Below are 72,089 nucleotides of genomic sequence, written 5' to 3'. Positions count from 1 at the left end.
TCTGCTTCTCAGACAAAGAGCTTCAAGATAAACAGAAACAAGCCACGCTGCACCTGTTCTCATCCAATCATACAAACAAACAGTTGTACTGTGATTGTATGAAAATGTCAAGGACCTCTATTTACAGTAAAGAAAGGCATCAGAAGCTTTACAAAGACATTTACCATTTAACTTTAGATAAATTACAATAAGCTTCTGCCAACAATAAGCTATTGCCTACAGCCCTACAAGATACAATCTACTCTATTACTGTACATACTATATAGTGCATGCAATACACAATATTACATCTACTGAGGGAAAATGTCATTCCTCAGTTTACCTTGTCTAACAGAATATTGTGATTTTTGTTTCATAATTCAGCTAGTACCTATCCTTGATCTGGGCAGTCCAAGTATGCAGAGGTAATGACCTCGGTAGTGTAACTAAAGCTGTAATCTCTTGCAACTCACTATATATAGAACTATTTTCCCCTTGAGCCCGTCCACATAAAAGCATTTTATGAGGCTCTGCAAAAGTTTTGAACTGTAACTACATTTACATGCAGTCAGTAACCCTTTAAAATATGAATATTCACAGTATTATGCTTTTTTTTTAAGAACATGAAGATACGCACAAAATCCCAAATATGCCCTTATTTTTTTTCTATCAAACCCAAAGAAAACGCTTAGGTTACCTCTTTTCTAATCCAAATATTGTGTCACATAACTGCGATTGAACGAGACATTGGTTCTTGTTCAATGCATGCTTTTGCTCTATCTGCAAATAATCTTGGTTTTTGTAGTTCCGGAAGTAATCTTGTCATCCTGGTCACAATGAGCCAATACCTTGATTTATCCGCGGTATGCAGCACAACATCCATGCGTCGCCAATTCACTGGAATATTTAAATGTGTGAATGACTCAGTCCGTTAATGCATGTAAACGGGTTATTGAGAATTTTTCAAAAACTGGAATTTTTACCTTAACGCGAATAGATAGTACATAGTAAACAGGAACAAGCAGAGCATTTTGTGAGCTCACAAACATCTTTGACACAGCACTCGGCTTGGTGAGGATCCAGAGCCCCTTCGAAGCCATGACCACTAAATTGCAGCGTGAAACCCGTGTTTCCAAAACGTAGCTACTAAAAATTGTTCATTTTGAGCCTTTACTGATATTTTATTATGTAACATGTGGGGTCCTTGGACAAATACACGTCACGGATAAGTAATTACACCCGGGAACTGTTAAAAAATGCAATATGTTGGATTTTGTGCAGACAGAGACTAACCAACTTAATCTTGACAGGTAACTTGTGGAAAATTTAAAAGTTGTTTGAATTTGTAAGAGTGGATTATTTCCCTGGGCGGCTCGGTGACGCACTGGGTAGCACGTCCGCCTCACAGTTAGGAGGGTGCGGGTTTGATTCCACCTCCGGCCTTCCCTGTGTGGAGTTTGCATGTTCTCCCCGTGTCCGCGTGGGTTTTCTCCGGGCATTCCGGTTTCCTCCCATATCCCCAAAACATGTTGGTAGGCCAATTGAAGAGTCTAAAATTCTCCCTAGGTATGAGTGCGAGTGCGGATGGTTGTTCGTGTGCCCTGTGATTGGCTGGCAACCGGTTCAGGGTGTCCCCTGCCTACTGCCCGATGACAGCTGGGATAGGCTCCAGCACACACGCAACCCCCGTGGGGACAAAGCGGTTCGGAAAATGGATGGATAGATGGATTATTTCCCTCTTCTGCATACCCAGCCCCCAATACAACCTCTATTTTAAAATAAAATAAAAACATGTAAATACCGTAATTTTCGGACTATAAGTCGCTCCGGAGTATAAGTCGCACCAGTCATAAAATGCACAACAAAGTGGAAAAAAAACATATAGAAGTCGCACCGGAGTATAAGTCGCACTTTTGGGGCGAATTTATTTGTCAAAATCCAACACTAAGAATAGACATGAACCAGCAACAACAGGCTAAACAATAGGTATGCTAACGTGACATAAACACAAACGAAGAGCTGAGAACGGGCCTGACGTAACATTCAGAGTTATTCTAATAACTATTACATAAATAACACGTTTATCAAACCATCTGGGTCACTCTAATTCATTAAATCAATTGATTGTTCTTTATGTAAACAATGCCACGTACACGCGCCGTCGGACTCGTCGTGATTTGCATTTCTAATTATTCCACAGACCCATATAACATTATATAAAGTATATTTCAAATAACTATCACATTACAACAATATTATGAAACCATCTGTGTCACTCCAAATCATTAAATCCATCGATCAAATTCCTCGTCCTTTGTCAACAAAGCCGCGCGTGCGCCCTGACGTCAGCCTCGTCGTTATTCCACAGATCTAGTATAGAACTACATTGTAGCGTTAACAAAGTACAAGCAAAGACGTGGGTTTGGTAAACGTCTCTTTATTTAACAAAACAAGAGTTCAACGAGGCAACAACTACTGAACTTCCAGCCACAGAGGTGGAAGAGAGCTCCATCAAATAGGACCGGGCATGCGTAAAAGCCATGTCCGAGCCCCATCCACCGTCCCCGGACAGCCAGCCGGCCGAACGCCGGCCCCTGACTTCCATCCACGGAGGTGAAAGAAAGCTCCGTAGAGTATGACCAGGTGTGCATAAAAGCCATGTCCGAGCCCCATCCACCGTCCCCGGACAGCCACCTGGCCGAGCGCCGGCCCCTGACTTCTATCCACGGAGGTGAAAAGAGAGCTCCGACGAGTCGGACCGGGCGTGCGTAAAAGCCATAATAGTTTTTCAAACCTTGTGTGTCACTTCAAATTATTAAATCCTTCAAACTCTTCGTCCCCCGTGTCACTTACAAACTAAGCCGATAATGATGGCGGTAGTATGTGGGGTCCTTCGTCATCATCGTCATCCCGTGATTGAATCTTTGTCCTTTATGTAAACAACCGCCGCGCTGCTGACGTTACTTGAAATTCAAATTACAGCAATTCCTTGCTCCATCGCGGTTCGTTTATCGCAGTTTCCCTTTTTTTTTTTTTTTTTTTTTTTTAAATTTTGAAAATGTTTGAAAAAATTCACATATAAGTCGCTCCTCAGTATAAGTCGCCCCCCCCACCCAAACTAAGAAAAAAACCCGCGAATTATAGTCCAAAAATTACGGTACATAAAGTACATGGTCAATGACCCAAAGGAGTTTTTTAAAATCAACAGTAAAATGTGTCTTCTATCAAGGCTTCTTCTGTAGGTCGGCCCCATTGTATCATTAAAACCAACTGATCTTTTTAAAGGTAATACATGAGCATATGAGCAGTAGACCAACAAAGACACTGAAAAAAAAAAGAAATAGCAAAATACTAAGGCTCAAAGAATCATTTCATGAAAAGCTTTGCCGATATGATAGTCATTTTCTATGTTAAAATATCAATATGCATTGAATTCAAGTATAAATAAATACATATATAAATCTTATGCGGAAAATAAATGAACAAAGTTGTGGTGAAACACTGAAATAAAATTGTCTTTTTGTTGTGGTAGTTGTTATTGGTAAATTTATATTACAATTTATAATATAAGAGACCTCAGAAATGTTGTTAGGCCAAACAAAGCTACTAAAAAGTTACTTTTGACAGTGCTGTGCAATCCTTTCCCACAAGCGTTCCTCATTTGATCTTGAAGACCTTCTACACTGCCATCATCCAGTCTGTCCTCTGCACCTCCATCACTGTCTGGTTTGGATCGGTCTCCAAACAAGACAACCACAGACTGCAACGGACAATCAGGACTGCAGAAAAGATCATTGGAATCAACCTCCCATCTATCCAAGACTTGTACCTATCCAGGACCAGGAAACGTGCAAGCAACGTCTCTACACACCCTTCTCACCCAGGTTACAGTCCGTTTTAACTACTCCCCTCCGGACGGCGTTATAGAGCTCTGTACGCCAAAACCAGCAGACACAGAGACAGCTTCTTCCCCCAGGCTATTGCTCTGATGAACTCACACCACTCTTAGAGTCTCAGAGTCATTGCTGTGCAATAACATCCTGCTCTCCACACCTTTTTGGATTGTCTACACTTTTTGTACTATGTGTCTTCTCTGCATCCATTGCAGCCTGGCCATCCTGGAAGAGGGACCCTCCCATCTGTGGTCTCTTCTCAAGGTTTCTCACTTCCCCTAGTCGGAGATTTGAGTTTTTCCTTGCCCTCATGGGAGTTTAAGATCAGGGGATGGCTGAGAATATTGTCATTTGTCATTTTCACATGTCCTGAGTGTTGTTAGTGACCTAAATGTTGAACAGAGACTGTGATGTAACGAAGTCAAATTCCTTGTTTGGCACGCTCAAACATGGCGAATAAACTCTTCTTGAATCTTGAATCATTAAATCATCATTTAATAGTTAATCTTGACATAAATATAGTGGCGCTTATTTAGATTCTGTTACCAAACCATTACTGCAGATGTATTTGTATTCTGTATAATCCAAAAGAGAAGCCTATAGAGAGAAAGATGAAAATATTTTATCACATAATACACTTCTAGAAAACATTTTTTTACACGTCATTTCAGTGTTTGCTTTTCAATAACTGGAATACAAAAAAACTGTTCAATCTGTGTGTGTGTGTGTGTGTGTGTGTGTGTGTGTGTGTGTGTGTGTGTGTGTGTGTGTGCTCGTGCGTACATTAAATATTGCTTCATCAAAATTAATCAATACGGATCAAATAAAAAATAGACGAATAAAAAAGTACAAGAATGTACATGCACAAATGGAGATAGAGTTGAGATATATTATTGCAATAAATGAATTAGTGATTTTTATTATAAACTGTAAAATTTAGTATATCATACTCATGACCCCCCCCCCACACACACACACACAAACAAAATGCTAATTCCTGCTCCAGTTTTAAATAAGAAGTAATAATACATAATTGGCAGTGTATTCCATAAATCAGTTTTTCTCTCCGTCATTCTGCAGCTTTGCCACAATCATCAGGAAGGTCCTGGTTTTAGGTGGATGTCAGCACTAACTGTACCACAAGAGGGCAGTCTACAACAAATAGTAAATCTCTCAAATTGATCAGATAGGAGTTTGAACTCAAGTGGGTGCTCCCAAATTCCAGAAGCTCATCTAAAGGGAGAAGGTAGCGACTTGAGAGACTGTCAAGCAGCCCTTTCTGAGTAATAGATGATTGACTGATAAAGACTCCTCTTTGCCGTCATGTTTTAACCTGTGTCCATCCTCTTTTTTATTTGTTTATTTTTTTACCAACGCTCAGAAAGCACCAAGATCCAAATTAGAAGTCATAGCTTTTTCATACTTCCAAGTGGTGTTTTTCCATTGCTGGCCAAACTCTGGTGGGAAACAAGGTGTCAGCACCATTAATATTTATTCCTCACTAAGGCCGTTATACAGAAAATGTGTTTCTTTAATTTTGTTTCCATTGTTGATTGTCAATAATACGAAGACAATGTATTGAACACATTACAATTCATTCTTTGGTCTGACATTCTGACAATGCACATAGAACACACAATCACACATACACACGGACACGCAAAATCTGTTTATTTTATGGTCTAAATAAAAACATGTGAAGCGGTAGTTTCGAGAATAAAAATAAAAACAATGTAAAAACAATGATTGCAGCATCACTGCGCTTCACTTTGGCATATTCGAACAATAATAATAATAATACATTTTATTTATAAGGCGCCTTTCAAGGCACTCAAAGTTGCCATACTTGACTATGGCCATATTACATAAAATAGCATAAAAAACGACCGGGGAGCAAGTCGCGCCAGCGTTCACTCACATCCGGTAGACACAATTACAACAGATTAGCCAAGAAGAATTACCGTAATTTTCTGACTATAAATCGCGGTTTTTGTCATAGTTTGGGTGGGGGGCCAACTTTTACTCAGGAGCAACTTAAATTTGATTTTTTTCACAAATTTTCAAAATTCAAAAATCCACGATGTAGTAAAACCGCGATAAACGAACCGCGATTACTGTCATTTGAACTGCAAGTGACGTCACCCGTGCCGCGCGGCGGTTGTTTACATAAAGCGCAAAGGATTCGATCACAGGATGACAAAGATGACGAAGGGCCCCACGTACTACCGGCATCATTCGCGGCTTTGTTTGTAAGTGACACGGATGACGAAGAGTTTGAAGGATTTAATGATTTAGAGTGACACAGAAGGTTTGAGAAACTATTGTGGCTTTTACGCACGCCCGGTCCGACTCGTCGGAGCTCTCTTTCACCTCTGTGGATGGAAGTCAGGGGCCGTCACTCGGCCGGGTGGCTGTCCGGGGTCGGTGGATGGGGCTTGGACATGGCTTTTACGCACGCCCGATCATACTCTACGGAACTTTCTTTCACCTCCGTGGATGGAAGTCGGGGGCCGGAGCTCGGCCGGGTGGCTGTCCAGGGACGGTGGATGGGGCTCGGACATGGCTTTTACGGTCCTATATATGGAGCTCTCTTCCACCTTATTTGTTATTTGAAATATATATAGTTATATATAGTTATATACTAGATCTGTGGAATAACGACGAGGCTGACATCAGGGCCCACGCGCGGCGTTGTTGACAAAGGAGGCGGGATTTGATCGATGGATTTAATGATTTGCAGTGACAGATGGTTTGATAATATTGTTGTAATATGATAGTTATTTGAAATATACTTTATATATCGTTATATGGGTCTGTGGAATAATTAGAAATGCAACTTACAACGGGTCCGACGTGAGCATATGCGGCGCATACGCGGCATTGTTTACATAAAGCACGTTCAACGGATTTAATGAATTGGAGTGACACAGATGGTTTGATAAACGTGTTATTTATGTAATACTTACTTTAATAACTCTGAGAGTTACGTCAGGCCCGTTCTCAGTTCCTTGTTTGTGTATATGTCACATTAGCATACCGTATCGTTTAGCCTGTTGTTGCTGGTTCATGTCTGATTTTGGTGTTGGATTTTGACAAATACATTTGCCCCAAAAGTGCGACTTATACTCCGGTGCGACTTATATATGTTTTTTTTTCACTTTATTGTGCATTTTATGGCTGGTGCGACTTATACTCCGGAGCGACTTATAGTCCGAAAATTACGGTAGTCTTGTTGTGCAGTATGATGACTTTTGTTATTCAATGATGGATAAAGTTGTCTTCAGCACACTTGTTGTATGAGCATTAATGTAAATAACAATCTTAAATAAAGCTTTATTTTGGATGGCTGCACTCCCTGCTCATATGAATGTAAATCTGTAAATGTTGTGTGGCTCCCACCACACAGGACATAATATGTAGGTGTAACCAATCAGAGGACATTACATTCTACGTGGATTGGGCGGTAAACCAATCAGAGTACTGTTCATAATACGTAGAGCAGGGGTGCTCACACTTTTTCAGCATGTGAGCTATTTATAAAACAACCAAGTCAAAATGATCTACCTACACACCACAAAAATGCAAAACATAAAACTATTTTCAAATTTATTAAGGATTCTTTGTATGTACAATGTATGTTGATGTACCTTGCATAATTGAATAGGCCAATATTGCACAACACACATCATAAATATTGATTTTTTTTGTGATTATAGGATGATAGGCTGACAAAAAAAAAAATTAACGTCACGCTGCGATCGACCAGTAGATCGCGATCGACGTAATGAGCACTTCTGACGTAGAGTATATCCCTCCGCCACATTGACACAAAAATACTATCGTTTGTACAAAGAAAACAACATTAGGACCCTCTAAAATGGCATCAACAGAGATTATTACCCCAGATTATGGAATTTATTGTACATAGTATAAAGTGGAGTTGAGCACACTGCTGTTCATTGATTGTTTGACAAACTGTTTGAAACTGTCAATCCAGTGATACGACTGAACCTATCAATTGAATGTAATTTTAAACAAAGAGTAATTTTCAGGCATTTATATGAAAACACTGTTTATTATTGTGTAGAACACGTTTGTATTTCAAAGTCAAAAGTCAAAGTCAAAGTCTGCTTCATTGTCAATTTCTTCACGTTAAGACACAAAGAGATCAAAATTACGTTTCCCACCGTCCCACGGTGACTAGACACATCACAAAACACATACAAGAAAGTAGCACAAAGAGTGAAAACAAAAGATAAGAGCGATGAATAAGTAATAAGCAAATAACCTAAATAAACAAACAATAAATAGACAAATAAGGGAGCAAAATGGAGCAAATGTGCATACAGCAGACAGCCAGAATATGGCGCAAAAGTACAGGACGTTATGCAGCCGAGGGTGGAGGGGGAGAGAGAGTTCAGGATCCTGACAGCTTGGAGTATGAAGCTGTTGGTGAGTCTGGTGGTGCGGGAGCGCAGGCTCCTGTACCTCTTCCCAGAGGGCAGAAGATCAAACAAAGAGTGAGCAGGGTGACTCACATCACACACAATCGCGGTCGCCTTGCGGGGGAGATGGGAGGTGTAAATGTCCTTCAGGGAGGGGAGTGAAGCACCAATAATCTTCCTAGCCGTGTTCACTATGTGCTGCAGGGCCTTCATGTTGTAGTCAGTGCAGCTACCACCCCACACAGCGATACAACTGGAGAGGACGCTCTCAATGGTGCCATGGTAGAATGTGGTCATGATGGCAGGAGGAGCACTCGCTAGCCTGAGTTTCCGCAGAAAGTACAGGCGGCGCTGAGCTTTCTTCACCAGCAGTGTTGGTGGTCCAGGAGAGGTCCTCACTGATGTGCACCCCCAGGAATCTGGTGCTGCTCACTCTCTTCACCACAGCACCGTCGATGGTCAACGGCAGGTGTTGGATGTGACCCTTCCGGAAGTCAACAACAATCTCCTTGGTCTTGCTGACGTTCAGCAGGAGGTTGTTGTCCCTGCACCATGTGGCCAGAAGGTCGACCTCCGACCTGTATTGAGTCTCGTCGCCCCCGGTGATGAGACCCACCAGAGACGTGTCGTCGGCATATTTCAGCACGCGGTTGCTGCTGTAGTTTGCAGTGCAGTCATGCGTCAGCAGGGTGAAGAGCAGCGGACTGAGCATGCAGCCTTGAGGGGCCTCCGTGCTCACCGTGATGCTGCCGGAGATATTGTCGCCAACACGCACTACCTGAGGCCTCTGACAAGGAAGTCCAGTAGCCGGTTGCAAAGGCAGGTACTGAGGCCCAGATGGAGGGGGGTGGAGGGCGATGTGAAATGGGAGCCCGCTATAATTTGACAAGTTGGATTCCCGCTTGAGCATCAGCAGCAGATTCTTTGAAAGGCCCTATGGACACCTGGTGCCAACCAAACCCATTATTACAGCCATGACACTCGGAAGTCACCAAAAGGTTTGAGGTTGTTATCTGGCTTGGTGCATAAACTGTAGGATATTTAAAGAACCTGCAAAGTAATTTTATGACTTGAATACATTAAAGGCAGTTATTTTGACTGTTTTCAAATTATGCAACATCACAACGTGGTTAAAAATAAATTTATAAACCAATAACGACCCTGACTTTTTCTAAATCTGTGTATATTTTATTCTAAGATTGTTCTATAATTAGGATTTTAAAATATAAAGGAGATCTAGGTGTTTCTACCTTGAATGACCATAACAGTAAAATTGACCGTGTGCATTTTACAGGGGGTGTACATATTTCCCTTTCCGTTTGATTTGCTCCGATTTCATTTTTTCTCCTGCTCCGTTGTTTGTTTTTTATGCTTTGTGACAGCAAAAATGACAGCTATGGAGATTTTAGCCTTACTTCTGAGACTTGCTGAGGAAATATCTTCTGGAGGAGCATGTTCAGAGAGTGATATATCTTAGCTGTTGGACTTATCGTGTAGCTTTGACAATATCCGGACAGCGCCTGGGAGTGTATGGCATTGAAATTGTTTCAGCTTTTTGTTAGGAAGGGGAGACATATCCCCATTGATAACTTTTTTACTTCCTTTGATCTCGCCAAAGCACGAAGGGCCCAGAAAACCAGCCTGGTTGGTGATGTAACAGTGCAAACCTTATTGTCTATCAATGTAAGCCAAGAAAAATTTGAGGTCAATTAAGAAATGTCCTTGTTTTTAAACTAAAATAGCTATTTTTTCAACGAGGATAACATTGAACTAATCAGGAATACACTCTATACATTGTTAATGTGGTAAATGACTATTCTGGCTGCACATGTCTGTTTTTAATGCAATGTTTACATAAGTGTATAAAGGCCCATTTCAAAGAAATCTTCCCTCCAGTGTTCTTTGTGTCTGCTAATTGTGTTAGAAGGCGAATGGATGATTAGAAAACCTTTGAAACCCCTTGTGGAATGATGTTAGTTTTCATGGAAAACACTAAATTGTCTTGGTGACCCCTTTGAACCGTTGTGTATGTTATAGTATTCATTATCTTACATTACATTATCTACAGAGGTGCCCTGGAAACATTAAAATGAATTATGTTGTTTTGAATACAACAGATTTTTTTTCTTTGTTAGACAGAGCTAAGAAAATAGCAGGAGGATTTACCATAACATTCCCAAATTCTTTGAAAAATTTAAATGAAACAATAATTATTAGCTAAAGCTTTCCAACTCCGACAGGGCACTTCTGCAGTCACACAAAGGTTGAAGCCCATGTGTGACACGCATCTACCAGTGAAATCCTTCTCATGTCATAAATAAATAAATATTCAAGTCTTGATATCTGTCATTTAAAAAAGGACGCGTGCAGATTTGAGGCAACTTCCTTGATTGACTCCATTCTCTGACTTGTGTGAGCTATGTAGCCACCCAGTGCATGTTGGCAACAGAGTGGACGCTTATCCGCTTATCTCATCCACAGGAATTATAAATAATGCTTAAAACTGTTGTGAAACACAATATGGAAAGCCATTTAAATCTCCAACTGTCAAGCGATCACAAACTTAAAACAGACGTAAGTACCGTATTGTGTAAAAACGAAAGGCCCAATCACAGAGATTAAATGCTTCAGATCACATGCTTGTTCTGTTGTATTATTTAAGGATTTTGTAAAGCGCTTTGTTACGGCGAAAGCCGTTGTCAACGTGGAATGTAAATAAAGATTTATTGTATTATATTTATCCTATATTTTGTAATATACTACTACTGTAATATTATACCTTTGTGGTTCATCTATAAAACAGATAGGATCATAAGAAGCAAACACTGACACAACTGGCAATCTGAACCAAACACTAGTTGCACTCCACGACAGTTGGACATTTCAAACTCACACAGAAACAGGAACTGATTTGACTTGTTTGAATAAAATACAATACAATACAAAACATCTTTATTTCACACTTTCACAACAGCTTTCACTGTAACAAAGCGCTTTACAAAAACATATCACAAAATAACAATACAACAGAAAATTTCACACAAAACATTGGCAATACAAACAAAACAACTAACATTCCACCTGCCTTGTTCGAAGCAGTAATAGATGAAAAAGGAGATATTTTTTCACTGCTTTCACCAGTGGATCAAAGGTGTCTGCCATAGCTAAATTTGAAAAGTAAACAATTAGCGCTAGCGTCCATTTACAAATAGACTAAGAGAGAATGGTTCTAATCCCATAGAAATCTGCTTCAATTTCAATTCACAGTTGGAGGCACATTTCCACGCTCTTCTTCACCTTGACAAACAGTCATCCTTCAGTCGCACCAGTGCAGACTTTACAACAGTGCTGACATATCCGCTGAACAAAACAGGGCCGTGAATAATGCTGCCCATTACAGGCGCAAACAACACGAATGCCCGTGGTCGTCAAGTGGTAACAGTCAAATAGAGTTGACATTCTCTCCATCACGATCAGCACAGTGCTGTCTCACGCATGCTGCCGAAAAGGCACAACCATCAAAAGCACTAAAATACAGAATCTGAAAAGTACCCAACCACAAAAGTAAATAAATATATAATTTTAATAATAAACAAAATCTGTTTTGAAATGTTAGCTCAACAAATAGAAAAACGTTTTGTTTTTTCAAACCAAGTGTGAGTATATATGCAAAATTAGCCAATGTTAAAAAAATTACATGTCTCCACCAGATTAGACAGAGAACTTTTGAACATCAAGATCTTGTGGGTTTTTTTTTTTTTTTAGGCCGGCACAAGACATCCTTTTCAATATAAAATAAAAAAGCAACGATTATCATAGGCCATTTTCTACAACCGCTGACAGTCAAGGTCCCAGCGGTATTACCTCATTAGCCCTTCCTTTCCCATATTCTTCATCCCTTCTTTGTCCATATCAAGCTCATCCTCTTTTCTTGCTCATTTAACATAGCCCTTCATACTCTCTCACCCGCACCCCTACCTATCTCTTTAGCCTACCTCCCGTTCACTCTTCTCTCTCTCCTCCTTTTTTGTACAGCCCTCCTCTTCTTGCTCCAGAACTGTCAGATGGTATTAGCTCTTTTCACACTCACGCCCTGTAGGAATAACAGCCATGAACCACGCCAAACAGCACCATTCTCCTGCTCCAGTTAGCGCTCCACTCAGCACAGGCTGATGCGCAAATACCAATCTTATTCCCTTTGTGCCCTTCCTTACAAACATGCACCACTAATGGCCAAAATAGGTGCAAATCTTAGCAGAAAAGGTCACTACACTGGAGACAGATGCACGAATTGTATAACTCAGTCACACCCGCAGTCAATCTGCAGTTATCAGTATTTGAGATTTAAGGATCAACCCACAGCTTTGGAAAGATCTGTTTCACGTGGATCCAAAACAGATCCACTTCTTATCTACTTAAAAAGCTTCAGGCCTGGATACTGGATATCGTGCTCAGATCATTCCCATGAAGTCCCAGCTGCAGGGCAAATCATTAAAAGCCCACTGTGACCACTAACTGTAAAATGTGCAGAAGTTATTGTATTGAGAAACAAGGTGAACCGATTGCACATGTGATATTGATTCACATACATAACCACAGACGATAGAGAGATGAAGGTTAAATCTGAAATACATTGCATTTTCCACATCAACGTGTAATGTAATCGTGAACATCCATCCATCCATTTTCTGAACCGCTTTGTCCCCACTGGGGTCACGGGCGTGCTGGAGCCTATCCCAGCCGTCATCGGGGAGTAGGCGGGGGACACCCTGAACTGGTTGCCAGCTAATCGCAGGGCACACAGAGACGAACAACCATTCGCACTCGCACTCACACCTAGGGACAATTTGGAGTGCTCAATCGGCCTACCAAGCATGTTTTGGGGATATGGGAGGAAACCGGAGTGCCCAGAGAAAACCCACGCGGACACGGGGAGAACATGCAAACTCCACACAGGGAGGGCCGGAGGTGGAATCGAACCCGCACCCTCCTAACTGTGAGGCAGACGTGCTACCCAGTGCACCACCGAGCCGCGTAATTGTGAACAGATATATTTAAATTAACTGTGTCAATGGTGGTGGGAGTTTCTTTGCATTGCATCGCTTCCGCAAGTCGATGGGCATTTTTAAAATGGTGACTTTATTCATTAATAAAGAAAAAATTATTGAGCACTACCTAACCCCGTGTGATAAAATACATGCGGCCTATGAAAAATTGTGAATTAACTATCGCAAATTGCATTTTGGGGAAAGCTGAGTTCATTTTCACTGGACACACGCAATTCTGATTAGAATTAGCTCATTCAAGAAATAATTAAAATAATAACACACGAAAACTGATATAAAAAAATATCCATTCAAATATATTTGAGAAATAAAGTACCATATTTTTCGAAGTATAAGTCGCACCTTTTTTCATAGTTTGGGTGGGAGTGCGACTTATACTCACAAACAACTTATATGTGAAATTTTTAACACATTATAAAAAAAATTGTCAAACACATTCACACCGTCATGACCGTCATTGTGAAGTAGATTAACTTCACATGTTATTTTCAGACTAAACTGGATGAGTGCGCTCTAGGCCTGCTTTGATAAATTCACCATTGGCTGTAACACATATCAACTGAGAAGGGCTTAACAAAAATGGCACCGAAAAGAAAATGATATTCTGCAGATTACAAACTGCGAGTAGTAAAATATGAAGCTGAAAATGGTAATTGAGCAGCAGAAATAAAGTTTGGAGTTAGTGAGAAACTTGTAAGGGACTGGCGAAAAGTGGAGGTTAGTCTTCGCAAAATGAAAAAAACAAAGTTTGTAAGTGACACGGAGGACGGAGAGTTTGAAGGATTTGATGATTTGGAGTGACACAGGTTTGACAAATTAGTTATTAATGTTAGTTGTTAGTAGTTTCACATTGTCTAGGGAGGCCGTGAAGGTAGCGGGGGGAGGGGAGGGGGGAGGCGCGATTGTCGTTGTTGTCTCATTAAGTTCGTTTTGTCAAATAAAGAGCCATTTACCAAACCCACGTCATGCCTGGAACTTTGGTAACGCTACAATATAGTTATATACGTAGATCTGTGCAATAATTGGAGCCGCAACTGACGACGAGACTGACGTCACCGGCGCATGGAGTTCTGGAGTCAACAGCTGTGTTTTTTTTTTGGTTTTTTTTCAAGTGACACAGTGTCACGTTACTGCGTCACCTGCCACTCGACCACGCCCCAATCAGCTGAATCACCCACAGCTGTCAGTCTCTCTGTTTAAACCCTGTCATCCAGTCACTCCTTTGTCAGTTCGTTCCTGTATGCATTTACTCCCTGTGCTTTATGCCTATAAGCCTGCGTCTTTTTCTCTCTTGCCAACTGCTTCCGTAAACTGACCGACCACGCTCCACTCTCCGCCTGCCCCGACTACTTCCTCGTCCTTGACCACGCTCCGATCGCCGCCTGCCCCGACTACTTGCTCGTCCTTGACCACGCTCTGATCGCCGCTGCCCCGACCACGACTACGCGCTGCGCTCTTCTCCACAGCCACGCCAGCCAGATCGCGAGTCCATCGTTCCACTTTCCCTTTTCCCCTTATTGAATAAATCTGTGTCACTCTGCATTTGGCTGTACTGCCCAATTCCTTAAACACAGAGGACGAAGATTTCAATGGATTTAATGATTTGGAGTGACCCGGATGGTTAGATAAAATTGTTCTTTATATTAATTTGATATACAGTATATGATCTTGATCTTCTGCCCTCTGGGAAGTGGTACAGAAGCATGTGCTCCCGCACCACCAGACTCACCAACAGCTGCATACTCCAGGCTGTCAGGATCCTGAACTCTCTCCCCCACTCTGCTCCATTTTGCTCCTCTTATTCATTTACTTATTTATTTATTTATTTATTTATTTATTTATTTATTATATATTTTGGTTATTTACTTATTACTTATCGCTCTCATCTATTCGTTTTTACTCTTTGTGCTATTTGCTTGTATGTATTGTGTAATGTGTCTAGTCACCGTGGGATGGTGGGAAACGTAATTTCGATCTCTTTGTGAAGAAATTGACAATAAAGCAGACTTTGACTTTTGACTTTGATATATATAGTTATATGGGCCTGTGGAATAAGTTGAACTGCAACTGACGTCAGCGGCGCACCGCACACACTTCCGGGGTTAGAAGCGCTGGTGTTTACACAAAGCACGAAGATTCTAATGGATTTGATGATTTGGAGTGACACGGATGGTTAGATAAAATTGTTGTATCTAGTGATATGGGCCTGTGGAATAATTTGAACTGCAACTGACAACGAGCCCGACGTCACAGCGCGCCGCTCACGCGGCGCACCGCACACTCGGCGTTGTTTACACAAATGACGAAGAGTTCGATGGATTTAATGATCTGGAGTGACACAGATGGTTTGATAAAAGTGTTCTCCATGTTATAGTTATTTGAATCACTGTTAACTCCTCATTTGTGTTTATGGCACGTTAGCATACCGTATCGTTTAGCCTGTTGTTGCTGGTTCATGTCTGTTCTTGGTGTTGGATTTTGGCAAATACATTTCCCCCAACATTGCAACTCATACTCCGGTGCGACTTTTATGTTTTTTTTTCCCTTTATTGTGCATTTTCTGGCTAGTGTGACTTATACTCCGGTGCGACTTATAGTCCGAAAGATACAGTAATTGACATCATTCTGGAAAGGGTTACAAAGCAATTTCTACAGCTTTAGAACATCCATCAACCACAGTGAGAGCCATTATTCATAAATGGGGAAGATTTTAAACAGTGGTGAACCTTAACAGAAGTTGCTGGCCTACAAAAATGACCCCAAGAGCACAGCAACGAGTCATTGAAGAGGTTTCAATGCAAGCAGGACAACAGTTAAAGAACTGCAGGCCTCCTTTGGTGAGGTCAATGTTTAAAAGGGAGAAAAAAAATTAAGCCTCATCTTACTTTTGGATCGAAAAAAAACATCTCATGAAGCTGAAGACTCTAGCAAGAAAATTATTAGTATGGACTGACGAGGCTAAAGTTTGGCTTTTTGAGAAGGTATGTGTCTCACTTACTAGTGCCACTGGCCATTTTAAGAAATATTTAAAAGTAAATAAGTACAAATATTAATCACCATTAGCCACTCTTTGGCGTATTCCAATAGTAACGACCAAATACGATAACATTTAATAATGTTTGTTATTCTATGAAGGACAACACACACAATGGGTTTCTGTGCATTATTAGATATAATAATCTAGCAATGAAGCTTCACTTCATATCGCTAGTCTTTCTCCTTGCTGCTGTTATGACTCTGCTCGGACTATAATGTATGAATGGAATATTTGGCTAAAATGTCTGACTGATCTGCTAATTCTGACTGCACATACGGTTGATTTACTTGAGCGGACCAGTGGAATAATATCTCGCCTGCAATTGGCATGATGTCAAACATACAGTCTATTGTACAATTTTTTTATATATCCGTAAAATAAGTATTACAAGCGTACTCAGTAAGCAATCAGTGATAAATGCAGCCAATCCGTAACAGTCGGCAGCTCTTTATGCATATTATCTACAGATTTATTAAGTGGAATCATAATTGTGTCATGTGCCTGCGACACCTGCCGCTTGGCCACGACCCTCCAATCAGCATGATCGCTGTCACCTGCCACTGGCTTGTTGAGCGGACTATATCAGTGCAGCCAGCACAACTTTAGATTGTCAGTCCATCCCGTGATGCTGCTTGTAAGATCACTGTGTTTGTCCTGTCTGACTCCCGTTGTCGACCTGTTTTGCCTGTTTAACCTTCTTGTCTTGCCAGCTGCCTGTCCTGACCATTCGCCTGTTCCCGACCACGTCCTGCTTGCCGCCCGCCCTGACTCCACGCTCAACCTCAACTACAATCTCCACAAGCACACGTCCTTGCTACGTGCTTGTCCCGCTGCGCTCTCCACCAGCACAGCTCCCTGGGTCAGTGCCCCCCCCCTTGTCGCCGCGGCTCTCCACAATCATCTGCCGCGCTGTGGCACGAGCTTCATCCGGCTACGAGCCCATGCCTCCACTTCCACTTTCCCCTTATGGAATAAAGTTTGTGTCACTCTGCACTTGGCTGTACTGCCCGACCCCTTACAGTACGGACTGACCATCATAATGCAGCCAGAAAGTGACCGTACGGCATTGTCCCGATAAGAGCGGACCGAGACTGCAGTCAGCAGTCTATCAGCGGATATCCGTACCCTGATTGAGGTGGGGCAGCAACAGCAGGACCAGCTGCAGCAACAGTAGCAACAGCTCGAGCAACAAGGACAGGAGATGGCCTAATTCCTCAGCACCATCCGTGCTCTGTCACTGAGGAATCTACCCGGCCATGCTCCTCCGGCTGCCGCTGCACCCACCACCACACCACACCCCGTCATCAAAGCCAGAAGTCTCGTGGACGTCCCAGAACCACAGCTTGGAAATCTGGACAAGTTTGTCGGATATTTCAAGCAAGTCGGGGCTTTTGTGACGAACTGGCGCATTATGTTCTCTCTCCAACCGGCCACGTTTGCCAACGAACCAGCCAAGGTGGGGTTCGCCTTGACTCACCTCACGGGCGAGGCGCGGCGATGGGGAATGGCAGAATATGAGAGACGGGCCTCGGCCTGTGCCTTGTTTGACGCCTTCGCGAATGAGCTTCTGCGCCTATTCGATTTGGGCTCCGCCGCCGAGGACGCCGCTGAGGAGCTGGCGACGCTTCGGCAAGGGTACCAATCAGTAGCCTGAAATTTCAGACACTAGCCGGTAGTAGCCAGTGAAACACCCTGGTGCTTGTGAGCACCTTTCTCCAAGGGATTTCTGAGTACATCAAGGACGCAATGGTGTCCTATGAGCGTCTGACACTAGAATTTCAGACACTAGCCGGTAGTAGTCAGTGAAACACCCCGGTGCTTGTGAGCACCTTTCTCCAAGGGATTTCTGAGTACATCAAGGACGCAATGGTGTCCTATGAGCGTCCGCGGACCCTGGAGGACGCTACGGAAGGCGGTGGCGGGGTATCCTCATGAGCTCGACCAGTGTCTTTTCCTCCAATCCCGGCGCGTTGACGTTGCAGGCTTAAGTCCTCCTGGAAGCGGGCGATCAAGTCATGACAGCCTTGGTGGACTCCAAGGCAGAAGGAACTCTCATGGACATCAGTCTGACCCGGGCAACAAGTGCTTGCCTCTGAGCACCACCATCCCGCGCTATTGATGGTCAGCTGATTGGCGGAGTGAGGTCCATCACAGAGCTTAATCCTCTTTGGTAACCACTGGGAGACTATACAGTTTTATCTTTTGTCCCTCCCAGAGCAGCGACTCATTCTGGGGCACTCCTGGCTGCGACAGCACAATCCTGTCCTGGGACGTGGGGGCGGTGCTACCATTGTCAGTGCCTAAAGGCAACGACCAGCCCATTTGAAAGATCTGTTCCCAGCCTAGAGCCAGACATCTCCAACGTGCCCACACCATATCACGAACTCAAGGAGGTTTTCAGTAAGGCTAAAGCTACCTCTCTTTCTCCGCATCGGGCCTACGATTGTGCCATCGACCTGTTGCCTGGCACTTCGCCTCCCAGGGGCCGCATATACTCCCTGTCTGCTCCCGAACGCAAAGCCATGGAAGAGTACATCCAGGTCTCTCCGGTATCATTCGGCCATCCTCCTCACCTGCAGGAGCTGGCTTCTTCATGGGCAAAAAGGATGGCACGCTCTGCCCGTGCATCAACTACCGGCGTATAAACAATCACAGTAAAGAACCGCTACCCCCTGCCTCTTCTTTCTTCCGGCTTTGAGAGTCTCCAAGGAGCCACGATTTCTACCAAGCTGGACCTCCGTAACACGCAACTGGTGCGCATTCAAGAGGGGGACGAGTGGAAGACTGCGTTCAACACCCCGAACGGGCATTATGAGTACGTGGTGGTCCCGTTTGGACTCACCAACCCCTCCGCAGTTTTTCAAGCCCTCGTCAACGACGTCCTCAGGGACATGCTCAACAAGTTTGTGTTCGTGTACCTAGACGACATCCTCATTTTCTCCTGCTCATTCCCAGAACACATCAAACACGTCCAGTCTGTGCTGCACCGTCTCCTGGAGAATTCAGTGTACGTGAAGGCGAAGAAATGCGAGTTTCATCTGTCAAGTTCCTCTGGTATGTAAAACAGGAAGGATCTATCAAGATGGACCCTGAAAAGTTGAAGGCGGTCATGGCCTGTGTCTGACACACGCAAACGGCTGCAACAGTTCCTGGCTTTCCAAATTTTTACTGCCAGTTCATTCCCAGCTACAAGACGGTAGCTGCCAAGCTGGCCCCCCGCTTCGTAGGGGTACGCAAGGTAATCAGCCCGTCTGCTGTCCGTCTGCAGCTGCCAGGTTCCATGAAGATCCATTCCACGTTCGTCCATAAGAGCACATTGGTCCCGGAGGCTGCTCCACCGCTGCACTAGCTTGTTGAAGGTTACACTGTCCGTTCCCTGCTCCAGTCTCGTCGGTGCGGACGGGGAATTCAGTACCTCGTGGACTGGGAGGGCTACGACGATGCGCACCGTTCCTGGGTGCCGAACTGTTGGATCCTCGACGCGTCACTCATAGCGGAATTTCACCGCCATCATCCAGACCAGCCGGCCCCTCGGCGAGGGCGTCTGTGAGGAGCCGGGAGGACCCTGTTGGTCGACCCTGGGTGGCACCCTCTATCTGCGTCGGGATTATTCACTCCCGTGCCCGCCGCTTCAGCATCCGGCTCTGAGGAGTCGGACGTCTCCACTGAATATTAAGTCCTGCCCACCCACCCGTTCAGTGACGGGGTCTGGGTTTTGTTTGTTTTTTTTTCTTTTTGGGACATCAAGTGCCGTCCCTAGAGGGGGGGATTCTGTCACGTGCCTGCGACACCTGCTGCTCGGCCACGCCCCTCCAATCACCATGATCGCAATCACCTGCCACTGGCTTGTTGAGCGGACTATATCAGCGCAGCCAGCACAACTCCAGATTGTCAGTTCCTCCCGTGATGCTGCACGTAAGCTCACTGCGTTTGTCCCGCCTGACTCCCGTTGACGACCTGTTTTGCCTGTTTACCCATCTTGTCTTGCCAACTGCCCGTCCACCTGTTCCTGACCACGTCCTGCTCGCCACCCGCCCTGACTCTACGCTCGACCTTGACTACGATCTCCGCAAGCACACATCCTCACTACGTGCTTGTCCCGCTGTGCTCCCCATTGGCACAGCTCCCTGGCTCAGTGGCGCTCCGTGCCACACCCCCCTTGTCGCCGCCGTTTTCCACAATCATCTGCCACGCTGTGTCACGAGCTTCAACTGGCTACGAGCCTACGCCTCCACTTCCCCTTTCCCCTTATTCAATAAAGTCTGTGTCACTCTGCACTTGGCTGTACTGCCCAATCCCTTACAATTTGGACTCCGAAATCACTAGTTCTATTGTGACAAACATTGAAACGGTTAAAAAAAGAAACAAAAATGGTGGTTATGTACATTTAAATTTGTTTCTGTGGACACAGCCTCAGTCTCATTGACAACAAGACCATAATGTAGAACACCAAAATAATGATCAGTCAGACCAACACCCTAAGGCTGTGAAAGCCAACACCTGAAACTAACAGATCACAGCAGGAGAGGCCATTTCTATTCTTAGCTGTTACCATGTCATAACTAATTATCGCTGCTTGATCTAATAGTCCAGGGTCTTTGACAGTATAACGGAATAATTGATTTGCTTTTATTTGAAAGCTGGTTTACTTTTGAACACAGTGAGATAACACAGACCACTCGAAACTAATGTAAAATAGGTCCTTGGACAGCAATTTATTCTGCTCCTATGCTTGTGTTGCAACATTTAGTCTAAACTATTGTCTTAAATGTCAGCAGCCAACAACAATTGTTTACCAAGAGACGTATTTAGAAATCAAAAATGCACTTCCAACAGGAATTAGCAACATACCACTGGTGCCGGGACAAAGCCTCTAATGTCACAATTGGGTAAGTTTATTATTTTTTTCACAAACCTATACTATTGGTTAGTCCACACGATGCAATGTTAATTGTTGAACAAATGTGCTGTTTTGGGATTATCTTCTCCTTGTTCTTTTTATCTTTATTACTCGCTATGCTAATCGTAACTACCAGAAGACTGCATATTCTCAGTTCAACTATTTAATGGATGCCAGAATGATCAAGACCGTGAAGCCTTTTCTGCCAGATTGTGGAAGAAGGTCCAACCCCCACTTCCAGGATTACGATTCTTATACTCTTGGCTGCCCACCCACAATGCCTAGCCCATGTGTGTGGCTCTACGGCCTTTACTAAAATCAACAAATAAGTGTGCCAAAGATGTCCTAGATAAGAAGATGCCAAGCCAGCAGGAAAGGTCACAGAGACAGAGCAGACTAGCTCAAGACACTGATTTAATTATTCAGAGGCCGAATCAAACAGGGGTCTCCTGAAACATGATGATTTTGATGGTGCGACGATTTTGCCCAACATCAGCGATGAATTGTCAATTTGGTGTGGTTTGCAACAAAACTGTGCACCAATATTATGAACTGTGATAACTAACCATCAATTGTAAATCCAATAAAGTTGCCCTGATCATGATGCACACATAGTTGGACAAGTAATCTAAAAAAAATAGGGTGAGAATGTAGTTTCTCATCACTCGGCCCTCGACAAGCCCAGCACGAAGAGCGGCTTAGAGGCTAATAATCAAAACAGATTAGCCGCAAGCTCTGATAGATTCTACACAAGCCGACAGGATCAGAATGATGACCATGAATCATTCAATCATTGTCACAAATGAGCAGTGTGGTCCCACTAATGATTATGATGGTATGATTATAAGTATCAGCCAAAAGTCACTGTGTATCTCTTTGACTTCCATTTGTCTCTTCAAGTCCATGTCACTGTGATTTCTCCATGTCAATGAAGTAAAAATGTGGTGAGGGAGGATGGGTGGAAATACTTGTGCTTCAGAGCACCCATGTTACTGTGATATCTGGCTTGCCTGCCCTGTTATTTGGGCCTTGAAATGACAGACATGCCCCTCATTGGGGTACGGGTGGAGAGCTAATGACATACTCTGTGGGCTAACGTAACTATGAGCCCATTGGAGTTGCAGAAACGGACTGGAACACATTCTGTCATTACGTCCTGACAAGGCCGACAAGAGGAGACCTCTAATCATTGAGGCAGGGCAATGAAATGAGAGTCACTGGTGAAAGAGAGGAAAGACAAAGCTGCCTTGCTCTCGTACCAACGCAGGGATTAGTGCCAAGCTCCTATAGCAATAACACAACTTTTTTAATTTCATGACAGTCACTGTCAGGTGTCATAAATTCATCTTGTCTCTTCGACTAGGCAAGTGGCCACACTTCAAGCCTGATACCAACCAGACCCATCCAATCATTGTGTGCTGCCATCAGTAGTACGGTTTGACAACCCAGGTTATTGAGGAGGAAGGAGAAAACCATGAGAATTCAAGCTTTGCATTCATTTAAAAAGATGTAAAGAAAGCAGCTATTTTCCATAAGACTCTGAAAATAGTACCAGACATCTAGATGAAGATGTGCATTTATTTTCACTTTTCCATGGAAGTCTTGTATGTTTGCCCAAGAGTGGGAGTGACCCAACAAACCCAGCAGTTGGAGCTGTTGTGCAATAAGTCTGCAACGTGGAATGTATCTCAAAGTGCAAACTGCACTTATCTTATTGTGAATACCTATTCTTAGAACACATCTTACAGGCTTCAGCATGCCTCAAAGTCTTTTAACTTTACACACAGACACAACAATAGTAGGGAAGCCTTGCAAATTACTTTGATAGCTGACATATAATCTCTCTTGCTCATGTGCACTGATATAAATGTGTTAAAAAATAAATTAACCAATAGCAAAAAGTAATGGTCGTACAATAAAATCAATAGCATAAAACATCATTTTCAGATAGGTGTGTGCACCTTAATATAAAAATACATCCATCCATCCATCCCTTTCATCCATCCATCCGTCCACTCTTCTGGCGCTTATCCGGGGTTGGGTCGCGGGGACAGCACCTTTAGGAGGAACACCCAGACTTCCCTCTCCTCAGCCACAACGTCCAGCTCATCCTGGGGGATCCTGAGGCATTCCCAATCCAGCCAAGAGACATAGTCTCTTCAGTCTTCAGTCTCTTCTATGTCGTCCCCGGGGTCAGCTGCCGGTGGGACATGCCCGGAACACCTCCCCAGGGAGGCGTTCAGGAGGCATCCTGATGAGATGCCCGAGCCACCTCATCTGGCTCCTCTCAACGTGGAGGAGCAGCGGCTCTACTCCGAGTCTCTCCCGGATGACCGCGCTTCTCACGGTCAAATTAATAAAATTTGAAATTTTTGTTCTTAGTCAAAGACAAGAGAGCAATCAGAATTATAGCAGCCGTAATATTAACTCCATGACTGCGACTGCGCTATCTGGGCTACTGCCACCAGCAACTGCCGTATTGCCCTCATATACCGGCTCTATTGATAATCTTACAAATGAATTCAATGCTACATTGTTAAATGCCATTGATTCTGTGGCGCCGCTACGTCTAAAAACTCGCCGTAGACAGCCTACTCCGTGGTTCACAGATGAAACACGTTCGCTTAAACAATTAAGTAGAAAGCATGAGCGCAAATGGCGTTTAACCAAACTTGAGGTTTTCCATCAGGCATGGCGCGACAGCCTCCTGAAATATAAAGATGCGCTTATTTTAGCAAAAACTCGTTATTTTTCGCAGGTCATTAATCTCAATAAGAACAATCCTAAATACCTATTTGATACGGTGGCAAAGCTAACACTACGCCAGCCAACCCCCGATGGCTCCTTTCACTCGGCTGACGAGTTCATGAAATTTTTTGCTCGAAAGATTGAATCCATTAGGGATGAGATCAAGATGACCATTCCGATCACTCAGTCGGGACCGCCGATTACCGGCGCCGACGATCATGCAATAACCCTTTCAAATTTTAAAAGCGTGTCCCTCGAAAGGCTTTCACAATTAGTTAGTGCGGCTAAACAAACAACATGTTTACTTGACCCGCTTCCAACCAAACTATTTAAAGAATTATTTCAAATCTTAGGACCGTCCGTTTCAAATATAATTAATCTGTCTATCTCCTCTGGGATAGTGCCAACAGCCTTTAAAACCGCTATTATTAAACCGCTACTTAAGCGACCAAATCTTGACCCGGACTGTCTCAGTAACTATAGGCCAGTTTCAAATCTCCCATTCATAGCAAAACTGCTTGAAAAAGTAGTAGCGCAGCAGCTTATTGATTACATGGTCGCTAATAATCGATATGAATCTTTTCAGTCTGGGTTTAGAGCTAATCATTCCACTGAGACAGCACTTGCTAAAGTGACTAATGATCTCCTCTTAGCTATGGATTCAAATACTTCATCGGTATTGTTACTACTCGATCTTAGTGCTGCCTTCGACACTGTTGACTTCAATATTTTACTAGAGCGTCTTAAAGGTAGTGTTGGTATTTCGGGGTCAGCACTAGGCTGGTTTCATTCGTATCTATCGGACAGGACGCACCGTGTGGTCCATGGCAATGCGTCCTCTGAGCTCTATAAAGTTACGTGTGGTGTCCCACAGGGATCGGTACTAGGACCAATTCTATTTAATATTTATATGACTCCGCTTGGGAACATAATACGTAAATATAATATTAGCTTTCAATGTTACGCGGATGACACCCAATTATATATGCCATTATCAATGACAGATCCGTGGGACTGTTGTAATCTTGAGGCATGCCTTGCGGAGATCAAGCAATGGATGTCTCTCAACTTCCTTCGTCTGAACCCAGATAAAACTGAAATGTTGATAATTGGTCCAGCTCGTTATCAACATCTATTTAAGGAAACCGCTATAACTCTAGATAACCGTACTATCACTCAGAGTGATACTGTAACTAATCTCGGGGTAATATTTGACCAAACGCTCTCCTTTCAAAAGCACATTAAGAATATAACCAGAATAGCATTTTTTCACCTTCGTAATATTGCTAAGATTCGCCCAATCCTCTCGACCGGTGATGCCGAAATTATTATACATGCATTTATCACGTCGCGCCTGGACTACTGTAATGCATTATTCTCTGGTCTTCCCAAGTCCAGCATCAAAAGTCTACAGTTAGTACAAAATGCTGCTGCAAGGCTGCTCTCACGGACAAGAAAATTTGATCACATTACCCCAATATTAGCCAATTTACACTGGCTCCCGGTCCATTTAAGATGTGACTTCAAGGTTCTTCTATTAACCTATAAATCATTGCATGGCTTAGCGCCTTCATATCTCGTCGACTTAGTTTTTCCTTATGTTCCGTCTCGTAACCTTCGTTCGCAAAACGCTAGTCTTTTAGTGACACCGAGGGCCAAGAAAATGTCTGCAGGGGCTAGAGCATTTTCTATTCGGGCTCCAGAGCTCTGGAATGCCCTGCCAATGGATATTAGAACTGCTACCTCAGTAGAAATATTTAAGACACGTTTAAAGACGTATTTCTATGATGTGGCCTTTAATTAACCTGTAGTTGCCAATTCGGCTGGAGTTTGTTTTTGCTCCCTCTCCCCGACCCCACTCCCCCCACCCCTCCCCGGCTGGGGAGGTGGTTAGGTGACACCCAAGCTGACAACGGCTATCTAGATTCTCGTGGACCAATTCAGCATGAGGGAACTGCAGCGGAATACCCTCCTAGAGGACACTGCCAGGACAATCGAAGGCACCTCCGACAACTCTTCGCTTTGGCCTGGACATCCACTTTTTGATTTCTATATTATGTATTTTATGTGCCATCTTTGCATCCATTGCAGCCTGGTGATCCTGAAAGGGGGATCCTTCCATCTGTGGTCCCTTCTCAAGGTTTCTCATTTTTCCCCTGGTAGGGGTTTTTGAGTTTTTCCTTGCCCTTTTGGGAGCCCAAGATCAGGGGATGCTTTGAGAATAATTGTCAATTGATTGTCTATGTGAAGCCCTTTGAGACTGCTTGTGATTTAGGGCTATACAAATAAACTTGACTTGACTTGACTTGACTCACCCTATCTCTAAGGGAGAGCCCGGACACCCTGCGGAGGAAACTCGTTTCGGCCGCTTGTATCCTGGATCTCGTTCTTTCGGTCACGACCCATAGCTCGTGACCACAGGTGAGGGTAGGAGCGTAGATCGACCGGTAAATCGAGAGCTTTGCCATTTGGCTCAGCTCTCTCTTCACCACGACGGACCGGTACAGAGTCCGCATTACTGCCGACGCTGCACCGATCCGCCTCTCGATCTCGCGCTCCATCCTGCCCTCACTCGTGAACAAGACCGCAAGATACTTGAACTCCTCCACTTGGGGCAGGATCTCATACCCGATCCGGAGAGGGCATTCCACCCTTTTCCGACCGAGGACCATGGACTTGGATTTGGAGGTGCTGACTCTCATCCCGACCGCTTCACACTCGGCTGCGAACCGCTCCAGTGAGAGCTGGAGATCACGGACTGAAGAAGCCAACAGCACCACGTCATCTGCAAAAAGCAGTGATGCGATGCTGAGGTCCCCAAACCGGACCCCCTCAACGCCTCGGCTGCGCCTAGAAATTCTGTCCATAAAAATTATGAACAGAATCAGTGAAAAAGGGCAGCCTTGGCGGAGTCCAACTCTCACTGGGAACGAATCCGACTTACTGTCGGAAATGCGGACCAAACTCTGGCATCGGTTATACAGGGACCAAACCGCCCTTATCAGTTGGCTCTGCACCCCATACTCCCGAAGCACCCTCCAGAGAACATCCCGAGGGACACGGTCGAACGCCTTCTCCAAGTTCACAAAACACATGTGGACTGGTTGGGCAAACTCCCATGCATCCTCGAGGATCCTGCCGAGGGTGTAGAACTGGTCCACTGTTCCACAGCCAGGACGAAAGCCACACTGCTCCTTCTGAATCCAAGGCTCGACCTCCCGACGGATCCTCCTCTCCAGCACCCCCGAATAGACCTTACCAGGGAGGCTGAGGAGTGTGATTCCCCTGTAATTGGAACACACCCTCCGGTCCCCCTTCTTAAAGAGGGGAACCACCACCCCAGTCTGCCAATCCAGAGGCACCGTCCCCGATGTCCACGCAATGCTGTAGAGGCGTGTCAGCCATGACAGCCCCACAACATCCAGAGCCTTCAAGAACTCCGCCCGGATCTCATCCACCCCCGGGGCCTTGCCACCGAGGAGTTTTTTAACTACCTCAGTGACTTTGACCTCCGAGATTGGAGAGTCCGCCTCAGAGTCTTCAGGTCCTGCTTCCACAATGGAAGGCATGTCGGTGGAATTGAGGAGGTCTTCAAAGTATTTCCCCCACCAACTCACGACATCCCGAGTCGAGGTCAGCAGCACACCATCTCCACTGTAAATAGTGTTGACCGTGCACTGCTTCCCCCTCCTGAGACGCCGGATGGTGGACCAGAATTTCCTCGAAGCCGTCCGGAAGTCATTCTCCATGGCCTCGCCAAACTCCTCGCACGCCCGGGTTTTTGCCTCAGCAAACGCCGAAGCCGCGTTCCGCTTGGCCATCCGGTACCTGTCAGCTGCCTCCGGAGTCCCGCAGGCCAAAACAGCCCTATAGGACTCCTTCTTCAGCTTGACGGCATCCCTTACCGCCGGTGTCCACCAGCGGGGTCCGGGATTGCCGCCACGACAGGCACCAACAACCTTACGGCCACAGCTCCGGTCGGCTGCCTCAATAATGGAGGTGTGGAACATGGTCCACTCGGACTCAATGTCCCCCGCCTCCCCCGGGACGTGGGAAAAGCTCTGCTGGAGGTGGGAATTGTAGCTCTTCCTGACAGGGGATTCTGCCAGACGTTCCCAGCAGACCCTCACAGAGCGTTTGGGTCTGCCAGGTCGGACCGGCATCTTCCCCCATCATCGGAGCCAACCCACCACCAGGTGGTGATCAGTTGACAGCTCCGCCCCTCTCTTCACCCGAGTGTCCAAAACATGCGGCCGCAAATCCGATGACACGACTACAAAGTCGATCAACGAACTGCGGCCTAGGGTGTCCTGGTGCAAAGTGCACACATGGACACCCTTATGCTTGAACATGGTGTTCATTATAGAAAATCTGTGTCGAGCACAGAAGTCCAATAATAGAACACCGCTCGGGTTCAGATCGGGGGGGCCGTTCCTCCCAATCACGCCCTTCCAGGTCTCACTGTCATTGCCCACGTGAGCATTGAAGTCACCCAGTAGAACGATGTTGTCCCCAGAAGAAGCGCTCTCCAGCACTTCCTCCAGGGACTCCAAAAAGGGTGGGTACTCTGAGCTGCCGTTCGGTACATAGACACAAACAACAGTCAGGACCCGTCCCCCCCGCCCGAAGGCGGAGGGGACCTACCCTCTCGCTCACCGAGGTGAACCCCAATGTGCAGGCGCCCAGCCGGGGGGCAATAAGTATGCCAATACCTGCTCGACGCCTCTCACCGTGGCCAACTCGAGAGTGGAAGAAAGTCCAGCCCCTCTCGAGAGGGCTTGTACCAGAGCCCAAACTATGTGTGGAGGCAAGTCCGACTATGTCTAGTCGGAACTTTTCTGCCTCACACACCAGCTCGGGCTCCTTTCCAGCCAGAGAGGTGACATTCCATGTCCCCAGAGCCAGCCTATGCAGCCGGGTATCAGACCGTCAAGGTCCCCGCCTTTGGCCGCCGCCCAGCTCACTTTGCACCTGACCCCTTTGGCGCCTCCCACAGGTGGTGAGCCCATGGGAAGGGGGACCCACGTTTTCTTTTCGGGCTATGCCCGACCGGACCCCGTGGGCGAAGGCCCGGCCACCAGGCGCTCGCCTTTGAGCCCCACCTCGAGGCCTGGCTCCAGAGAGGGGACCCGCGTCCGGGCGAGGGAAAACTAGGTCCATATATTTTATTCGTCATAGAGGTCTTCTGAGCCGTGCTTTGTCTGGCCCCTCACCTAGGACCCTTCTGCCATGGGTGACCCTACCAGGGGCATGAAGCCCCAGACAACATGGCTCCTAGGATCATAGGGGCACGCAAACCCCTCAATCACAATAAGGTGACGACTCACGGAGGGGTCTTTTAACAGCATATTTTTTCAAACCTTTCAGGCCCACATACAATTTTAAGAACAAAATTAAAACATTTTCTCAGAAGAATACAATGGATCTACACTACAGCATTATGTAATACAACAACTGAGTCATTGGGCAAATGATGTCCAAGATGTACTTAGCAATACTGAATGGCTTACCAGTCTTATCTAAAAGGTTACCAAACCACTGTCCTCCTCATCAGAATCTTAACAAAATGCTCTTGACATCCTCACACTGAGCGCCAAGAGCAAGGCAACCTTAAGAAGCAGATCACCCAAATAACAGCTAAACAAAATAGGACACAGCTGTTTGGTTCTTTAGGCTACAAATTAGACTCAATATGTCAGCCAGTATCAAACATCAAGGATGACTGAAGAAATATCCACCACTGAACTAATCTGATGCTCTCCCTTCCACTTCCTTACCGTCTCTGTTCTATGAGCAATGCAAGTAGCAACGCACTGTAGTACTGTAATGTTAATTTACACTAGATGAGAAAAGAGTAACAGAAGCTGCATTGTGTGGTAGATAAATAATGAAGATATTTAAATAATGAATGGGCCTTTTTCAGTAAGACAGGAGGCACTTGAAAGTGGCAGACGCTCAAGAAGGTAGTGCTGCACTTTGTAGAAGCCATAGAATCTCTGAGCTATCTTGGGCATATGAATTGTACTTTACTGGAGCTATTATCCCTCATCAAACCATCACATTAATTATTCTGAAGACACCAGTGAATGTCCACACAGCCAACTGCAGAAGGACACAGGAATGCTTACATTTGAAATATGAGATTTTTGCTGTACATAAAATCAGGTAGATCACGTTGATCAGTAAGCTAACAGTGTCATTGCCAACACCTATGGCATATAGAACATCCCATGGAGAACTATCGATCAATCGATCCGTCCATTCATTCATGCATTCATTCATTCATCCATTTTTTGTACTGCTTTTCCCACAGGGGTCACGGGCATGCTGGAGCCTATCCTAGCAGTCTTCGAGCAGTAGGCGGGGGACACCCTGAACCGGTTGCCAGCCAATCACAGGGCACAGAGATAAAAAAAACATCCGCACTCACACCTACGGGCAATTTGGAGTGCTCAATCGGTCTACCATTCATGTGGGAGGAAACCGGTGTGTTCGCAGGCACTCCACAGAGGGAGGGCCAGAGATGGAATTGTACCCACACCTTCGGAACTGTGAGGCGGACGTGCTAACCAGGGCGACACCGTGACACCGTTTGTTTGTCTGTCTGTCTGTCTGTCTGTCTGTCTGTCTATCTATCTAGTTTTCCCTGTCGACAAGCCACCTTCTTTAGTTCCACTGGGAGGACATCACAGTGTTTCCAAGCCAGCTGTGAGAATCATATTTCACACCGGGTTTCAGTAAAATTGGTGGAGAAATAATAGATGAACCCATTCACATTTCAGACAACTCACCGACGCGATACTCTAATCAATTAATGGATAAGTAACAATGTTATGTGATGGTGCATTTTAGACAAAATTCACAAACTAATTCCTAGCCCCCATGAGCCTTTGCACGAATTATGAGCATGGCTTTTGGTAGGAAAGTCGTAATTGTTCATGCGATTTCGCTTTCTATGACCGCTGCTGACTTATACAGGGTCCGGCAAAATGATCTGACGCGTATGTAGGTTTAATAAAATGCAAATAAATTAAAGAAACAAAAAAGTTTTTTGTTTTTTTCGAAAAGTACATATAATGCCATTTTGTTTTGTTTCGTTTCATTTCATTTTCCTTTCGTTTTTGAATAATGTTATTTTGTTTTGTTTCAGTTCAGTTTTCAATTAAATTGGACTGGTGAGCATCGCGCTTTGATTGTGGAAACGTTTATCAATAAGGAATCTGTAACTGCAACACAACGAGCGTTCCATTTGCTCTTTTGACTTGGTAGACATGATCCTGTACCTGCGCGAAACACGATCTTGTTATGGTTACTAACTTCAGAGCCATTGGATCAGCATTGAAACGAAAACCAACCGGCTGACCTCGCATCGCCATTACTCCAGAAAATGTGGCAGCGATAAGACCAAAATAACATTATTTGAAAACGAAACAAAAACACGTATGCCACAAATGGGTCACAGAAAGTTGTATATTTTAAGGCAGTGGTTCTTAACCTGGGTTCGATCGAACCTTAGGGGTTTGGTGAGTCGGTCTCAGGGGTTCGGCAGACCTCCAGAGTGGCGGTCAGAACACACCTGATTTATTGTGTCAATTTGTGATGACGCTAATCTGAACTGGTCTCGCAAAGCCAACAGCAGAAGTCACACTGATTTGCAGGTGTGTAATTTGTTGTGAATTCATGCATTGTGTTGATGTTGTTCTGTGAACAAGGTGATATTCATGCACAGCTCATTTTGTACACCAGCAAAAAAACCACCCTAACCCTAACCAGCAAAAAACATCAGTCTTGAAAATGAAAAAATGAATTTTATTTTTCACGAAAGAGGGGTTCGGTGAATGCGCATATGAAACTGGTGGTGTTCGGCACTTCCAACAAGGTTAAGAACCACTGCTCTAAGGAAAGTCTGATCAGTTTGTAAAGTTAATGTGCACTTACAGTAAATGTACATTTAGTGTACAGTTTTTAGATTGGTGGGTGGACATAATAAAATACTTGGCTAGGGATAGACTGGCAAAAAATAAATATATTTCAAATGGTTACAGTCTTAATAGGATATAAATCCCCACAGCAGTGGATTTTTAATAAGATTAGTAGTAATCTTAAATGCAGAGCAACAGAAGCAACATAAACTCTAAATTAAAGAAAGTAATTCACCCAATAACTGCAAATCAGCGGATTATAGTGGAAACACATTTAGGGTAGCTGTCACTATCACGAAAAAGAATTGGCACAAGACATTGAGTGGTTGTTTTTCAAGTGAATAGTTGTACGTTTGATCTGTTTTACCTTGCAGCCCTATCAAAGCATATGTTGAACAAACTCTTGGAGGTCATTTCCTTCGACAGATATTCATCGCCATTCATGTGTGAATGTCATAAGATCAAAAACAAGTTACTTCACTATCATTATCACGTTAAGCTTCAAGGTCAAGGCTTTTGGAGTACACTACAGAAATGAAGCAAGTTTTACAGTTTCATCGGTCAACCCATTTGCGTTGCAACAACTTTCGTATAAATAAAATACATCTGGCTGTGTACAGTATAGTTGTCATTTAGGGTAAAGCTCATAGAAAAAAGAACCTTGCAAGCTTCCGTTAAGGGACAAACCAAAAAGATTGCTGAGGGGAGATTCTGATCTTTAATATCTGGGAAGTTTGTTTCTACAATTATATAAAAAAAAATAATAAAAAAACACAGATGCTTAAGGATAACACTTGTGTGTTTAAATTTCAATTGTTTTAAAAGGAACGGTAGATACAATACATTTAAAGTTTCGCAAAAGTTGTGATCTTTAATGTCCAGGAGGTTTGTTTCTACAATTTTGTAAAAAAAAAAAAAAGTTACCTATGCTTAACGATAACACTTGTATGTTTAAATTTTAATTGCTTTAAAAGGAACGGTAGATACAATACATTTAACATTTTGCAAAAGTTGTGTTAACATTATTGGCCAAGAACATCTTTGAGACTATGAATAACACCACATTTGTCACGTCTCGTACCCAGCCGTTCCACCATGTGTCTGTTGTCATGGTTTCTGTCTGTGTGCTCGCCCCTCCCCTCCTGTGTGCCCCTGATTAGTTTGATTATTCTCACCTGCCTCTTGTTACCTGTCATGTATATAAGTCCTGTCTGCCCCTCATGCCCGGTTGGATCATTGTCTTTTTGTTGCGGTTGCTGTTGTTTTGTTGTCGTGTCGTCTTCATGTCGTTTTCAAGTCTGTTTTCGGTTAGTCAGTCATGTTATCGTTTTGTTTAGTCATGTCAGTTTGCAGAGTCTGTCTTTGGTTCCTCCAATAAACCCTGGTCCAAGCTGCACTTGGTCGCCCTGCCCCATTCCAACCGTGACAACATTCGTGCAGGCTATTTTCTTTTACCCAAAGATGAAAAAGGACAAAATAGAACAACTGCAGGAACAAGCATGTTGGCATGTTGAGACACCTTCAAGAGCTCCACACTGTATTTGGTCTGACGCTGTAACCGGATCTGAGCCACAGGCTGGGGCTGTCACTCCTCAGTGAGATCCCCCTCAATATCCTCACAGACCCAGGCTCTCCTGTCCTTGAGGAACTCTAAAATGAGAGACTAGGAGCAGAGGTGACAGAGTATGTTCCTATTCACCCTTATGGGAGAAACACGAGTGATGTCTAGATACCTGGCTCTTAAGTGGCCAACAAGCCAAGTGAAGGTCAAGTTGCTAAAGAAGATAGTGTGATGGCTGAATAATAAAAAACCAGAGACACAACCAAGTTGCCCTCACTATTTGTTTTCAACCAATTTTGTATTCGCGATTTTTTTTTTTGAACAGACAGAGTATGGTCCTATTCTATTACCGTAATTTTCGGACTATAAGTTGCAGTTTTTTTCATAGTTTGGGTGGGGGGGGCGACTTATACTCAGGAGCGACTCATATGTTATTTTTTTCACAAATTTTCAAAATTCAAAAATCTGCGATGTAGTGAAACCGCGATAAACAAACCGTGATGTAGCAAGGGATTACTGTCATTTGAACTGCAAGTGACGTCACCGGTGCCCCGCGGCGGTTGTTTACATAAAGGACAAAGGATTCGATCACGGGATGACGAAGGGCCCCACGTTTGAAGGATTTAATGATTTGGAGTGACACAGGGTTATTTGATATAGTTTATTTTGTGTAGCAACTTGTATATGTTTTTATTGTTACAGTTCAGAAGTTGTTGGCTTGTTGAACTCTTGTTTTGTTAAATAAAGAGCCGTTTACCAAACCCACGTCTTTCTTGGTACTTTGTTAACGCTAAAATATAGTTATACACTAGATTTATGCGGCGCGCGGCATTGTTGAAATAAAGGACGAGGAATTTGATCGATGGATTTAATGATTAGGAGTGACACAGATGGTTTGATAATATTGTTATATGATAGTTATTTGAAATATACTTTATAAATCGTTATATGGGTCTGTGGAATAATTAGAAATGCAACTTACGAGTCCGATGTCAACGGTGCAACGCATATGCGGCGCAAACGCGGCATTGTTTACATAAAAGACGATTGATGGATTTAATGAATTGGAGTGACACAGATCGTTTGATAAACTTGTTATTTATGTAATACTTATTTGAATAACTCTGAATGTTACGTCAGGCCCGTTCTCAGCTCCTCGTTTGTGTATATGTCACGTTAGCATACCGTATTGTTTAGCCTGTTGATGGTTCATGTCTGTTCTTGGTGTTGGATTTTGACAAATAAATTTGCCCCAAAAGTGCGACTTATACTCCGGTGCGACTTATATATGTTTTTTTTCACTTTATTGTGCATTTTATGGCTGGTGCGACTTATACTCCGGAGCGACTTATAGTCCGAAAATTATGGTAAGTTAAAAACCAGAGTAGACATCAGTAATGACATGGAAGTAAAATTTGACTGGTCAAGTGCAGACAAAACAAACATATCAATATGACCTTGCGTCCCAGACAACAACTTTGAACAGAGTCCAAAGAGAAGGAATTTGGTAGCATTTTAAGGTTCACAGTAAGGAGGGTGCGGGTTCGATTCCACCTTCGACCCACCCTGTTTGGAGTTTGCATGTTCTGCTCGTGCCCGCGTGTTTTTTTTCCAGGCACTCCGGTTTCCTCCCACATCTCAAAAACATGCTTGGTAGGCCGATTGAGCACTCCAAATTACCCCTAGGTGTGAGTGCGAGTGCGGATGGTTGTTCGTCTTTGTGTGTCCTGCGGTTCAGGGTGTCCCCCGCCAACTGCCCGATGATCGCCGGGATAGGCTCCAGCACGCCCGCAACCCCCATGGGGACAAAGCGGTACAGAAAATGGATGGATGGATGGATGGATGGATGGATGGATGGATGGATTTAAGGGCAACCGTTGAAAATTAGGCCTGGTTGAGGGCACTGATGAGGCTTGGAGAGGAAATATTTCATAAGACAATTAGGCTCACTACATACCAAGCAATGTGACTGAGCAGTGCCACTGAACAGAGCAGTGTGTGGGTTTTTGCAACTACAAAACTGGCCCACTATCGGCAAATAACTTTGTTGATACAAAATTTGAATCGCAGGTGAACAAGTTTGCAACATCACGGATTTAGCAGCCAATCAAATGCGACACTTTGTATCACGTGATTTTTCACAAAATTATGTTTTCCAGGTACAAGGCGTCAACCATTGCTAATCAATGTGTTGGGGGATATCAAATTGCTAAAATCAATGACAATTAATAATTCGACAATTACGTTTTGCCCTGCAAGATTCAAGAGTTTTTATTCGCCATGTTTGAGCGTGCCAAACAAAGAATTTGACTTCGGTACATCGCAGCCTCTGTTCAACATTTAGGTGACTAACAACAATCAGGACATGTGAAAAATGACAAATATTCTCAAACATTCCCGATCTTAAACTCCCAGGAGCGCAAGGGATGGGAGGGTCCCTCTTCCAGGATGACCAGGCTGCAATGGATGCCGAGAGGACACATAGAACAAACAGTCTAGACAATTCACAAAAGGTGTGGAGAGCAGGGTGTTATTGGACAGCAATGACTCTGTTTATGAGTCCTGTAATTGGCTGGGGATATTTTTTTACATGCCACACAGTTGGCTTACTATGTAAAAACCCGTTTTTATAAGCCTGTAAAGCTTTGTATTCAATATGTAGCAAACATGACTTTAGCAATCTTGACCAACTCCATATAAAACCATATGCATCCTTTCTGAGGAATGATACGATTTCTCAAGAAAACTTTTTATTCTTCTGGAGCCAGAAGCTATTTATGATGTCTCCGTGAGTCGTCACCTTGTCGTGGGGGAGGGGTTTAGGTGCCCCTATGATCCTAGGAGCCATGTTGTTTGGGGCTTCATGTCCCTGGTAGGGTCACCCATGGCAAAAGGGTCCTAGGTGAGGGGCCAGACAAAACACGGCTCAGAAGACCCCTCATGACGAAAAAGACAAATGGACCTAGTTTTCCCTCGCTCGAACGCGGGTCACTGGAGCCAGGCTTGGAGGTGGGGCTCGAAGGCGAGCGCCTAGTGGCCGGGCCTTCGCCCATGGGGCCCGGCCGGGCATAGCCCGAACAGAAAACGTGGGTCCCCCTTCCCATGGGCTCACCACCTGTAGGAGGGGCCAAAGAGGTCGGGTGAAAAGTGAGCTGGGCGGCGGCCAAAGGCAGGGAGAACCTTGGCGGTCCGATCCCCGGCTGCAGAGGCTGGCTCTAGGGACATGGAATGTCACCTCTCTGGCTGGGAAGGAGCCCGGGCTGGTATGTGAGGCAGAAAAGTTCTGACTAGACATAGTCGGACTTGACTCCACACATAGTTTGGGCTCTGGTACAAGCCTCTTGGGCTCTCTTCCACTCTAAAGCTGCACTCTAAAGTTGCCCACGGTGAGAGGCGTCGAGCAGGTGTGGGCATACATACTTAACGTCTGGCAGAATCCCCTGTCAGGAAGAGCTTCAACTCCCACCTCCGGCAGAGCTTTTCCCACATCCAGGGGGAGGCGGGGGACATTGAGTCCGAGTGGACCATGTTCCGCGCCTCCATTGTTGAGACAGCCAACCGGAGCTGTGGCCGTAAGGTCGTTGGGACCTGTCGTTGGGGCCACCATCCGGCGTCTCAGGAGGGGGAAGCAGTGCACGGTCAACACTGTTTACAGTGGAAATGGTGTGCTGCTGACCTCGACTCGGGACGTCGTGAGTCGGTGGGAAGAATACTTCGAAGACCTCCTTATTTCCACCGACACGCCTTCCATAGTGGATGCAGGACCTGGAGACTCTGAGGTTGACTCTCCAATCTTTGGGGTCGAAGTCATTGAGGTAGTTAAAAAACTCCTCAGTGGCAGGGCCCCGGGGTGGATGAGATCCGCCCGGACTTCTTAAAGGCTCTGGATGTTGTGGGGCTGTCATGGCTGACACGCCTCTACAGCATTGCGTGGACATCGGGGACGGTGCCTCTGGATTGGCAGACTGGATCGCCAGGATCCTGTTTGTGGATTTCAGCTCGGCGTTCAACACCATCGCTCCTGACATCCTCCAACAGAAGCTCATCCAGCTCGCGGTGCCTGCCTCCACCTGTCATTGGATCACCAGCTTTCTGAACCAACAGGAGACAGCGTCTGAGGCTGGGGAGCATCACATCTGGTACCAAGACCACCAGTACTGGCGCCCCTCAGGGGTGCGTCCTCTCCCCACTGCTCTTCTCTCTCTACACCAACGATTACTCCTCAGGTGACTCTCCTGTGAAGCTCCTGAAGTATGCAGACGACACGACTCTCATCGGACTGATCGGGGACGGTGATGAGACTGCTTACAGACAGGAGGAGGAGTGGCTGGTCCACTGGTGCAGCCAAAATCACCTGGAGCTGAACCCGCTCAAGACCGTGGGGATGACAGTGGATTTCAGGCGAGATCCTTCACCACTTTCACCCCTCACTATCTGCAGTAATACCATACTCTCCTCAGACACCTTCAAGTTCTTGGGTACCACAATCTCACGGGACCTGAAATGGACCGGCCACATAGACTCTGTCCGGAAGAAGGCCCAGCAGAGGCTGTACTTCCTGAGACTGCTCAAGAACCTGCCGCGGGAGCTGCTGAAGACCTTCAACACTGCCATTATCCAGTCTGTCCTCTGTCCACTGTCTGGACAATCAGGAGTGCAGAAAAAATCATTGGAATCAACCTCCCATCTATCCAAGACTTGTACCTGTCCAGGACCAGGAAACGCGCAAGCAACATCTCTACAGACCCTTCTCACCCAAGTTACAGTCAGTTTGAACTACTCCCCTCTGGACGGCGTTATAGAGCTCTGTACGCCAAAACCAGCAGACACAGAGACAGCTTCTTCCCCCAGGCTGTTGCTCTGATGAACTCACACCACTCTTAGAGTCTCAGAGTCACTGCTGTGCAAAAACATCCTGCTCTCCACACCTTTTTGGATTGTCTACACTGTTTGTACTATGTGTCTTCTCTGCATCCATTGCAGCCTGGTCATCCTGGAAGTAGGACGCTCCCATCTGTGGTCTCTTCTCAAGGTTTCTCACTTCCCCTAGTCGGAGATTTGAGTTTTTCCTTGCCCTCATGGGAGTTTAAGATCAGGGGATGGCTGAGAATATTGTCATTTGTCATTTTCACATGTCCTGAGTGTTGTTAGTGACCTAAATGTTGAACAGAGACTGTGATGTAACGAACTCAAATTCCTTGTTTGGCACGCTCAAACATGGCGAATAAATTCTTCTTGAATCTTGAATCTTGAATCTCAGCATCGCATCTCTGCTTTTTGCAGATGACGTGGTGCTGTTGGCTTCTTCAGGCCGTGGTCTCCAGCTCTCACTGGAGCGGTTCGCAGCCGAGGGTGAAGCGGTTGGGATGAGGATCAGCACCTCCAAATCCGAGTCCATGGTCCTCGGTCGGAAAAGGGTGGAATGCGCTCTCCGGATTGGGGATGAGATCCTGCCCCAAGTGGAGGAGTTCAAGTATCTTGGGGTCTTGTTCACGAGTGAGGGCAGGATGGAGCGCGAGATCGACAGGCGGATCGGTGCAGCATCGGCAGTAATGCGGACTCTGTACTGGTCCTTCGTGGTGAAGAGAGAGCTGAGCCAAAAGGCAAAGCTCTCAATTTACCGGTCGATCTATGCTCCTACCCTCACCTATGGTCATGAGCTATGGGTCGTGACCGAAAGAATGAGATCCAGGATACAAGCGGACGAAATGAGTTTCCTCCGCAGGGTGTCCGGGCTCTCCCTTAGAGATAAAGTTGAGGAGTGCAGTCATCCGTGAGAGACTCTGAGTGGAGCCACTGCTCCTCCACGTTCAGAGAAGCCAGATGAGGTGGCTCGGGCATCTCATCAGGATGCCTCCTGGACGCCTCCCTGGGGAGATGCTCCGGGCATGTCCCACCGATAAGAGACCCCGGGGACGACCCAGGATGCGCTGGAGAGACTATGTCTCCCGGGGATCCCCCGGGATGAGCTGGATGAAGTGGCTGGGGAGAGGGAAGTCTGGGAGTCCCTCCTAAAGCTGCTGCCCCCGTGACCTGACCCCGGATAAGCGGAAGAAGGATGGATGGATGGATGGATGGATGGATGGATGGATGGATGGATGGATGGATGGATGGATGGATGGATGGATGGATGGATGGATGGATTGTCTCTCAGCTCCAATGTTACTGTTGCACGACATTATGTTAGGTATACGTACAACTAATCTAGTCCAATCTTAATGTTGTATCTATGTTTGTATAAAGTATTTATGGGTGTAGGGTCATCTACAGCCCAGTATGAATGACTGCTGAAATAGGCTACATATTATTTATTCAGTACAATTTTGAGGGTGTTTCAACAAATTCCGCAAATGACAGCTTTAATGTGGCAGCATTCATAGCCCCTACATCTTCCCCGAGCTTCCCCCAACACTTGATGGAATTTGCCATCGCACAATGGTTTGAAAATACACTTCAAAGGCAAAGACGCATCTAATCTCCTACACTCTGCACGTTGCAAATTTGCTGTGCTAATAAGATCCTGCCATCACAAGCGTTCTTAGGGATCTGAAGCAAGGAAGAAATTTTCATCTTGCCCTCTTCCTCTGTGCATTGCCCATCCTTAGAAAACACAAGGCTGAATTGAAGTCTTGTGCTACAGTTTGAAAGCATCTCCCCAACTGCCACCTGCATATGTGTAGACCATTCCCTTCCTTATATAAAACTCATATTTGTCATATATAAAACAGAACAAGAGAGACACTTGTGATTTTACAGTTCAGTGACCTCTTTTCCATTTGTACCCATCATTGCATGGGTAGAAAGACCTGCTCCAGTAAATCCGATCAGGTCAGTGCACAGCGGTAAGCAAACATCCTCATTACTTTGTGATACTGTTATGGAGACATTTACTACAGTTTTTTATGCAAAGCCTTGCACATGTGAAGTGTAGTAGGAAACAGGAACTCAAATAGGAAGCCCTGCAGGTAAAGCTGTCTCAAGTGGCTCACCCTGGCTACGGCAGGGTGAGCACAGACTTGTCACGGTAAACACAGCTTCAGGACATGCTGCAGCAACTGCCTCCTTCAACCCAATCTACCTGACCTAACTACGTATACAATGTTCCACCCCCTACATGTTGTTTTTATATGTAAAGAATGATATGAACAAAGATAATATACTGGCATACATTAGCATAATAAAGAGGCTTTCAGGGTGTTATATTCTAAGGAATCATTGCGACTGAGAACAATATGTTTCCAGAATCTGTGCAGGGTACTAAGAAATCTCAAGATCGTCAAGATCACTATCATTCCCGGAGGAAAATGTGCCATTCAATTTTAGAAAACTTTGAATCGGCTCTAGGTCATAGGTCTTCTCATAAATTAAATTCCCAAAACAAACAGCTACAAATACACAAGACTGGCTAAGAGCAAAACATTTGACTGTGGTGCAGAGCATACACAGTCACAAATATTGTTCAATTGCAGTGATTGACCCCCATATGAATAAAAAAATCTACTTAAAGTAGCATAATTTCTGTCCAGAACAGTTTTAGGAGTTTGTTTTTCAAAATAATTCCGATGCACCAAAGAAAAAAATAAATCAATGCCTGATTTTGATTCGTTATTTTTTAGAAAACATTGTGAGGGACTTGTCCACAGTTGCTCAGTAAGTGTCGGGTTTACTTACTACTCTCCCTCATTTTGTACATTTATGTATAGACTGCTTAGCTTTTTTTCATATTTACATTAAAAAATTAAGATTCATTTTGAAGTTAGTCTTTAACAATCATTGGAAGAAAAAAGAACATTTTTTGTATTCTTTTACCAAACACAATATTTGCATTCCCATGCAAAAAATGTGCATTCTCTTGCAATAGTTGCATTTCCTTGCAATGATTTGGGTCACTATAATTGTGCAAAAACTTAGTTTTCTTTTTTCTTTTTTGTGAGGATTTTTTTTTTAAGTGAGTGTTTATGTGATTGGGTCCTTTAATTAATTTATAAACCAGTATTTTGATTTTGTTTTCTCATTTTTTATGACTTTATTATTCCATTAAACTAAATTCAATTCCGAAAGGAAATGTTTTAATCAAATGTGGTGTTGCCCACCTTTTTACGGGTGGTAGATAAAAAGTAATACGCAAAATGAAAGTAATATTAGTACTCGTGAACAAACAACCCTCTCTACTGCCTGTGCCTCGGCCGCCATGTTAATAGAATTGTTTGTGCAGCTTTTTGAAAAAAAGAAATACTCAGCTCGTAGCACACACCAAGCTACGGCCCGCAGGCCACATCCGGCCCACGGGGCCGTTTAAACCGGCCCGCAAAACCTGAATAAATTGTATTAACATTTGTTTTTGTCCTTTTCCCTGCAATTACTATGTTTCCCCAATAGATGGAGAAGCGCCCGCCCGCGCATTTACTCCCGGAAGCCGTGTCAAAAATCTCGGTGTACACTCACAAGTGCGTGTACGTACTAAGTAGTACGGATCCGGCGCACTCTGCGCTCGATTTCCATTAGTGCCGAATTTCGAGTGCAGGCTGTGACGTCAGCATTCTCGTAATTCACGCGCTGAGTTTTCAGTTTCAGTTTTACGCTAATGCCACCCACAAACCTTTCCTCGAATCCTTCCATTAAAATGAGTGGCCTGAGGAAAAGAAAGGTGGACACTGACGACTGAGTGTTTAAAAAAAGAGTGGACAATTTGGCTCAACCTACGTGTGTGAGCAGACGTTCAGCCACATGAACGTCAACAAAAACCGTCACAGATCTAGGTTAACGGACCAGCGCCTCAGCTCTATCCTAAAATTTACCACAACAGATTTTACTCCAGACCATGATGCACTAGCAAAAAAAGATACCAACAATAAAATGTATTTCTTCATTACATTATTTAGATGTATTCTTTCACTGACTTTTCAAGATAATGTATTTGGTCAGAATGTTTGCTATTTGATGTGATTTCGCCTCATTAGATAAACATATTTCATAAATCTGACCTGCAGGCACTGAAGTGATAAACTATTATTCATAATAACAGTGTCGTATTTAATGAGAATCACTGATAGTGTTTTTTGGGTGAAATCTTTTTTTAATGTTGTTAATAAATGCCTTTTTTTCAAAAAGCTTTTTTTTTGAATATCCATGCTTTACTACCTACTAAAAGTAAAAACCTTTTATGCAGTGACCTTTACATGTCATTTCTGTTACTTCACACAAACACTACATCCATCTGCTCCTGGTTTGGCCCCCCGGTCAAAATTTAGAACCCAATTCGGCCCGCAAGTCAAAAGGTTTGCCCACCCCTGAACTATAGACTATAAAACCTTGTTAGGAACCCCACTTTGGATTGGTGCTGATGCTATTTGGACATTTGATGACCACTTTAACTTCCTTTAGGGTGGGCTCACTGCTGTTGGACAAGGTGCTGGTTTCTTGTGGGTATATGAGGGCTGCGCAGTGGCCAAGCTCTTGTGCTCTCATACTGTCACTGTATGTGTTCCTAATGTGGGTTTTTGCTGTCTGGTTTTTGAAGACCATGCCATATTTACAGACTGCACTCAAAGTCAAATGTCCGTTCACCAGGGTCATTTCCAGAAAATCTCTCAGTTTGTGGTGCTCATTCTCCACACCTGTTGGGCGCCCCCCAGGGATATGACTCTTTGGGGTTCTTCTAGCTTTGTTTGGGTGCTCCCATGCAAGAACTGCAGCTTGGGACGCTACCCTGCCTCAGTTGCCATCTTTCCGGGCTGTCAACTGTCCTTCCAGTTGTCACCACACTTTTGGGGTTGTCATCCAGCCTCTTCCTGGAAGTCAATGGGATTGTTAAGATTGCTAAAACTTGTGATATATCTCATGGGGCAACCTGGGTGTAAAAAATCCTCACAAAAAAGAAAAAAAGAAAAATAAGTTTTTGCACAATTATAGTGACCCAAACCAAATCATTGCAAGGGAATGCAACTATTGCAAAAGAATGCACATGTTTGCATGGGAATGCAAAGATTGTTTTTGGCAAAATAATACAAAAAATGTACTTTTTTCTTCCATTGATTGTCAATTGATTGTTTTTTTTTAACTGTAAGAAATATTTTACTTGGCAAGTATTTCCTTGCCTTTATTAATACATTAAATCGCTCCCTTCTTTGGTCTTTGGAAACATTCAGCAACTATTGGCGTATATCCAGAAGACCTTGTTCATATTTGTGTGTATGAAGGCATACCATATTTTCCTGACTATAAGTCGCAGTTTTCTTTCATAGTTTGGCCGGAAGTGTGACTTATAATGAGGAGCAACTTATATGAAATTATTAACACATTATTACTTGATCATTAACACACTTTACTTACTTACTAGTATAGTTGATCACATGTTATTTTCAGTTTAAACCGCATGCACTGGGCCTGTGGAATAATTGGAACCGCAACTGACAATGAGTCTGACCTCAGCGCCGCATGTACTTCTGGAGTCAGGAGGAGCGTTGTTTATAGGTGATACAGGGATGAAGATTTTGATGAATTTAATGATTTGGAGTGACACGGCTGGTCAATAAAATTCTTATTTATGTTATAGTTATTTGATATATAGTTTATATATAGTTATATAGGCCTGTGGAATAACTGGACCCGCAACTGACTAATCCATCCATCCATCCATGCATTTTATGAACCGCTTTTCTTCACGAGGTTTGCAGGCACAATAGAGCCTATCCCAGCAGCCTTCGGGGAGTAGGCAGAGGAAATCCTGAACTCGTTGACAGCCAGGAAACACATAGACGAACAACCAACCACACTCGCACTCACACCTACAGAAAATTTCGAGTGGTCAATCAGCCTACCAAGCATGTCTTTGGAATGGCACAGGGGGAACATGCAACCTCCACACAGGAAGGCCAGACCCACAACCTCTGCACCGTGAGGTGGATGTGCTAACTCACCTACTGGGTTTATAAACAACCCAATTTCTGTTAAAATTTTGACCAACCCCGGAAGTTGGGTTGAATTGCACACAAAAACTGGCAGGCAGTGGGCTTTTTACCTTTTTAATGTCACCTCATGAATTAAAAAAAATATATATCCATTGTTAACCGAGCTGGTGTATATCTCAATTGCAAGTGGTGTTTCACGTCATCCATTCCCAACATGGCTCTGTGCATTAACAGGGGGGTTAACATAAGCTAAACATAAAAATGGGAAGACCTGATATTCATCAAACCTTTCAATACTGCTCCCCTTTTCCATCAAGACCCCAATGTGGGATCTCAAGAAGTACACTTCAGTCATCTGCCTCACACAAACAGGTGCAAAAGACCGATCCTGTGATTGGTGACACCTGTGTGAGCAATCTGAGGAGAGGACGCTGGCACTGATTGTTCGCCGCTTCTCCACCAGAATTAGTTTATTTTTAGTGTTTTTAGTGTTTTATTTAATTCTCCACCAGAATTAGTTTATTTTTAGTGTTTTTAGTGTTTTATTTATTTATTTTTTAGCCATTAGCCTAGCAAATGGCTAACACGCAAGTTCAGCTTTCTCCAACCGGCACTATATTAACTTACTCCATCCCCCGCTTGCTGGAGCTGAGTAATCACACCATTCCAGGGTGTGTCTCAGTCATCAAAGAACTCGGACTTCTCCGCAGACCTCGTTACATCCACAGAAATACCCATCGTAACTTTGTTTTCTCCCAACCTGCCCATAACGCTATTCCATCCATCTGCTCCTCCACCGCCCGATATCCCGTCGCATGTCCAACACGTCATCAGAGACCCGGCACACTTGGATCTTATTGTAGCAACCAAGCGGGGCTGCAGTACTCCAGGTGGCCTGAAAAACATGGTGTGGAGTCCACTCTTACACGGAGCGGGCTCCGACTCAAGACAGACACCGGGTTGCCGGGAAAACACGGAATGGATATCTCTCTGGCACGGAACGGATTTCAACACGGAGCAGCCCCGGGGTGGCCAGGACAAAACGAACTGAATTTCACTCCAACACACAGTGGACTGCACTTCACGTGGAACAGAAGACGTGGAGTGGATTTCTCTCTTCTTCGCCCCCTACCTAAACGCAGCCCCACATCCACAATCAAAATGGATCTCCTCAACATCCAAGCACTCACCCATAAATCATCATTTATTCACAACCTCATCCTGGACAAAGGCTTAGACATAATGTGCCTGACTGAGACCTGGCAACCACCGGATGTCTATCAATTCCTCAACGAAGCCTGTCCCTCTGGTTATAAATACATAACTAAACCCCGCAGCACTGGCCGTGGCGGTGGCCTTGCTGTATTCCATCGTCTTGATCTAAAGCTGTCCCCCCTCCCTCTACCTGATCACTCCTCATTCGAATCCCTTGCATTCAAATGTAAACCTCCATATCCTGTCACAGTTTTACTTATTTACCGCCCTCCTAAACCAAACTCCGCTTTCATTCCAGAACTATACGATCTACTCACTACCCTCTGTACCTCCACTTCCTCTAATTTAATCATATTAGGTGATGTTAACATCCATGTCGACACCCCCTCCCGCCCCCCTGCCTCTGACCTGTTGCAACTATTGGACTGTTTACACCTCACTCAACATGTAAATGTCCCCATCCATGACAAAGGGCATACACTTGACCTTGTCATTTCCTCATCGGCCATAAGCAACCTACAAGTTCACGAGGTTGGTGTGTCTGACCACAAATTTATTCAAATGGAACTGCCTTTCCCACGCCCCCTCTCCAAACCCAAGCGGCAAATCTCTTTTAGAAATTTCAAATACATCAACCAAGACACTTTAGCACAGGACCTCCTGCTTCTCTCCTCCTCCTCCGCGACCTTTCCATCAGTCAGCAAGGCAGTGGATCATTACAATAACTCTTTGGCCAAACTTCTAGGTATCCACGCCCCCATAAAAAACAAAACAGTCACTTTTTCACGCTCAGCCCCCTGGTACACCAGTGAGCTGCGGCTGATGAAGTCAACTGGACGCATCCTGGAGCGTCGTCTCAATGCCTCAGGTCTGACCGTGCACAAACAGGCCTATAAAGAACATCAGAAGGCCTACTCAAAAGCCCTTGGGATTGCACGTGCCCAGTTCTACTCCAACATCATAAACAATACCCCTGGAAACTCAAAACAGCTATTTTCAACCATCAACCACTTTCTCAAACCCCAACCCACCACTCCAACGGAATCCTCAGAGGTAGTGTGCAATAACTTCATGACCATCTTTACCGCTAAGGTTGACAACATTCGCACCCAGCTCCTCTCCTCTTCTGGCCCCTCCACTTCACCTCCACTCCCCTTCCTTCCACCTGGGTCAGTCCAGCCTCTCCGCTGTTTCTCCCCTATTTTGCAGTCGGAGGTAGAGGACATCATCAAAAAGATGAAACCCTCCACATGTGCCCTGGACCCTTTCCCCACAGCCCTCATTAAACATCAAATCTCAGCTATCAGTCCCCTAATAACCAATATCATCAACCTCTCACTCCAGTCTGGCTCTGTACCCCCTGCATTGAAGACAGCCATTATTACCCCCCTGCTCAAAAAACCCTCGCTTGACCCGGACAACCTTGCCAACTACAGGCCAATATCAAACCTCCCATTTCTCTCCAAGGTTCTGGAAAAAGTGGTAGCAGCCCAACTTCACGCCCATCTCACCCGCAATAACATCGCTGAGAAATTTCAATCCGGTTTTCGCTCTGGCCACAGCACCGAAACAGCTCTTGTTAGGGTCACCAACGACCTTCTCATGGCTGCCGATGCAGGGTCCTCGTCACTCCTCATTTTGTTGGATCTGTCCGCTGCATTTGACACTGTCCACCACAACATCCTCCTTAACCAACTTCACTCCACTGGATTCTCTGGCACTGCTCTAACCTGGCTTCAGTCCTACCTCTCGAACCGAACCGAGTACGTTTCCCTGGGAGGGAAAAAATCAGACACACACACAGTCACCTCCGGTGTCCCCCAGGGATCTGTACTCGGTCCTACCCTCTTCATTTTCTACATGCTACCCCTTGGCAATATAATCAGGAAGTTCGGCATCTCATATCACTGTTACGCGGACGACACCCAGGTATACCTCAAACTCAACCCCCCACCCTCTGCAACCCAGCCTCATCCATCTCCCTCATCCATCCTCTCACTGTGTCTGGAGGAGATAAAGGCGTGGATGAATCTCAGCTTCCTACAAGTCAACAGCGATAAAACCCAAGCCATGTTATTTGGCACTTCCCATCAGATCCATACCTGCCCAATCACAAGCATCTCATTCGCCGGTCACACAATCCCCCTCTCAGCCACTGTCACCGACCTGGGTGTGATACTGGACTCTCAACTCAACCTAGAGTCACACATAAAACACATCTGCAAAACCTCCTTCTTCCACCTCAGGAACATTTCCAAACTCCGCCCCACACTTACCCTGACAGATGCTGAGAAACTTGTCCACGCCTTTGTCTCCTCCAGGCTAGACTACTGTAATGCACTCCTCATCGGGATCCCTAGCAAGAGCCTCCAGAGGCTCCAGTACATTCAAAACTGCGCTGCTAGGATCCTGATGAGGGTGCGGAAAAGCGACCACATCACACCCATCCTCCGTTCTCTGCACTGGCTCCCCATCAAATTTTGAATAAATTATAAGATCGCCCTCCTCACTCACCAGTGCATCCTCGGACATGCTCCCCCATACCTCAAAGAACTCCTTGCCCCCAAATCTGCCACCCGAAACCTCCGCTCATCCAATTCTCACCTTCTCCATGTCCCCAACACCAAGCTGCGTACCATGGGCGACCGGGCCTTCTGCCCTGCAGCCCCCACACTGTGGAACTCCCTCCCCGACCACCTAAGAGCACCCCAATCCACTGACTCTTTCAAAACCGGACTTAAAACTCACCTCTTTACTTTGGCATTTCTGTAATTCCTGTTTTTATATCCTGGTTGTTTTATCGTCCAGTTGTTTTATACTTGTCCTTGCTTTTTATTCTTGTTTTTACTTGCCATGTAGCACTTTGAGATTCCTCCGAATATAAAGTGCGTTATAAATATAATTTATTATTATTATTATTATTAAACACTTGAATACTGGAATACGTGTGACGAGCGACTATTTAAGGACATTTCATCCATTCATCCATCCATGCTCTACCATTGACTTGGTTGCCATGTGGGTCGTGACCAGAGTTGAGGGTAGGAACGTACTGTAGATTGACTGGTAAATCTAAAGCTGTGGCTTTCGGCTCAGCCCCTTCTTCACCACGGTACACCAGTACAGAGTCCCCATCATAGCAAACGTTGCTCTGATCTGCCTGTCAATCTCACGCTCCACCCTCCCTCACTCGTGAACAAGACCACAAGATACTCCTCCACTTGGGGCAGGATCTCATCCCCGATCTGGAAAGGACATTCCATCTTTTTTCAACTGAGGACCATAATCTCAGATTTTGAGGTGCTGATTTTCATAACAGCTTCACACTTGATTATGAAGTGAAGGTTGGAGATCATGGCTTGAAGAAGCCAACAACACCATATCGTCTGCAAAAACCAGGGATGCGATAGTGAGGCCATCATACCGAACACCCTTAATACTTCAGCTGCGCGTAGAAAATCTATCGATAAATATTATGAATAGAATAGGTGATAAAGGGCAACCTTGGCTGAGTCCAACCCTCACCGGAAACAAATTCGACTGGTGTGGGACTGAACTGCCTTAACCAACGGGTTCTGCACCCCGTCCCCCTAAATCGGGGTGTCAAACTCATTTTTTTCACGGGCCGCATTGGTATCTGAAGCCCTTTGAGACTGCTTGTGATTTAGGGCTCTACCAATAAACTTGACTTGACTTGACTAGTCGTAACTTCTTTCGGAGGGCCATTATGACTATCAACCTAAATAAATGACCACCTCATATTATGTACAGTAAAAACTGACAAATAACTCATTTTCAAATCAGACGAGTAAAAACTGGTCAAATATTTAAAAAAAAAGATATTAAAAGTGAAGACAATTTGAAATTCTAGTAATGACACACGAATTTGACGCACAATTTGTCTTCGCGGGCCACATAAAATGATGTGGCGGGCCGTATCTGGTCCCCGGGCCTTGAATTTGACACGTGTGCTCTGAATGAACCGCTGAATCAAATTTACACACTGTAACATATTCTTCATGGGTAACATCAATCTTTGGTGGCAGAAGTCCATCCTCTCGACATTCAAAATGGCATGCGAGACAGATGGTAGTTTGCTTAATTCAGCATTATACTCAATTTTAAATATCAAAAGAGTGAGTAAAACCCCATCAGACGTGTTTTTTTTCTCAACATCACAACTGCTCTTCTCTGATTGGTTCCTTTGAACTGTCCGTTAGCTCAGGTTTGCCCCACCTCAGAAATGCGTATCAATGTGACTCCCCACTCGACAAATCGCTGGTACAGCATTGGTCTGGCTTGTGAGGCTAAGACCCCCTCTGCTACTTTAAAGTAGCCACACTGTGCGGTCCTACCGAGATCAACAACTTGACACGATTCTCGATTTCCTTTATGTCGTTTAGCGAGCAACAAAACAAATTACTAAAAGACGAGCTTGATACATTACTCTCTCTGCTGTGCAAGTAAAGTTTGGTGTGAGGACAAAGTTCTCCCTTTTTTGACGATGGCCCAAGTAGGGTTCAGTAAACACAAGGTTTCCCCACTAAATAAAGATCAACATCAGACCACATCTTCCTTCCACTCTGTAATCTCATAAGAATTGGCAAGTTGCTTTCCATTTGGCAATGTTAATTCTTTGAAGTAATTTTCACAATTACAGCTCGTCAGCTCGTATGTCCATATTATTAACGAACCCTACTGTTCTTGTTGCACCAACGCTGCATGCACATACATCCTGATATCATCACTGTTTCCAAATGTGGAAAGGGGTCGATAATGTTCAAACGTCAAATTCAAGTATTATGTGGAGAGGCGTCCTTATCTAAAGGGCATTTTCGATTCCCCAAATATCCGTTTGGGAAAGCACTATTGTATAGTGTGTGTGGTATTGTCAGGAAATAACAGTATGCAATATTTTAAATTAAAATATAAAAGAAACATTTGAGGTTCTCTCCATCAAATCATCTCAGTGTGGAGATTGCATGTTTGCCAGGTTTTGCTCCATGTACTCCAGCTTTCTTTTACATCACCAAAAATTGTGTTTGTTAGGTTATTTGAAGATTCCAAATTTCCCGTAGGTGTGACTATGACTTCTGATTGCTTGCTTGGCTATAAGTGTACTGCGATTGACTGGCAAGCAGTCCAGGGTGTAGCCCACCTGAAGTCAGTTGGGATAGACTTCAGTTATCGACACCACAGTTACCATACTCCAACGAGTCTTCTGTTGATTTCTTCGGTAAAGTCTGACAACGATACGGATTTCCACCTTCCAGTGGTTTTTCTGCAGTAAGATGATACTTTCTTAAGTCTCTCGATGTTTTCCCCTTTTTCTTCCAGCGCCATATCACAGACTCCACCCATGCTGACTGTGATTCAATAGAGAAGTATTCTCCTTTTATTGATGTGAGCACAAACCAATCACAGCACCCTGTGCTCCCCCAAGCTGTCAGCCAATCCCAGACTAATCACCGTTACTATACACATGACACGATGTGCTGCTGTCCATCAAATGTCCCATATACAGTGCATGCACAAAAATGTGGAGCAGTTTCCTAACTTGTGTCTTGTCATTTGTGTATGTGCGCACGCACGCGTGCGTGTGTGTGTGTGTGTGTGTGTGTGTGTGTGCGTGCGTCTGTGTGTGTACTACGTGTGCATTTGAGTGTGTGAAATTGTGCAGAGTGGGGGTGGATGCATGTGGGAATGTGGTTTCTTGTTTATCTATGTAGCTGTGCAGAAGGGAGAGAAGGAGGGCGCGAGGGAGGGAGAGAGGGAGAAAAAGAGCAAGAGATTTGTGAGCCACTTGTATTTGCAAACTCCTGGATGAGGTCCCACTGGCGGCAGGAAGATCGAACTGAAAGAGTGCATGGTAGGATTGTGCTCCAGGGTGTGTTTGTGCATGTGTCTGGTTGAGACATACAGACAGACAGAGGGGACGCATTCAATCCATTTCATCCATCCAGGCCAGTTTATATTTTAGCCCCGAATATGGAAGTGTTGTCCATTTTCACTACCCAGCCACCATAGATTGCTGTTGCCCAACTTTTGGCCCCATTGCCGGTAAGTATTTGAGCTAATTGACCTTCTCTTTTCACCTAAAAACCTGACTGATAATGCATGTCCTCAGCAGTATAGCATGTTGTCATTATTTGACTGACCTTAAGGCATTGTATAATGTTTCACTGAAATTTTTACGACATTTTACTTCTAAAATAACTTGTGTGTAAAATAATAGTTTTAACACTTTTACTTCCAGCAAAACAGTGTCATGTTGTGTGATCTTAATGTGGGTGACAGTTTACAGTTTTCTTTTTGTGAGAGTGAAAGCAGACAGAGACTGTGTGGGGGAGAACTTTGAGGAGAATGTATATGTGAGCACGCAACGAGACAGAGATTGTGTATGGCGGATAAAGTGTGCCGAGTGTGAAAAGTGTGTGTGCATGTGTGCGTGCGTGCAGGTGTGTATGTGTGTGTGTGTTGTGCGTGTGATTTTGTGTTTGCTCTGTGGAAATGTAGACTGCAGCAGGCAGCAGCTATGTTTGACTGGGAGGAACTGAGCCAGACAGAAGACAAAAGCGAGCGGGGCAATCCAGACAGGGTAGGTCAGCCATTAGAGGCTGAAGCAGAGGGACAGGGCAGCCGGCTGCTGCTGCAATGGGAGGAGATCCCTGGCCATTGGTGATCAAGATGGGTTAAATGTGTTCCCTGTAATTTTCTGCTTCTCAAAGTGGCCTCCTTGTTTCTCTAACACTGAAAAAAAATCCTTTGGTTCCATTGGAATTACCTCGTTCAGACATGTACATCAGTTGCGCAGGAAATAATGTGTTTAACTAGCATTAATCAATAGAATATTTCTGAGGAAAAGAGTAGAACATTACATCAGGTGACATTTGAATCATGCGCAACCAAAAGTTAAATACTTTTTTTTCTGTGAACTTGCTTTGCATACCATTTGGAGCTAGTCAAGTCTTGACTTGACTTGACTTGACTTGACTTGACTTGACCATTTGGAGCTAAGATTCTTTTTCTTGAATCATTGGTTTAAAGCTTTCAAGTGTGTACCATTCTGAAACAGTGAGAGAGGGGAAATGCAGACTAGGAAGTCTAAATTGAGAGGTGGTTATAAATAGATGATGAATAGGAGATCATGTCGTTTTTACACAGGCTATATTTCCTTCTTTCTTTGGTTTTCCCCATCAACTCACATGGGGAGTCATTGGAATGTATTTAGTGACAGGAAATCATGGCTTTTTCTGTCTGGCCTTTTTTGTTCTGTACTGCTCTTGTCCAAATCTCTTAATCCACTGCAAAAGGTTGAGTGCATAAGAGAGTAATGATAATAATAAAAACAGCCCTACAGCCTACAGATGTATACTGAGTTATTGCAAATATACAAAGGCTTAATGCCAGCACACAAATCCTTTAAGGAAAAACAAGTATTCATATATGATAACTCTATGTGTGTACTATCCTCCTAGTTGAAAGCAAAGTAAAATACCTGCACATGTAGAGTCTTGCCATTCTGATACTCATCTGAGCCCACATCACCGGTAATGTCACAGACCCGTTTCCAGTGGCGGCCAAACTGAAACTTAGTTAGTGGGGCATTTTCTTCACAAACTGGTAAAGTGATAGAGTGATCATATTTTTAAATTGAGGTACTTCAAATAGATAACCAAATAGTGTCATTTACAAACTTGTGTGATGATAATTATTTGTTTGGGTTTCCATCGCCAGCTCAGTATCTAAGATTTGATGTCCCGCCTGACTGTGCCTCAGATGACAGGACCTCCCGGCATCACTTGTAGAGCTAATGTAGTGTGCTCAGTTCAGAGAGGGCAATAGTTGTGTAAGCAGCTCCTGTGACCCTTCAACTCAGCCCTGCCTGGACTCAGCTGAGCCCTCGAAGGACTTTGGTTCCATGCTTGACGTTCTATAAGCCCCTCTACGTGCTTTGTTCCCTCTCAGGCCTGTGTGTACCCAGATTTGAATAGAAACCAGACAGCAATGGACCCCCTCCCAAACACAACACACAACTGACTGTCTCTTCTGACACCACTCTTGCATGGGACAATGACGATTTGTTCGTGCTCAACTGAACTGCAAGCCCTGGACACAAAGCATATAGCCTCCCACCGCAGTCCTCAATTTGAGAGTGCAGCAAACTGAAGCATGGGCAGGCAGGACAGCAGCAGGGGGGCCCAGGGTGGGGATTGGGAGCACGGGGGAGTGGGGGTTGTGTGCTGGGGTGGGATTAGCAGACAAGAGCTCTGAGTTGGGGGATGGGAGCGAGAAATGAACAGGAAATTACTGCCTTTGATGAGGCTGTGGCAGATTCACAGAGACTGAACTCCTCTAGGCGTTTTACCCAGCCATAAAAGAAAAAAACAGTTTTAGCAGAAAATGCCAGCAGACTTCCAGGGCCCCATGTGTCACTTTTCTCTGGCTGCAATGTACTTGTACAGGTGCTAAGTAAACATTGGCAAAGGTTTGCCTCCTTCCTCCCAACTCCGTCTTTATATTTGAACCTTTCCCTCCCCGGCTTTTTCCTCCCCTGCAGACACCATCCTCTGACCATGTCATGGGAATCCTATTAGGCTCAAAGTCGATCCGACTCATTTTCGCCTGCTGAAAAATCTGAATCCAGTCCACGTTGCAAGATAAATAAATAAGCCTTCTGTGTTTAAAAAAACTAAAATAAAAAACTGAACTATTAGGCAGAGGAGCCATGCAAAATGCAAAAGTGCAACAACAACAAAGAGTGCTGGTACTCAATTTTGGCTCATTTGTATTTGGTCATGTTTATACCAAAACACTGTATATTAATGACAATGATTAATTCAACAATTATTTAACATTAAACATTTGAATCTTTTGCAAAACAAATTTGCAAGCCTCTTGGTGATATAAGTATGAGGGATCTAACCATGAGGAAAGATGCTAATGTGTGTTCAGTGAATATCAGGGTCGATTAGAGAATTTCATCTGGTCGAGCTACAGCAGATCAGACATTGCCTGCCTAATAAAGCAGCTACAGGCCGTGGGCCGGTCGTCTGGCGCTCTGACCCACATTGCTCTGATGTGCACGTCACTTCCCATTACTCTGACAATTGGACAGCATATCAGCTGAGCGCACCATGATCTGCATACCCTCCCCACAGGCGTAGCCTTGCTCACCATAACCTCATGTTCTCACTAGCCTTGACTTCAAGAAATGTGTCATGAGTCACAGTGAGGACATTGCCACTGCGGCTGTCAGACCAAAGTGTCAGTGGTAGATTGGTCACGCAAGCAAAATTCTGAACTTGATGCTAACAAATCTACACTTTAAGTCATGCCGTGTTGCCATGTCGAATTAATGCAAGCGAAAAGATAACACTTCCCTTTTACAGCATTTAATTCTAAAATAATAAGCTAATCACAAACTTTGCATGACAGAATTGGGCTTTTTTAACTCCTGTGTTAACAAGTAAAGACTCTTCATGCTCTTAGAGTTTGCAAACGATGAAGGCTTGAGATGATAGTGCAGATTACTAAAGCAAAATAGACCGAACTGAAACTATCCATCAATTACCTCAAGTACTCAAGACAAAAAATGCCTTTACTTAAGTCAGTTGTCGGGGAGCCACACATGTCCTTTATATCCATAGAATATAAGTGGTTTGGTGGCAGTTCTGCAGCTGGCTGACAGAGACAAGTCTGTTTGCAGGCAGCCTGAAAGATAATTGGCAGCTATAGAGTGAAAAGCGGCCTCAGCAACAGATAAGGACTGTGCGGAAAGCTCCAAAATCAGCACAGATTAGCAAATGATAAATCATGGGTTCACATAAGTATGCTGTCACTGCGAGAAGAGCGAGAGGTAGGGGGAAAGCATAAGAGGGGAGATTGTGAAAAAGTGGAATAGAGAGAGAGGGAGAAGCGAGTGAACAGTCATGAAGATGTGGATGTTTTTTTATGTAATTCAAAAGAAAGACAAAATAATACCATCTAGCAGGTCAGCAGGAGAGACGGGCTGTGAGGGGGGGATGAAAAGAGAGGAGAAATTAAAAACTCTGCCAACACTCTGGCTAATACAATCTTCTGCCTGTCAGATTACCTCCTTTAATCCAGAAAGGTTTAACGCCTCTTAGAAATCTGAAAGAAGACATGAATTCATCACAGATTTTCCTCCTCAAGAGAGGAGGAAGGTGCCAGGGAGGAGGGTTAAGTCTCTGAGCAACTCAGAAAAGCACCGGCCTCAACAGTCATCAAAGTTCTATGCAGAGGATCAGCGTTTGAATTCAACCTAGCTGACTTTCACCACAATTTTAGCCTTTGCTCTTTGAAAGAGCACAAGACCATGTGTGTCGTAATACTGGGACACAAAGATGATCTTAACTTAGCTTAGGCAAAGTTAATCAGGTCACCGGAACACAAAGCACGTTGCAGTGGATTAAGGACACGGTGTCCCTGCTGGTGTGATGCAGAAACAACACTCTACTACTAGGTCTTCAGTTTTGAAAAAAATGTATGGCAGCCGTTGTAGATCACCGTGACAAAATAGGAGACGATGTGGTCTCAGTGAGTCAAAAAAAGGCAGGACCAGTGCCTGTCATTGGGGCTAAATATGTGTGGGTCGTTACCCCAGACCAAGAGCAACATTTGAAACATTATAGTTTTAGGAACTATAGTAGTGGCTTTGGGGTGTGTCCTAATATTTATATAGAAAATAAAATAAAAAAGACATGTTTTTCCTAAAAAAAACCTTTCCGTGCTCATAACGGCGATTTTTGCTTGGGTATTTGGCCAAAAAAAAAGACTGAGCCACAGTCTAGGCTGTAAAGTAGAACAGATCCCATGTGGGCAGAAAACATCCTAATCAAACAGTCTGGTTCATCTTTTTGTATCCCAGTGATTTTAACGTTTTTAAATCGCAATAGCGATCATATTAGCTAGCATAGACAGAGGCAGCATCTTACGGCATGGTGCGGCCAATCTGTACGTCAAAGTCTGTTGCAAATGTTAAAGAAAATGTTTGGGGACTCCAGAGAAATGTCACGGTTAAATCCAGACGACACCCCGCAAAAAGTTAAAGTCCCAACGATCATCATACACACATCTGGGTGTGGTGAAATTTGTCTTCTGCATTTAACCCATCCCCATGTGATTTTGATCCATCCCTGGGGGAGAGGGGAGCAGTGAGGGGCAACGGTGCCACACTTAGAAATCATTTGGTGACCTAACCCCCCAATTCCAACCCTTCATGCTGAGTGCCAAGCAGGGAGGCAATGGGTTCCATTTTTATAGTCTTTGGTATAACCCGGCCGGGGTTTGAACCCACAACCTTCCAGTCTCAGGGTAGACACTCTACTACTAGGCCACTGAGCTGGTGCCTAGAAAGTGCGCTTTCATCCCACTTGTTAGAAATTCTCCAAACTACGGCGAAAAAAGCATGCGATACATATTCATCAGCCTCAGCATTCATGATATGAGCCGACAAAGCTTTGGAGAGGAGTGAGTGTGACATGCAATGCAGCTCTCTCAGGCGTACGGCACAAGTGGATAAGTCAACGAGAGCCAGACTGACATGATCAAGTGCTTCTGTACTGGGTTCAAAAAGGTGCACAGTACGAAAGATATAGACAATAAAACACAACAACCTGTAAACAGACAGGGGCATCAGAGAGGAAAAGGCAAGAATACTGATGGCTACAAGGATGAGCTGAGGAAAAGATTAGCAGAGAAAGGTAAGTTAGAATCACTGCGGATGGCACATTCGAGGAAAGTGCCATCATTGAAAGTCCCAGCTTAATGCTGAGAAGCAGGCTGGCAGTGGAGAAAGAGGCTGGGTTGGCTATAGTCAAGGTTGCTCGTGAATCCCTGCAGCCTTGGCAGGATGATGCATGGCACGTGAAGGCTGAGTGATTCTGGAAAAGCTTGGCAGTCGGTCCAAAAAAGTCCACAAACTGTAGCGGGGCAGGGCTTGCCTCTTATACTAGTCTCTAAGTGAACCACTTTCTTCTGGTGTTGACTCCGAACAGTTAAATAGACTCGAAATGAGCACTGAAAAATGATACAAGAGGTAATACAGATGTGAAAGTCATACTACTTCCATCCAGATTCCTAAAGTTATTTTAAACTGAAAAAAAACACACCATTAGTTTTAAAGTGCGTACAGAAGGGTTTGATTGTTTTTTTTTAATGATTTCACTAAATGTGTTAACCAAAATGCAATCATCGTTGAAAGTACATCTACATAAAAATTCTGTTTTCTATATCAATTTACAAAACATGCCAACAAGCATCAAACCAAAAGAAATCTTCAGTTTTTTTATGATTTACTAACAAATTTTACATTTCACGTCTGCGCTTTTATTTCTTACTATTTCCACTTTGCGATTTAGTAGTGTGACAGCGATAAAGAATATACGAAGTTGAACGCACATTACTACAAGAGAGACATAAAACATCTTATTTTACTTCAAACCTGTCATGACTGGTGCAATAATTAAAGCACATTTGTTATATTTAATTGAGTTGGCTATGAGGCCAGTGATTGAAATGCTATCTTCCTGTGTACTTCCATTAGGAGAAGATGAAGAAATGTGGACTGATGGGATAGAGTGTGTAATTTGCTGTAAGCAACTAGGCCTCTATATTTTTAAGCAGGCACCTTACCTTGGTTACGGTAAGGCTACAACAATATGTTTGTGCCAATTGAAGTGAGGTGGTCATCTTGCGTCTTTCCGTTATCACGTTTTACTCATGCTGCCAAGCTTTTCATTGCCTTGGAAATTATTTTAGATTGCATGGGCTCAATAACTTTAACTGTAGCAAAGCATAACTGTAGGAAAAGGGACATTTCATTATTGTGTGTAGATATTTATATAACAAGTCAAAAGTCAAAGTCCGCTTTATTGTCAATTTCTTCACATGTTAAGACACACAAAGAGATCAAAATTACGTTTCCCACCGTCCCACGGTGACTAGACACAGTACACAACACATACAATCAAATAGCACAAAGAGTAAAAAGGAACAGACAAGAGCAATGAATAAGTAATAAACAAATACCTCAAATAAATAAACAATAAATAAATAAATAAATAAATAAATAGACACATGTTATTAAGCAGGGGTGGCTCTGTGGCGCACTGGGTAGCACGTCCGCCTCACAGTTAGGAGGGTGAGGGTTCGATTCCACCTCCGACCCTCCCTGTGTGGAGTTTGCATGTTCTCCCCGGGCCCGCGTGGGTTTTCTCCGGGCACTCCGGTTTCCTCCCATATCCCAAAAACATGCTTGGTAGGCCGATTGAGCACTCTAAATTGCCCCTAGGTGTGAGTGCGAGTGCGAAAGGTTGTTCGTCTCTGTGTGCCCTGCGATTGGCTGGCAACCGGTTCAGGGTGTCCCCCGCCTGCTGCCCGATGACCGCTGGGATAGGCTCTAGCACGCCCGCGACCCCCGTGGGGACTAAGCAGTTCAGAAGATGGATGGATGTTATTAATCATATGTATGTGAAGGTGTAGTGCATGTGGGTGGTGAATGTATTTGTAGGTAAGATGCTGTTTAGCATGCAGACTGTTTTCAGAAAAGTAAAATATTTCATCTTGTTAGTGGTGCTGGGGTGTTCCCTAAATCAAAACAGATTGCCACACGGCCTACATTACGTTAGCTCTATCACAGTACCGTGGTCATACCTTTAACACAAGAGGCAAAATCCAGAGTGCAATTTATGAAGTAATAACTTAATTAATGTTTGCTTCAGTTTGCAACAGCTTTGAATACAGCAGCATGGAGGCCTGGCTGTAGACCGGCCGGCAACACGACAGAGTACACTGTGTGCTTCTCATTGTCCAACCCCTGGAATGTGCTGACGAGGCAGGGTTCACACTAGTTCAGTCACATTGTTGCACTCTTCACTCAAGCCCTGTCAAGCGCTCATGCTTGCCCAGCTATTTTTACACGCGACTATACTTTTGCAAGTTTGTCAATTATTCTAAGTTTCTCGGGATGGCACCCAGTGTCAGTATTAACATCGACAAGAAAGAAATGCCATGTTTAACCATTAGAAAGTAGCAAGTTAAGCAACAGATTTAGTCACATGAAAGAAAGCAGGAGGTAGTATAGAGCGATTTGAGAATGGGGAGGAAAAAAAACTGAAGTGCATCTGTGGCACACAGCCAACGAGTCCAAGTGCCAAAAAGGGAAGCCACTTTACCATGAGCCAGAGGGACTGAAAAAATATTAATTCATTACTTGTCTGTGAATGGAAACACACAGCGGTAGGAAATGTGGGGAGATGCATTCTTGTGGCAACACGGAGCAATGTGGAGATAAAACAACCAAAACAGTCCACAGGTTTTACTCTAAAGCTGCAAACAAATGTGTGACATCTTTATTTTATTTTTTGGGGGAAGATCCTTCTCCAAGAATTTATATACATTGAAGACTCTGCTGTCTTTCATTCAGTGAGCAAGGATACACGCAAGGTTTTATTCTGAAAATGTACATTCAATTAAGACCCGTACATGAGAGCTTCTGATTGGTATACTCTTTTCTTTCATCAGAATGATCAAAACAGCAGACCGGCAAAGCGGCAACAAAGTTCATGACAATGACTTGATTGCTTACTTCCTACTAGGTTTCACTTGTGAATAAAAAAAAAAATCTAATTATTTAATAAGTAGCCGAAATTTATCACAAAAGAGGATCGAGAACAAACAGTACAGTGCTCCACATTTCTTCATCGGTGCTGAAGGAACCAAGTAAGTAAGGGAGGAGGAAGACAGTGTATTGTAGCAGAGGCGCAGATAGACAGACATTGAGAGCATTAATAAAACATAGCTGCATGATTTTCCAACCTCAAAGAAGCGAACACAGGAAGGCACACTCCCAGTGCAGAAGCTGAGGTTCAGCGCAGGGTAAAGAGAACAGTAATCTCTAACTAGCACAACGCTGCAGTGCACTAAGCTGTGGGGCACAGCCACATTCTCTGATCACACTTAGAAGCATTAATTCCACTGCTTCCCTAAGCCAGGCTGACAACATGTTCTGACGTTTTTTTCATGCTATTTCAGATGTTTCCCCTTCTTTTGTTCTCTCCTTTTACTGCAGGCAGAAGGAGACTGAAGACAGAGGTGCTCATAACTCTGGAGAAGGTGGGGACGAAGATAAAATGATGATGAGCGAGTTTACCACCATATCTGAGAAGCTATTTTAAGGAAACCCGAGCCTATGCATCATCTTCCTCATTCCCTCTGGTTTGCTTTCAACGTCATTTAAACTTCAACACCAGCATGGGTGGTAACCAATATTGGCGCATGGCTTGCCCTCTCAGGCCAAGAGAAACACACAAGCAGAAAGATAAACAGCACTTAAGTTTGAAGGCTTCCATAGTCAATCGATTGATGAAAGCTGAACCTATATAGCAGAAAGAACCGATACAGTGGCAAATTTACAAATACCACAGTTTAAATTTGGAACTGCAGACATTTTTAAAACAAGTGGTCTGTGTGGCAACCGGCAAGCTAGTGTGGGATTTTCCACTTGTCTGGGACAAACCGAAGCTACAGTAAGAGAATTGGAACCAATGGAAATAAATTCAGTAGCGCTTTTCAATTTTTCACAAAGATTGTGCGTACGAATAAAGGATGTCTTGATACCGATCATTTAATTAGAAATTGGGCCCGATCACATCATTTTCAGCTGATCAGAACGGGGGGGGGGGGTATTTTAAGGGTCACAAAGCAACAAAATAATATAGACGTACAAATATATTGCCAAAAAGAAAAAAATACGTAGATGTATAGGTTTTATTCGACTCATCGGTGCAACACGGCTGGAAACAAAGACTTAACACTGCTAGTGGGGGAACATTCTCGTAGAAGTTGTAGGAAGCTAACGTGAAGCTAGTGTCATGTAACATTGATAATGTCTAGAGTATGTAAATATTTTACCATTATATCACATATATAAGTATATGTATATAAATATATACACACTAGTATATATATATAACCAAGATTTGCAGTGTGTGCAAATTGAGCATGGGGAATGGCAGAAAGAGCTGTGTTTACTCAACTAATGTCTTGGTTTAAGCCACTGCTCCACTAGCCATATTTTAGTTTTGTTGATTAAAAATGGACAATCTCGATACACTCTTTTTTTACACTGCCGAGGGATCAAATAAAAATTCGGTTTCGTCAGACCGTCAAAATCAAGGGACTCGGACCCGGACTGTCACTCAGGTGCAAAAGAATGCGATCGTGTGTGTTAAACGTATGAGGCCAGTTAAACATCTGCATTGATCCAACAGCAATGGTGAGGCCCAAAATATGACTCGGTGTCCACAGTGAACATTCAACGCTGTCGGTGAGTTTGAACTCAGTCAAAACCATCGACCGTTGACTGTACCCTGAGGGGCACCACAGCACATGTTCCATGATCTTGAAGTATACTGGGAGCCTTTCACCTCTTATGGCTTTATAATAGTTGCCTCCTGAAGAAGAATTTATTTTTGAGGGGCCAGACATTTTGGCTGCACCTGTAAATGCTGCAATAAACATTCATTGCTGTCGGTGGGTTTACATGAGAATAACTCACTGATCAATGAATGCAAACTGCGGTAAAATGACTCAGAGAGCCAGATCCCATCACTGAGGAGGTAACACTGAACAGAACCATTGATAATATGCTACGATAGTAAAAATATGGCTGAAAGAAAAGAGAATATAGTGGTGCCTTACCTCCTAGAAAATTTGACACAATAGAATGTGTATTTGCCTTGATGATCACAAGGTTCATTTTGCATTTGATGGCATGAAAATATATATTTTTTTGTATTAGATTCAAACTAGAATTGGCAATTTCTGGAGAAATTGCGTGTGAAGGCGAAGGCACTTCACACTATTGTGGGACTCGAAATAATGATTAAATGAAATAAAAATGGTAAATTAATGATTAAATAAAATAAAAATGGTAAATTAATGATGATGATGAAAATAATTATTAAAATGTGTTAAAATTGAATGAATGAAAAATTAATGAATAAAAACATTATGGCCAAGCGGGATTCGAACGCCCTCGTGGAAGTGGCTCATGTTCAAAGCGCCATTGTCTTCTTACTGAGCTAAACAGCGACTTAGAGCTGCTCTGGTGGAATGATGCTATTAAACGAGAAATAAAAATGGTACATGCCGTTAAAACGGTAAAATGATGTTTTTAACTTAAAATTAAATGAATAACTAAATGAATGATGAAAATAATTATTAAAATGTGTTAAAATTGAATGAATGAAAAATTAATGAATAAAAAAATTATGGCCAAGCGGGATTTGAACTCGCTCGCGGACGTGGCTCGTGTTCAATGGACCATTGTCTTCTTACTGAGCTAAACAGCGACTTGGTGTTGCTGCGGTGGAATGATATTAAACAAGAAATAAAAATGGTAAATGCCGTTAAAACGGTAAAATGATGTTTTTAACTTAAAATTAAATGAATAACTAAATGAATGAATGGAAAATAAATAAATAAAAAATAAAAGAGTTAAATAAACGAGTTAAGGAAAGAAATCATGAAAAAAGTTGTCAGATGTCAAAATTTGAACTCACTCCTGAACGTCGCTCGTGTCTAATGCGCCATTAAGAATGAATGGGGGATTTTAAGGCACAAATTTGCTAATTATGCAAAAACGGTAAATGTTATGAACAAATAAAATACTAGCAATTATGCCGTGAATTTTTGGAACGTGTGAAAGTTGGAATGGGGTGAATCGGTTAAAGCATGTGGGAGTAGTTAGGTGTCAAAAAAGTGGGAGGAATAAATTGTTTAATAATAATAATAAGAAGAAGAAAAATAAAGTAGAACTAGAATTGGCAATTTCTGGAGAAATTGCGTGTGAAGGCGAAGGCACTTCACACTATTGTGGGACTCGAAATGATGATTAAATGACATAAAATTGGTAAATTGATGATTAAATAAAATAAAAATGTTAAATTAATGATGATGATGAAAATAATTATTAAAGTGATGTGTTAAAATTGAATGAATGAAAAAAAAATATTGGTCAAGCCGGATTCGAACTCGCACGGGAACAGCGCTCGTGCTTCAAATTCCAGTCTCTTCTTACTGAGCTAAACAGCGGCTTAGTGTTGCTGTGGTGGAACGATGATATTAAACGAGAAATAAAAATGGTACATGCCGTTAAAACGGTAAAATGATGTTTTTAACTTAAAATTAAATGAAAAACTAAATGAATGATGAAAATAATTGTTAAATGTGTTAAAATTGAATGAATGAAGAATTAATGAATAAAAAAATTATGGCCAACCGGGACTCGAACTCGCTCGCGGACGTGGCTCGTGTTCTTAGGATCATTGTCTTCTTACTGAGCTAAACAGCGGCTTAGTGTTGCTGCGGTGGAATGGTGATATTAAACAAGAAATAAAAACGGTAAATGCCGTTAAAACGGTAAAATGATGTTTTTAACTTAAATTAAATGAATAACTAAATGAATGAATGGAAAATAAATAAATAAAAAATAAAAGAGTTAAATAAACGAGTTAAGGAAAGAAATCATGAAAAAAGTTGTCAGATGTCAAAATTTGAACTCACTCCTGAACGTCGCTCGTGTCTAATGTGCCATTAAGAATGAATGGGGGATTTTAAGGCACAAATTTGCTAATTATGCAAAAACGGTAAATGTTATGAACAAATAAAATACTAGCAATCATGCCGTGAATTTTTGGAACGTGTGAAAGTTGGAATGGGGTGAATCGGTTAAAGCATGTGGGAGTAGTTAGGTGTCAAAAAAGTGGGAGGAATAAATTGTTTAATAACTAGAATTGGCAATTTCTGGAGAAATTGCGTGTGAAGGCGAAGGCACTTCACACTATTGTGGGACTCGAAATGATGATTAAATGACATAAAATTGGTAAATTGATGATTAAATAAAATAAAAATGTTAAATTAATGATGATGATGAAAATAATTATTAAAATGTGTTAAAATTGAATGAATGAAAAATTAATGAATAAAAAAATTATGGCCAAGCGGGATTCGAACGTCCTCGTGGAAGTAGCTCGTGTTCAGAGCGCCATTGTCTTCTTACTGAGCTAAACACCGATTTAATGCTATTCTGGTGGACTGATGCTATTAAACGAGAAATAAAAATGGTACATGCCGTTAAAACGGTAAAATGATGTTTTTAACTTAAAATTAAATGAAAAACTAAATGAATGATGAAAATAATTATTAAAATGTGTTAAAATTGAATGAATGAATAAAAAAGTTATGGCCAACCGGGACTTGAACTCGCTCGCGGACGTGGCTCGTGTTCTTAGGATCATTGTCTTCTTACTGAGCTAAACAGCGGCTTAGTGTTGCTGCGGTGGAATGATGATATTAAACAAGAAATAAAAACGGTAAATGCCGTTAAAACGGTAAAATTATGTTTTTAACTTAAAATTAAATGAATAACTAAATGAATGATGAAAATAATTATTAAAATGTGTTAAAATTGAAAGAATGAAAAATTAATGAATAAAAAAATTATGGCCAAGCGGGATTCGAACTCGCTCGCGGACGTGGCTCGTGTTCAATGGACCATTGTCTTCTTACTGAGCTAAACAGCGACTTAGTGTTGCTGCGGTGGAATGATGATATTAAACAAGAAATAAAAACGGTAAAATGTTTTTAACTTAAAATTAAATGAATAACTAAATGAATGAACGGAAAATAAATAAATAAAAAATAAAAGAGTTAAATAAACGAGTTAAGGAAAGAAATCATGAAAAAAGTTGTCAGATGTCAAAATTTGAACTCACTCCTGAACGTCACTCTTGTCTAATGCGCCATTAAGAATGAATGGGGGATTTTAAGGCACAAATTTGCTAATTATGCAAAAACGGTAAATGTTATGAACAAATGAAATACTAGCAGTCATGCCGTGAATTTTTGGAACGTGTGAAAGTTGGAATGGAGTGAATCGGTAAAAGCATGTGGGAGTAGTTAGATGTCAAAAAAGTGGGAGGAATAAATTGTTTAATAATAATAAGAAGAAAAACTAGAATTGGCAATTTCTGGAGAAATTGCGTGTGAAGGCGAAGGCACTTCACACTATTGTGGGACTCGAAATGATGATTAAATGACATAAAATTGGTAAATTGATGATTAAATAAAATAAAAATGTTAAATTAATGATGATGATGAAAATAATTATTAAAGTGATGTGTTAAAATTGAATGAATGAAAAAAAAATATTGGTCAAGCCGGATTCGAACTCGCACGGGAACAGCGCTCGTGCTTCAAATTCCAGTCTCTTCTTACTGAGCTAAACAGCGGCTTAGTGTTGCTGTGGTGGAATGATGATATTAAACGAGAAATAAAAATGGTACATGCCGTTAAAACGGTAAAATGATGTTTTTAACTTAAAATTAAATGAAAAACTAAATGAATGATGAAAATAATTGTTAAAATGTGTTAAAATTGAATGAATGAAGAATTAATGAATAAAAAAATTATGGCCAACCGGGACTCGAACTCGCTCGCGGACGTGGCTCGTGTTCTTAGGATCATTGTCTTCTTACTGAGCTAAACAGCGGCTTAGTGTTGCTGCGGTGGAATGGTGATATTAAACAAGAAATAAAAACGGTAAATGCCGTTAAAACGGTAAAATGATGTTTTTAACTTAAATTAAATGAATAACTAAATGAATGAATGGAAAATAAATAAATAAAAAATAAAAGAGTTAAATAAACGAGTTAAGGAAAGAAATCATGAAAAAAGTTGTCAGATGTCAAAATTTGAACTCACTCCTGAACGTCGCTCGTGTCTAATGTGCCATTAAGAATGAATGGGGGATTTTAAGGCACAAATTTGCTAATTATGCAAAAACGGTAAATGTTATGAACAAATAAAATACTAGCAATCATGCCGTGAATTTTTGGAACGTGTGAAAGTTGGAATGGGGTGAATCGGTTAAAGCATGTGGGAGTAGTTAGGTGTCAAAAAAGTGGGAGGAATAAATTGTTTAATAATAATAAGAAGAAGAAAAATAAAGTAGAATAACAATAGTGTGAAGGCCTTCGCCTTCACACTAATAATAATAAGAAGAAGAAAAATAAAGTAGAATAACAATAGTGTGAAGGCCTTCGCCTTCACACTAATAACAATAGTGTGAAGGCCTTCGCCTTCACACTAATAAGAAGAAGAAAAATAAAGTAGAATAACAATAGTGTGAAGGCCTTCGCCTTCACACTAATAAGAAGAAAAATAAAGTAGAATAACAATAGTGTGAAGGCCTTCGCCTTCACACTAATTATTAAAATGTGTTAAAATTGAATGAATGAAAAATTAATGAATAAAAAAATTATGGCCAAGAAGGACTCGAACTCGCTCGCGGACGTGGCTCGTGTTCAAAGGACCAATGTCTTCTTACTGAGCTAAACAGCGGCTTAGTGTTGCTGCGGTGGAATGATGATATTAAACAAGAAATAAAAACGGTAAATGCCGTTAAAACGGTAAAATGATGTTTTTAACTTAAAATTAAATGAATAACTAAATGAATGAATGGAAAATAAATAAATAAAAAATAAAAGAGTTAAATAAACGAGTTAAGGAAAGAAATCATGAAAAAAGTTGTCAGATGTCAAAATTTGAACTCACTCCTGAACGTCGCTCGTGTCTAATGCGCCATTAAGAATGAATGGGGGATTTTAAGGCACAAATTTGCTAATTATGCAAAAACGGTAAATGTTATGAACAAATAAAATACTAGCAATTATGCCGTGAATTTTTGGAACGTGTGAAAGTTGGAATGGGGTGAATCGGTTAAAGCATGTGGGAGTAGTTAGGTGTCAAAAAAGTGGGAGGAATAAATTGTTTAATAATAATAAGAAGAAGAAAAATAAAGTAGAATAACAATAGTGTGAAGGCCTTCGCCTTCACACTAACTATATCATTATAACAAAGCCTATAGTGAATGGCTAAATGGCTATAACTATAGTATCCTTGATGTTTCATTTAAATTAAGTCTTTGAAAAGTGAGTCTTGCTGATGTCATTCCAATTATATGATATCTGTGGGTCTTGGGTCTAGAACAGGACCTCGGACCAGGACAATCAAGACCTAGACATGTTACATTGCTTTCCACTCATCAAAGCTGGATTACTAATTGAACCGCAGTATTGGTTAGTATTGGTTTCTGATAGGCGGCTCGGTGGTGCAGTGGGTAGCACGTCCGCCTCACAGTTAGGAGGGTGTGGGTTCGATTCCACCTCCGGCCCTCCCTGTGTGGAGTTTGCATGTTCTCCCCGTGTCCTTGTGGGTTTTCTCCGGGCACTCCGGTTTCCTTTCCTTTCCTTTTCTTGATAGGCCAATTGAGCACTCCAAATTGTCCCTAGGTTTGAGTGCGAGTGCGAATGGTTGTTCGTCTCTGTGTGCCCTGCGATTGGTTGGCAACCAGTTCAGGGTGTCCCCCGCCTACTGCCCGATGACCGCTGGGATAAGCTCCAGCACGCCCGCGACCCCCGTGGGGACTAAGCAGTTCAGAAAATGGATGGATGGATGGTTTCTGCTATGCAAAACAAGATCGAAATTATCAACTGCAACAGATGTGTATAGGTGTAAGACTTACACTGTAAGTTTTGCATTAGGGCAGAAAATATCACTAGTCCATTTCCAAAAAATATTCATACAAAATTTGATGCACAAACATCAAGATGGCATGCCTGGTAAAGATCTACTGTTGATGCAGAACTTGCAACTTTAATACAGAATTCTAACTCCTGCATTTACTAGCTACCGCATCTATACTTTCATGAAACGCAATGTGCGCTGAAATGAAATAATGATAATAATAATAAAAGTCAAAATAATAATAACACAGAAAATACACAAACGATGTGTTTGTATGTGTGTAATGTCTTATGATAAGAACCTGAACCTATAGAAAGTTAATGTGTGTATGTAATTGTATGTGGATAATCTTTGACTAATTGCCTCATGAAGTATAGATAAACACTATGAAAAAAGCAGCCCCTGCCGTCAGCAAAACCTACATAGTATATTCTTTATTTTTCTGTTTATTAATTCAATAATCAGAACAACGTTGATTTAAAAAAAAAATCCACTTAGTGTCACTTGGTGTATTTCATTTCAATAATCTTTTTTTTCTTTCTTCCTCATTTAATGGCATATAGACAGAACCCTTAGATTAAAAATATATTCTGATACTAACTGAATAATTATCCATTCTAATAATTAAATACAGAATTGATGTTAAATTTACCTGAAAGGTATATTTAATATCATATAGACAGTGTACAGTGAGTGAATGCGTATTAACCATTCAATAGATAATTAAATGTCTAAAATTTGATAAGATGACAGTTATTTGAACAAACAGGAGAATGGTTGAGGGGATTGCTTAGACCGTGTGTGTTTTGTATTGTATTACCATAACAATCAGGACAAATAATCAATTTGACTGTGAATTTGCAAGCCACACAGCTGTAAAGTTGTAACAAGAGAAAATGTTTGCTACTTTGCTAAATATAGCACACTAAAGTCTGCTTGTTTATTCACATGGAGCAGCGTTGTTCTCACACATTCTAAAATTATAGGCAATGACACTGGAACAGCATGACCCACTTGTCTCTGACCTGGAAACACTGCATCCTGACCCTAAGTCAAACGTCAAAACATCACGCAACAAGCGAGCAAATAAGTTAGGTGAATATCATCTCTAGGGTAACCATGAATTATTAATGGTTGGCATCCGATGAAAGCGCGGAGCCCTAAATGTGATAGTTCTACCAAACTGCTTCATGACATATTTCATGGACATGGAAAGAGGAAAGGGGGGGGTTAACCAAAACAGAATAAGAATCAGTCAAAGAAAAATACAGTTAAAAGTCTGACCGACCTCAAAACTTTCAAAGCGTGTGAGGGAGAGTGTAAGCGTGGGGGTTGTCGGGGTCAGTAAAGCAAAAAGATATCTGAGCAAAACATTTGAGTACTCTTCTGCTTCGCTTCCATGAAAATGAAAAGTGACTTTTGGGATCAAACATAAAAAGTCAACCCAAATAAAAGAAGACAAAGGGAAACCATAAGCTGGGTTGCAGCCAAGTACTTCCATATGGATGTCGAGTACATCGGGTCCAGGTGGCACGTGGGCTCATGCGTAGCATAAAAATCCAGTATGCATCTACCGCCCTCTGTTGGCCTGAAACATGTCGTGCAGCAGGAGCCCTTGACTGTGTAAGCAACTGGAGCTGCACATGTTGTGCAGATTAATAATGATTCAATGAGTTATATGATACAATTGCAATAAATAATCCTAAAAATTCAAGCAATCATAAAATATTAAATATTATGATATTAACCGTATTGTGATCATTGATACATATCATCGCCTCAATGAAGAAGTGATATTTTTGCAAATTTATAACGTAAACCCCATTATATATTTTTCAGAAAGCACACAAATTGTATGCAGATTTGATGTGTAAAAATGCAAAACATAGTTGTGACATTTTTGAAGGACAAAAAAAATGAATGCTGAAAAGAATGTTAGAGTTTTGGAATAGGCAGCTGGTAATGATTAACAATGGAACATACGTAAGTAGTCACCAAAAGAGCTTGATAACCTCCCTGACGCCCCTCTATTTGTCGTGTGTGTGTGTGCGTGTGTGTGTGTGTGTGTGTGTGTGTGTGTGTGTGTGTGTGTGTGTGTGTGTGTGTGTGTGTGTGTGTGTGTGTGTGTGTGCGTGCGTGCTTGCGTGCGTGCGTGCGTGCGTGCGTACGTGCGTGCACATCATTCACAAAACAATCCTGACATATATATGCATCATACAACACATTTTAAAATTTCATTGTTCACGAAATTTAACATAACATTTCAAGTTTGGATTTGAGTAGCTTAATTGATGAATGAATGAGATTTATTTGTTGTTATCGGCTGGATTTCAGTTACCCCCCCACACACACACACTCATAAAACAGCTTAAAGTCACTTTCAGAGTGTCAATTGAAAATAAAAACTTAGATGAACTCACAATCATCTCAAATATTGCGGGCAAACCTGCTGAGAAAGGGTCATATAAACAGTTGATGGAAATGATCTCACTTTTAGATGATTGCAAGCTAATCTACAACAAAACAGCTGTTGCTAACGCAGCTATTTGGCCCCTGACCTAGGTTTCTGGTCACTGAATGGAGGCTCTGAATTCCCACCACTGTTAGAACATTTACAAGTCCTTCCTCAGCCCCCCTTGACCTGCGCATCACCCTTACCCGATGCATGCACTGAGGCATCCTAAGGCTAGAATAGAGCCAATAGCAAGAGAGTGAGTCGCCACGGCCACAAGCCCAACTCGTCAAGTTTACAACCCCATCGGGTTTAGCCTCATAAATCCACGACTCCTCCTGCTATACACAACAATGCTGGTTATTCACTCGGTGTGCAGGTTGAATAGTTCTTCTCTAACTTCCTTGCACTTTTTCACCCCTACCCATTCGATTCTTCTCTCGCGCGTTTATAGAGGGAGTGATGAGAAAGGCTGGAGAAGAGCTGCAGACAATCGGGGCAGCAAGTCACGTCGAGGTCATCGTTTTCTGAACTGTGTTCAACCTCTGACCCTTCTTACGTGCCACCTGGAGCCGCAATGGCAGCAATTGGAGTCCTGGGTGAACTTCGCCTGAACCTGGACCTTAACATTGGACCATCAACTCACCCATGCCTCTTTGTTCTAAGTCTCCTTCATTTCTGGCATCTTTTGATCCCGCAATGTAAGTTTGCACTTGCAGAGGAAACAATTAGCACGTCAGTACCTTTTTTTTGACACTTCAAATAATAAATGAATGTCAAAACTATCATTGTTTTATTTCAGTTGCCTTTTCTATTCTATCTTTAAGAAGATGGACCTGTGCAAGAGGTATTATTTTTGAGTGTATACTCCCCTCTTGTGGATGTCATGTGGACGTGTTACCCAGTCAGTACATTTATGATGCTCATAGCTGCGGGAAGTTTTGGGCTGCCCTGTACATGCCATGATGGATTTATTTTTTTAGCCATTAAAAGCCTTGTCTGCAGTTGAGATTAGGTAGGTAGGTAGGTAGGTAGGTAGGTAGGTAGGTAGGTAGGTAGGTAGGTAGGTAGGTAGGTAGGTAGGTAGGTAGGTAGGTAGGTAGGTAGGTCGGTCGGTCGGTCGGTCGGTCGGTCGGTCGGTGAGTGGATAGGTAGATAGGTGAATGACTTACCCATGCTGTCATTATTTTCCGGCTCTAGTGATTGGTCCCCGTAAAAGCCTACAATAAGAAAGATAGCAATTTAATTCAAGTAAGAAATAAAATGCTAAAATAATCAACAATCATTCAAGCAATTGTGCTCATCTAACAGTGGTACAAGAACTTGCATACACAGGTCAGCATTTGT

The sequence above is a fragment of the Syngnathus leptorhynchus genome, chromosome 4 (genome assembly GCF_054491065.1).
Source record: "Syngnathus leptorhynchus isolate UIUO chromosome 4, UIUO_Slep, whole genome shotgun sequence".
In the NCBI taxonomy this organism is placed as follows: domain Eukaryota; kingdom Metazoa; phylum Chordata; class Actinopteri; order Syngnathiformes; family Syngnathidae; genus Syngnathus; species Syngnathus leptorhynchus.
This window is presented reverse-complemented; position numbering follows the sequence as displayed.